At 40.0% G+C, this 72089-nt stretch overlaps 4 protein-coding genes and 1 long non-coding RNA gene across 10 annotated transcripts; 4 read left to right on the top strand and 1 right to left on the bottom strand.

The window, feature by feature from the left end:
• Positions 1–9621: 9621 nt before the first annotated feature.
• Positions 9622–12423, top strand: LOC130070075 (lysozyme C, milk isozyme-like). 2 transcript variants are annotated; one of them, XM_056234356.1, is made up of 5 exons: positions 9622–9769; positions 10397–10586; positions 10689–10880; positions 11032–11092; positions 12013–12423. In XM_056234356.1, the coding sequence occupies exons 2-5, from the start codon at positions 10406–10408 to the stop codon at positions 12134–12136; spliced, it is 558 nt and encodes a 185-aa protein (XP_056090331.1). In that variant the 5' UTR covers positions 9622–9769; positions 10397–10405; the 3' UTR covers positions 12137–12423. The 2 variants fall into 2 exon arrangements, with proteins under 2 accessions (XP_056090331.1, XP_056090330.1); XM_056234355.1 differs by lacking the exon at positions 9622–9769 and having other exon boundaries at positions 10362–10586.
• A 23176-nt stretch (positions 12424–35599) lies between these two features.
• LOC130070051 (lysozyme C, milk isozyme-like) lies at positions 35600–38232 on the top strand. Its single transcript, XM_056234327.1, has 5 exons — positions 35600–35855; positions 36479–36668; positions 36771–36962; positions 37114–37174; positions 38109–38232. Exons 2-5 carry the CDS (start codon positions 36488–36490, stop codon positions 38230–38232), a joined length of 558 nt encoding a protein of 185 aa, XP_056090302.1. The 5' UTR covers positions 35600–35855; positions 36479–36487.
• A 9915-nt stretch (positions 38233–48147) lies between these two features.
• On the top strand, positions 48148–70650 carry LOC130070050 (mucin-2-like; the record flags this gene model as incomplete). The annotated part of the gene is made up of 8 exons (XM_056234326.1): positions 48148–50557; positions 53436–53579; positions 54300–54590; positions 56231–56291; positions 56532–56579; positions 67976–68510; positions 69299–70095; positions 70515–70650. Coding segments are annotated over 8 exons (4290 nt in total), but the record flags the coding sequence as incomplete, so codon positions are not given.
• LOC130070077 (uncharacterized) lies at positions 49985–52331 on the bottom strand. Of its 5 annotated transcripts, XR_008803838.1 has the most exons (5): positions 52205–52331; positions 50553–50570; positions 50403–50432; positions 50289–50330; positions 49985–50024 (listed from the first exon to the last, which is right to left on the bottom strand). It is a non-coding gene; the product is annotated as an uncharacterized LOC130070077 (long non-coding RNA). The 5 variants fall into 5 exon arrangements; XR_008803836.1 differs by lacking the exon at positions 50553–50570 and having other exon boundaries at positions 50403–50456; positions 52211–52331; XR_008803834.1 differs by lacking the exons at positions 49985–50024; positions 50553–50570 and adding an exon at positions 50128–50186 and having other exon boundaries at positions 50259–50330; positions 50403–50498.
• LOC130070076 (lysozyme C, milk isozyme) lies at positions 53322–56996 on the top strand. The gene is made up of 5 exons (XM_056234358.1): positions 53322–53579; positions 54300–54590; positions 56231–56291; positions 56532–56579; positions 56777–56996. Exons 1-5 carry the CDS (start codon positions 53420–53422, stop codon positions 56844–56846), a joined length of 630 nt encoding a protein of 209 aa, XP_056090333.1. The 5' UTR covers positions 53322–53419; the 3' UTR covers positions 56847–56996.
• Positions 70651–72089: the final 1439 nt, after the last annotated feature.

Raw genomic sequence — 72089 nt, 5'->3', positions numbered from 1 at the left:
TTTCATTAAACGTCATTTAAATAAACGAATATTCGAATATTCGATTTTTATGAGCCCGAATATTCGAATGCAATATTTTTGAAAAATGCCCATCCCTACTAACAACTAAAAATCAAGTCAGGAATCTTGGTGTGTCTCTAGAGTCAGACCTTAGTTTCAGTAGTCATGTCAAAGCAATAACTAAATCAGCATACTATCATCTGAAAAATATTGCAAGAATTAGATGCTTTGTTTCCAATCAAGACTTAGAGAAACTTGTTCATGCTTTTATCACCAGCAGGGTGGATTATTGTAATGGACTCCTCACTGGCCTTCCTAAAAAGACCATAAGACAGTTGCAGCTCATACAGAACCCAGCTGCCAGGATTCTGAGCAGAACCAGAAAATATGAACACATCACACCAGTCCTCAGGTCTCTACACTGGCTCCCAGTTACATTTAGGATTGATTTTAAAGTATTATTACTGGTATATAAATCATTCAATGGGTTAGGACCTCAATATATTGCAGATATGCTCACTGAATATAAACCTAACAGATCACTCAGATCATTAGGATCACATCAGCTAGAAATACCAAGGATTCACTCTGAGCACGGAGAGTCTGCTTTTAGCCATTATACCAGCCGCAGCTGGAACCAGCTTCCAGAGGAGATCAGATGTGCTCCTACAGTAGTCACATTCAAATCCAGACTCAAAACACATCTGTTTAGCTATGCATTTACTGAATGAGCACTGTGCCACTGTTCGTCCAACTGTTTTTACTGTACTGGTTTTTGTCTTTGTTTCTTTTTTAATTTTTAATTTAAAAAAAAAAAAAAAAAATTATAATCTCTGGAAGAGATTTTGAAGGAGAGCGGGAGAGTCTTCACTCCGATGAGGCGAGTGAAGGAGTAAGTTAGTTATACTGCTGAGAGTATAAGAAGTTGCTGAGAGCGTAACGGCAGCAGACAGCGTGCTCTGTGGGGGCCCCGCTGGGCATTACTGGTGTAGCACCACCCCAGCAGAGTACGTCCCTGGGCTAGAGGTCCAGTGGCACCGTAAACCGGCTCAATCTCTTCCATCTCAGATGGGGGTGGACCAGTATTACTTTATTTTATTTTTTATTCTAAACTGTTTTAATTATTCTTTTTTGTTTTGATTATTTTAATTTCTTCTATGTAAAGCACTTTGAATTGCCATTGTGTATGAAATGTGCTAAATAACTAAACTTGCCTTGCCTTGCCTTTATTCTATCTGAGACTGCCGCTGTTGGTAAGCCCCGGTTCCTTTGTCAGTGATAATTGGACCTTTTCAATGAGATGTGTGGCTGCATGTTAATGCCTTTTCTTTTCTTTTTATTTAACTGTAAATAAAGTGTTTTGTATGATTACCTTTGTCTCTGGCTCTCATGGTGATTAGAACCTGTGCGTGCCTTTAGAGGGCGTGTTTAATGCTTTGGGTGGAATTCCCAAGGTGGCGTAGTCGGAAACTTCAACTTGGTTATTGTAGCAATCTGTTCGTTGAGCACAGGTATAATTAGTGCTCCGCCCCGCCCTATAACCCTCACTTTAACACACTAAGTTGATTTGTGTTCGGCCCATCTGATCCAGATTACGCAGCAGATTTTTTTTGTCATTTTTGTTATCAATTTGTTTTGTGTAATATAGTGTGTCAAGTTTAAAGATGCAGAAAAGTGCCTAGATATTAAAAGTGTTAAGCCATCACTGCTAATTATAACACTATAATACAAGATTACTTGTCAAATTAAAAAATTAACTTGAAATCATTTTAGTTAATGTGTAGAGAATGCAGAGTGATACTTGATTGTCTAAAGTCTTAGTAAAGGTGGAAAACTGAATACTGAGAAAAAAAAGGGAGGCCCTAAATCCCTTGTCTCCTCCCAACATGAATTCTCCATTAATATGGATGAAGTCAAAGTTTATCCTTCACCTACTATACGCAATCTTGAGGTACTATTTGATTCCAAATGAACCCCACATCAATCAGCTTGTTAAGTCCTGTTTTTTCCATCTTCGTTACATCGCCCGTATACAACCTTCGTTAAATCTCAAAGATGCTGAAACTGTTGTCCATGCTTTTATAACCTCATGTCTGGACTATTGTAACTCTTTGTTCTATGGCCTTCCCACTAAAACCATTAATCGCCTTCAACTAGTTAAAAATGCAGCTGCTCGTGCCCTTACATTGAACAAAAAATCAGCTCACATCACTCCCATCCAACAGCAATTGCATTGGCTCCCTGTTATCTATTGCATTCATGTTGCCAGTTCATGTTGTTATATCCTGATTGTATATTTGTAACTGTCAATACTATGCAAAGTGTTCTTGAAAGGCGCTATGTAAATAAAATGTAGTATTATTATTATAATTCCTTGACCCAGTAAAAAATACTTAAAAAATAATCCTAAAAAAATAGGTTAAAGGAATAGTTCACCCAAAAATGAAAAATTTTGTCATAATTTACTCAGCCTCATGTTGTTCCAAACCTGTATGAGTTTCTTTCTTCTGTTCAACACAAAAGAAGATATTTTAAACAACGTTGGTAACCAGACCGTTTGGGTGCCCATTGACTTCAATTGTATAGATAAAAAATAAAATAAAAAATCTTCTTTTATGTTCAACAAAAGAAAGCCATAAGAGTGAATGGTGGCAGAATAAAAAATTGTAGGTGACCTATAACATTAAGATAAATGTTAAAGTGTGCCCCCTAAAAGTACAAGTGTCCCCTACCTGGCGCCCTGTTATCATGGTCTAGAACTGCCACTGATCTGCATATGTACAATAACGCGATCACCAACATTAAACACAAACAGCATTTAAATCAAAACTGCCTAATGTTACTTAATGAAATGTTGACCCAGGACGAGCTTTAGGACTGTGAAGCTTTGGGGGTGTTGGTGGACTCGATCTACTCCGTCTGTGTTCCACAATGCATTTTGTGAAACATTTTATTCCTCACCAGACGTTCTGTTGTTGGAGATACAGATAAATGAGAGTCTTAAAATGTTCATCAGTCTTCACTGTCTGTGACCCATCAGACTTATATATGTTAGAGTCGCCTCCTGCACATCTACATCTACATCCACTTCAACCAACCAACCAACCAACCAACCAAACAAACAACCAACCAAACAACCCAGCTACCTTTAGGCACTATATCTTGCACATTTGGATCAAAATGTATTGTGAAAAGCATTATGCCAATAAAACTATAATTGTTTTATAGGGTAGGGTGTATTCACACTAGGAAAGTCCGCTAGTTCACTTGCTTTGGTCCGGACCAAATACAGTGTTTGGTGTGGTTCGCTTTCACACTGCCCTTTTTGCACGTGAACCAAAATCTTTAAACAAAAACACATGTGTGCTAAGGTCATCTCTTCATTGGACAGAAATTTTAACCGTACCAGAGTTTGTTTTATAACCGGAGCGAGACCACCTCTTCAGCTGGGTCTTGGTATGGTTTTTTGGTCTACACCCGAGTGAGATTGCTGTATTCACACCTGCCCACAAGATCTGCACCAAGGGGGGAAACGAACTTGAGTTCAATTCAATCGAACCAAACAAGACAGGTATGAATACACCCTTAAAAATTAACTGAATTACTATATACTGGGCATTAGGGGTGTAACGGTACATGTATTCATATTGAACCGTTTCGGTTCGAGGCTTCCGGTTCGGTACGCATTCAAACCGAACGATTCCTTGGACCATTATTCGATATACGATTCCTTGGACCAGCAACATTCACCATGGATTTAATATAGTAACACTAACTGTAACCAGTTTGGCTGGAATTGTCACGGGTCTATGAAGGAGGACTCAAATGCAGAACGAGTGTTAACAGGTTTATTGACAAACAGTAGACAAGATGTGGTGGGAGAGGTGAACAGTCCAGACAAAAGGCAGGGATGAGACACAAAGACAGCCGTTGCAGCAAACTTGCAGAGCAGCAGCTGTAGCTAGCACAAGAAGACTGTAGGCTGGAGAGTAGTGTTTGCAGAGCAGAAAGAGACCTGAGAGTACTAGCAATAGCCAGACAGGAACCTCCAAGGACAACAGCAAGGCACTCAGGGATCTCAGGCTAAGCACCAGGCTTGCACCAAAGCACAGAGTGCAAGCAGCCAGGGACGCTCTGCTAGCAGGACTGGAACTAGAGACTCAGGAGACAAGACAGACAGAACTAAAGCACTAACAAACTTCTACAAATAAAACACAATAGACTTAGGTAACAAGAAACTAGCTAAGTAGCACAGATGTAAACAGTAGCACAACATTCAACGAACTGGCAACACATGAGGGAAAGAGCACACACATAAAGGGAGTTAACAAGAGTAACAGGTGAGAACACTCAGACCAGGAACAGGTGAACACACTCACGTAAACGAGGACTGAACCAAGGGAGCAGAGAACATGAGGAACAGGTGACAACACTCAGACAAACTAGACAAGAGGGCGTGGTACAGGAAAACAAGGAGGCAGAAACAAAGGAGCACATGGCCAACACAAACAAAACCACATGTTCAAGCACAACACAAACATAGAGACATGAAACAAAGACAACACAGACAAAACTGCCAGAGCAAGACCCTGACAGGAATAGTGAAATGCTTTCAAGTACTTCACACATCTTTTTCCAGCACTTCAAAACTCAAATATTATATAAATATAAGAGTTCAGATGCAAACGCCTCTAAGTGCCATTTGAAATTTTCTTCTAGAATGATCATTTTTATGAAGCTTGTATATTTAAGTTCAGTAATTTCACTCAAATTACAATTAATAGGTAATCTTCATTGCCATTTAAGTGAAATTACTGAACTTAAATATACAAGCTTGATAAAAATGATCATTCTAGAAGAAAATTTCAAATGGCTTTTGCATCTGAACTCTTCATATATTTAAATGTTATTTTTAATGTAATGACCAAAACATTATTTGTTCATCCTTCAAAGATGACACCCATTTATAAACCTGAAAGTTTCAAGATGTAGGAAAACTCACACTTATTTAAAAAATATTTTTTCTTTTAACAAATAGGACATTTCTCTGGCATTTCTTACTTTTTGCTGTATCGAAAACGTACCGAACCGTGACTTTAAAACCGAGGTACGTACCGAACCGTGATTTTTGTGTACCGTTACACCCCTACTGGGCATTCTTTCCAAGTAAAGCATCATTGTTCCTACATACCGGTACATTTGCAAGTTGCATGAGCCTTTGACACTCTAACATAAGCTGCAAATCATTTACTGTGATAATGCTGAAGAACAAGTCTGATTTGCATCGGATAATTAAATAAGTCCTAAATTATCCTTAATCTGGGTTGTTTGAAATAATTTCTTGACTAAAGCCATTGTGAGTTTCTAGAAACGGCTATTTTAGATGACAACGCCTTGCCCATAAAGCACTTTTGCACAAAAGCATTAAGTCTTCACAAGGAATCGTCAGGATCACGCCACCAACAGATACACCCAAGAAAAAGACAGTGAGGATTTAAAGCTTTAAAAAGTGACTTCTGTCCTCGATTATATGTCTGTGGCAGTCATGCAACATCAGCTCCAGACACACTCACAGCTGGAAATTAGGGATGGCCGATATGGACTTAAAACTATATCATAATATTTTCTGGTATATATTGCGATAACGATATCAATGACGATATAAAAATATAGCCCCATTCACTACTGGTTTTGGCTACAAGTGATGGCTGCAGAAACACAAACATTGATCTAAAGTAAAACGTACCCATCATCATATAGGCTCCTATAATATACCAATTACATAAAAGAATTTAAAAAAAAAAAAAAATCCAAACACCAGCCCTTGCAGAAATGGAAAATTTATAAAGTTAAAAAGTTAGCTAACAGATATACGTTTCTTCTGTAAAAGTGCAGATAATGTTTAAATAGTGCAATTGTACTGAAAAACATCACACAATAATAATTACACACAATAATAATTCAAATCAATTACAAATTTGAAATGTAAAAAACTAACAATAATACTGATAAGATAATACTACTACTATGAATTCTACTACTAAGAACAATATAAACCGCACTAAGGATGGATGAGCTGCTGGGTTTATGAATATTAATCACGCCTGCGTTTGCACATTAGTTTCTGCTTGCTCATAAAGGCTGAACAATTCCAAATTAACTACCGGTGCCAAATCAATACTTTTAAAAGGTGCCTGAACCGATACCTTTATAAAAAAAAAATTAAAAAAGAGGCACAAAATGATGGTGAATGACATTAAAGAACAGCTTTTTTATTGAAAAAAAATTTAACAATATATTAAAGTTTTAAAGTAATTCTTTTGCAGAAATATGACCACATTTGCCTTCTCAGGCAAAATATTACATCTCTCCTGACTTATTGCATGTCGCTCACAAGGTCTTGTGTCTCTGGCTCAGTGGAAGCCAAAGCGCGAACGCAGGTTTGAATTTAGCAGTTGATGATCACGCGATGCACTGAACGTTCTAATCATACCAGTGAGCGATCGTACGCGTCAAAGGGTTAACTAGCGATTACGTGCGGTGATAGTGCTTCTTAAGTCCTTTTTGGAGAACCAGAGGCCAAATATTTCAATCGACAGCTCAGGCATTTAAGTGGTACCGAAATCTATGTTTTGATTCGGTCCAGTTACATACCGGTTACATAGGTACCGGTTACATATTGGCACCGGTTTCGGTTTCTCAACCCTATTTACATGTAGCACGTCAATTCTGTGTGGTATGTAATGGCTCGTTTCCACCGAGCGCTACGGTACGGTACATTACAGTGCGATTCGGGACGGTAAACCCTAATCCGGCTTGCGTTTCCACCGCAAACAGTACCATACTTGATAGACGTGGTGTAGCCTATGCCGAAAAGAAGCGATCGACGTCATTTTCGCGCGAAGAAGAAAGCGACATAGTAAACAACAATGGATGACATACAGCAGATCTCGTTCTTGCTTCTCGGCATGTGGCTGTTTGTCTCTGTCAACCAATCAATGTTCTGCAGTGTCTAGCTCCACCCTTTAGGTACCGTACCACTGTGCTGATATGGGTCTGTCTACAGACAGCAAGATAGGGGCGTAACAGGAAGTGAGTGTAACTTTAAGGGGGCGTAATTAGAGTATGTCCAAATGGCGGACGTGATGCTGAGGCGAAGTGGGTGTAACTTTAAGTAGGCGTAACTTGAAGTGGGCGAAACTTGAAGGGGCGTAACTTGAAGTGGGTGTAACTTGAAGTGGGCGTAACTTGAAGGGGTGTAACTTGATGTGGGTGTAACTTGAAGTGGGCGTAACTTGAAGTGGGTGTAACTTGAAGGTGCGTAACTTGAAGTGGCGTAACTTGAAGTGGGTGTAACTTGAAGGTGCGTAACTTGAAGGGGCGTAACTTGAAGTGGGTGTAACTTGAAGGTGCGTAACTTGAAGTGGGCGTAACTTGAAGTGGGTGTAACTTGAAGGTGCGTAACTTGAACTGGGCATAACTTGAAGTGGGTGTAACTTGAAGGTGCGTAACTTGAAGTGGCGTAACTTGAAGTGGGTGTAACTTGAAGGTGCATAACTTGAAGTGGGCGTAACTTGAAGTGGGTGTAACTTGAAGGGGCGTAACTTGAAGTGGTGTAACTTGAAGTGGGCGTAACTTGAAGTGGGTGTAACTTGAAAGGGCGTAACTTGAAGGGGCGTAACTTGAAGGGGTGTAACTTAAAGTGGGTGTAAATTGAAGAGGCGTAACTTGAAGGGGCGTAACTTGAAGTGGGTGTAACTTGAAGTGGGCGTAACTTGAAGGGGTGTAACTTGATGTGGGTGTAACTTGAAGTGGGCGTAACTTGAAGTGGGTGTAACTTGAAGGTGCGTAACTTGAAGTGGCGTAACTTGAAGTGGGTGTAACTTGAAGGTGCGTAACTTGAAGTGGGCGTAACTTGAAGTGGGTGTAACTTGAAGGTGCGTAACTTGAAGTGGGCGTAACTTGAAGTGGGTGTAACTTGAAGGTGCGTAACTTGAACTGGGCGTAACTTGAAGTTGGTGTAACTTGAAGGTGCGTAACTTGAAGTGGCGTAACTTGAAGTGGGTGTAACTTGAAGGTGCATAACTTGAAGTGGGCGTAACTTGAAGTGGGTGTAACTTGAAGGGGCGTAACTTGAAGTGGTGTAACTTGAAGTGGGTGTAACTTGAAAGGGCGTAACTTGAAGGGGCGTAACTTGAAGGGGTGTAACTTAAAGTGGGTGTAAATTGAAGAGGCGTAACTTGAAGGGGTGTAACTTGAAGTGGGCGTAATTTGAAGTGGGCGAAACTTTAAGTGGGCGTTACTTGAAGTGGGCGTAACTTGAAGGGGCGTAACTTGAAGTGGGTGTAACTTGAAGGTGTGTAACTTGAAGTGGGCGTAACTTGAAGTGGGTGTAACTTGAAGGGACGTAACTTGAAAGGGTGTAACTTGAAGTGGGCGTAATTTGAAGTGGGCGAAACTTGAAGGGGCGTAACTTTAAGTGGGCGTAACTTGAAGGGGCATAACTTGAAGTGGGTGTAACTTGAAGGGGTGTAACTTGAAGAGGACGTACTTTGAAGGGGCGTAACTTGAAGTGGGCGTAATTTGAAGGGGCATAACTTGAAGGGGCATAACTTGAAGTGAGCGTAACTTGAAGGGGTGTAACTTGAAGTGGGTGTAATTTGAAGGGGCGTAACTTGAAGTGGGAGTAATTTGAAGGGGCATAACTTGAAGAGGCATAACTTGAAGTGGGTAAGGGGCGTAACTTGAAGTGGGTGTAACTTTAAGTGGGCGTAACTTGAAGGGGCGTAACTTAAAGTCTTGCAGGCTGCAGACAGATGCTAGGTACCCCGTCGGAAGGGTACCGAAAAAGTGGTATGGTACAGTTCGGCATTCTGACAGTGGAAACGGAAATAATTGCGTTCCGTACTGTACTGTACTGTCCGCTCGGTGGAAATGAGTCATTAGACTCTCTTGTTGTCTCTTTGAGTGTGTGAGAAACACTGAGCGCTCTCAGCAAAGCGACGGTGAGTCAGGCGCATCACACTAGTGTTTACTGTGCATCAAAAACACTTTGCGTTCATTGGGATGAACTGAAATAGTGCACTTTATGGATCGCTTGACGGAGAGCGAAACTCTCAAGAACTCAGTCAGTGTTCGGCGAGTGAAAATATATCTATGTACCAGTTCCTCATTTAGCGATAAACTCCGCCTCAGCTTCACTTCCGCCTTCCGCCTTCCGCCATAGTTGTTTTCGCTGCACGTGAGCTTCGAATGGGTCCCAAAAAGAAATACGTCATCAACAAGGCTTTATCGTTATTATTGCGGGAAGACTAATTCTTCGGTATTCGGTAAGACTAATTTTTACCGGTATATCGCAAACAATAATATATCGCCCATCGCTACTGGAAATTATATGAAAGATACAAACTCAAATGACCTGCACGTCACATCACAGCAAACACGAGCCAAATGAAAAAAATTTATATAGGAACAAGGATGCACAAAACTGTGCTTCCCCAAGACGGTTGGTTTGGGTGGATGGAGAAACCTTGGGAGGAACCAAAAACTCAACAGGGCGAGACCATCTTCCCCTGACACACATTCAGACCAAAAAAGATTAATTGTTAAATTAATTAAAACTATTAAAGTTGGGATGAACCAAAAGCACAGGTGCAGCTGAGGTGGAGACGACTCTAGCATATATAAGTCTGATGGGTCACAGTACAGAAGGACAGTGAAGACTGAGGAACATCCGAAGACAACAAAACATCCAATAACAAAAAATCTGGTAAGAGTCATTTTAATACGGTTCCTCCAGCAGTTTGATTGCAGGTTCTGTGATTAAACTGGTAGGGAATGCCTTGCTGGTCATTGAACCAGGTCAATGGTCAAATATACAGTATAGTTAATTTGGGGTTGGTAAGATGTTTGAATGTTTTTGAAAGAAGTCTCTTCTGCTCACCGAGGCTGCATTTATTTAATCAAAAATACAGTAAAATCAGTGATTTTGTGAAATATTATTACAATTTGAAATAAGTGTTTTCTATATTAATATATTTTTGAAATGTAATTTATTCCTGTGATCAAAGCTGAATTTTCAGCATCATTACTCCAGTCTTCAGTGTCACATGGTCCTTCAGAAATCGTTCTAATAGGATGATTTGATGCTCAAGAAACATTTCTGATTATTACCAGTGTTGAAAACAGTTGCACTTTTGATCAATCAAAACATCCTTGATGAAGTGTATATAAAATAAAATAAAATTTTTGTTTGTTTGCATGATCAGACTAAAATAATAAGCCATTTAAATGGGCTACTTTGCATTACACCAATGCAACCAAATTAATATAACTATAACTAAAAATAAATTCCCATTTATCTCTGCTTTCACTTGTCTCTGTGTTTAACCTCCAGATATCAGAGATGAAGAGCGTTCTCCCAGTGAAGATGTTGGCGGCGTTGGCTCTGGTTCTGCTGGTGTCCAGTGCGACTGAGGGACGGATTCTCAGGAAATGTGAGCTGAAGGCTCAACTCGAGGCGGCTCAGATTCAGGTGACTGAAGCCATGGGAGACAAAATGACCGTGGATGATCTCATCGCTAGACGTGAGTAACAGAGTCCCTTCTCTATCCATATATTTATGTCACATGATGTGCAGATAAAAGGTTGATCAGCCTCACACCCTTTATTCCTTTGTTCTGTGACAGTTGTCTGCAAGGCCAATGCCTCGGGCTTCAACACCAGCTTTGTCAAAGCCATCGGCCCCAAGCCTAAAGAGAACAAGCCCTTAATTAATATCCGCTCTCGGCAGCTGTACGGCGTGTTTCAGCTCAGTGATCAGCAGGCCTGTGATTCTGGCATGATGCCATCACTCAATGTCTGCGAAATGAGCTGCTCTGGTGAGAAAATACCACACCAATCATAACACTATCCTAAACAATGATTTGTGAATTTCTGGACTCTTAAACTGCCAGATTCCTATGGCTCTCTAAGCATTCACAGTGAGCCAGTTTGAATAAGGTTTTGACTCTTTTCTGTTTCCTCCAATAGCTTTGATTGACGATGACGTCACAGATGACATCGCCTGCCTGAAGACCATGATTGACAGCAAGTAAGTAGCCCACACACTATAGACACTGCATTGAATGATCTAGATGTCAGTTCATACGCTGAAAAACATTTTATGTAGGATTTACTTTGAAACTGATTTCACTCAGAAATTGCTAAATTTCACACATAATTACAGAGAAATGGCAACTAATACATTTTGCAGTAGAAAGACTGAAAACTACTCCAATAATCTTTGTTTTATTTACAACAACAAATAAAATGCATTTTTGACAGTGTAGTTACTGGATGGCATTTGGGCAAAAGCGCATGCGAAGGGAAAGTTAAGTCTAAAAGGCCTCTATGAAAATGTCCACGATATATAAACATTCAATATAAGTATTATTACATTCATAACATTTTTTCAGTAAACCTAAACCCAAAACGCCTCTGATATCACTCTTCCAAGTTGAAAATAATTAAATTTATGATCCTTTAAATATGCAAAAAGAAGTCTGCAGAAGTATCTTATTTCCACAATAGTGTGTGAGAATATTTCTGCATATATATATATATATATATATATATATATCATTTATAATTTTATAAACCCAGTGCTGTTTAAATTTGTCGTAAATTTGTAAATATATATAAATAAGTGTGTGTTTATATATACATATACTGTATAGTATACACACACATTTTGTGCATTTACTGATTTTGTATTTATCTTTCTAATATATATATATTTTTTTAAATTCTTCTCTATTTGCTATATTGTTTTATGTTTTTTCAATGTACAGGATTTTTGAATTACATATGACCTAAGATTTAATTGTTCAAAATGACCGAAGAAAATAACTAACTAACTAACTAACACACACACATATATTTATATATAATTATTTACCTCAAATATAAAGGCTTAAGAAGTCAAATCCGGCCTGAACAATCAAAGTGTGACTGTTTTTTTGTGTGTTACAGGTTGAACACTATTTTGGTGAAGGAGTGTGACTCTGTGGATCCCACTCGTTATTTCGCTGAGTGTCTGAATGAAGAAGCATCATTAAGAGCTTTAAGACGAGTGTGTATTGGTATTAGTTGGTGAAACAACAGTGTGTACTCTTCTGACCTGCTGTAAAACTGTAGATTTGTAACAGTGATTTACAAATCAATATATGAACTGACTACCGTTACCTAACAATATCACTTCTGATCAGCGGCATGATTTCTGTCAATCTAAAAACACAACAGTCTGATGTTCCCATGGGAACTGCTTTGATTGAATGTCACTATGATGGTGGTGGGACCAGTGTGAGTTTAAACATATCAAGGCTCTGAACAGAGAGTGCTTGTGCATGAATAAACTTTATATTATCGCTGTAATGCTGTAAATGTTTGGTGGTGTTTTACATTTCTGTCGACAATTGAAATAAAACTCTCTGTTCCTTGAATCACGCTGTGTTGATGCTGAGTGCGGTTATGGTATATGATAAAGACGACGAAGAGCATGCTTTTAAAAACGATGGGCGCGAACGGTTCAAGTTGTTTATTGCAAACACAGTATGCTGAAGAACAACATGACAACAAGCACTATGATCATCCGTCACTGTCCATCAGTCTCACCCCAGTCAAAAAGCCACTTAATAGAATAGGGGACATTTTTAGTCATATAAAAATTGGAAATATACTTAATGTACTTAAACAACACAGAACATCAGACATCCTCACTGATTAACCTAATAAAGTTAACCTGAGATAGCAGTAAACAACTATTTTCCTCACGAAAACACTCTGGTTGTCTTTGGTCATTATTTGCCCATTTTTTTTTACTTTTTTTAGTGCTTTTTTTTTTTTTTTACTTCATCGGAATGGTACGAAACTTGGAAATGTTTTGGCATTTGCTGTGTGAACAAAAAAAATCTTCCATAAAAAATAGTCACACTTGTACTGTCAATAATGACCGCATAGGAAATGAATGGGAGACGAATTTCATCTAGTGGAAACGTTTGGTACTGCGGCCAAACAAAATCTTACTGAAAGCTCTTACTAAACTTGTTTAGATTAATTGCTTTGATTTTCTTGCAGATTTAAAGTAAAAGGTGTTTTTGAAAATATATATTTCACATAAAAATGTAGAATATTTACATGACAATAAATGTAAAATTCGGTAACTTTTTTAAAGTTCACTTTTTAAACTTTTTTTCACTTCACCAATGATCTGCCAATTGTCGTCTTTGAAAAGATGAATTGTCGTGCTCTAAAGCATTCAAGATTTATGACAGTTTAAGTTGGAAATTTAATTTTCAGGTCTATGCTCAAAAAGTGATTAAATGGATTATAACTACAGCGTAAATATAATTTAGTACCCATAAAATACTAAATATAAAAAAAAAAACATAATCGAACTAAAATATACTGCATACATTTCATTGAGATAATAAAAAAAAACTGTCATTTTGACTGTCATGTGCAGAGCAGCAGATTAATTATTTGTTATCATGTATCATGTATTATTTTTTTGCTATGCGTTGTAGCAAAGTAACCTGGGCTGTCACTAACGATTATTTTGGTAATCGAGCAATTGGTAGATTATTTTGACGATTAAATGCACAATATGTACGGTTTTTGAATTAAATATCCAAAAAAACACTAAAACAATGTTATATATTTTGTTGACTTGTGTGTACTTACATTTTCAAAATGTTTCCAACAATGTTTAAATAAAGAGAAATCAGCTATTTAAACCAGTGATCCGGACCATGTCCTTGAGTCGCCTGTCAGTGACGTCACCAGATGCAACGGTTTGGATGCATTTATCGACAGAAATAAATAATTTTTATAAAGCTCAACACGGTTAGTCCTATTGTTTGAATCTCTCGATTTCTTGATTTACCGCGAGTCATGTTTGTACCTCAGAGACAACACTATCAGAAAGAGCTTTTTTACATATAGTCATTTTCTCCAACATACAACATATTTTAAAATTAATTGCATTCCATAAAGCTTTTATTAACTCTTCCCTCGCCATTGACGGAAATTTCCGGCTTTCTGTGTTTTTGCTGTTATACGGTAGGGGGCGCTATTACACATATTCTGAAAGACTACATAATCTCCTGATCAAAACACAGGCGAAGAAGCAGAAGAAACAAGCGATAGCATAAGCATAAGCATCAGGGGCGGTTCCCCTAAATTTGTAATCGCATCGCACCAAACAATTTTCTGAAACTGGGTGCAATGTGCAGTTTATTCTCTGGTGGAATTGATGAAAAGAGTAATTTACTGTTCCAAAACCTTTTAAACTCTGCGAAGATGAAATTACTTGATGACCAACTCAGAGAAGCAAAACCACATGAAGAGGCTGCGGCGTGTAAGTAATAGTGATGAATGATTCGTCATTCTGTCTGCGTTCGCTCAAAGAGTTGTAAAACGCAGACTATAATGGTTGCTAATGTGATGGAATTTTTAAATTAATCATAACCAACATTTCTTTTTCTTGCAGGATTAACATTTATATGCTTTTAAAAACTAAATGTCAACAACACCTGGGCCAAAGTGTCTGAACATAACAAAAAGGGGAAATGAAACTAGACAGATGTCTAAATATATAAACTCATGACTGAGTAACAAAGTGAAGTAATCAAGAAATCCAGATATGCTTCTAAATAGTAACAGAAGGGTTTGCTGAATTATACATTTAAAGAACCAATCATATTGTAAAAAATTTATGTAATGTATCATGTCACCTTTGCCATGCTCTTATTCAATAAAAACTGTTGTACTCTTTATGTTGGCGGGATTCTCTCTGAAATTGGCCTGAGGTCCTTGAAATATATTTAAAGGTGTTGTCTGGAGTCTGTCTGGTTACTGCTGCAGGGTAAATACAAGAGATCTTAATCCCAAATGCGGTAATACAGGGGACGATACGTCGTCCGACGAAGATGACGTCGATTAGGAGACACGCTAGAGTATACATTTTACAGTTTTTCTCCATTGGTTTGGCTCATTTCTTGAAACAGAAATTACATTCTCAAAACAACATGGACAAACCTCCAAACCACTTGGCAATTGTTCACAACAGTACATGTCTCAATGTCTAAGTACATGTCTCAATGTCTCAGTACATCTTTGCAAATGATTAAGTACAGGTAGCCTACATTTAGCACAATTTCTAAGTGAATAGATCTTGTTGATTTAAACTGATTGTTGATTCTCAGTCTAATGGTTGTTCGCTCCAAAACGTGTCAGCGTCATTTCATTGTATAAGTCATCACATCCACAATAGTCCGTTCAATTGTCAAAATTAGTCAAGAACATAATACCATTAATACCATATATGAATCCCTTGGAACATTTGATAAATTTATTACAGCAATTGACAGTCAGGTGAAACTAACTTGACTAACAAAGGAGTTTCACACATCTCAGATGACCAATCAGACAGTATGTTTAGTTACCTGACAGGTTCTGTCCATGACTGTGAATGCTGCCAAACATGTATGTAAAGAGCTTGACCATGCAGGACCAGTACAGTTTCTGAACATGGAGGCACCTGGCCAATTAAATGAACAAGGGCAACTGCCTGCTCGAGGAAGAGGAGGAGGAAGAAGAAGAGGAGGAGGAGGAGGAGTAAAGGTGCGTGGTGGTGGAATAGGGGGAAGAGGCCGAGGAGCATGAAGACACCATGGACGATAGAGTACGGTGCCCAGGAGAGAGAGGGTGAGGACCGCGACCAGTGAAGAACTGTTAGTTGTGAAACTCCAGCTTTATTTACAGCACTGTAGGCTGCATATAATTTTCATTGTTTTTTTGTTTGTGTGTTTATATTACAGTATATTATGCTGTACACATTTTCTTTTTACTCTGATGTATGGAAGTTACTTTATGTGTGTGAATGATAATGGTTACAATTTCCTTGGCAGTATGAGTGTGTGATGTCAAACCTTGGAGGCTACTCTTACCCTAAAATCCTATTTCTTTTTTTCAGTTTTATAGACAATAAAACCAATGGTGCGCCTTAGTCCAATGGTGCGCATATTTGGTGAAATGATTTATCACATGTTTGTAAAATATTTAGTCGTACAGAATAACATTTCTATTCATTTTCCACTGAATTATGCGATCTGAAGAGCTCAAACAGCGAGCTCTGTCTCTCCTCTTCCTGAGTTGCGTCAGTTTATGATCTCCGCGCTAACTCATTCGCTGTACAGCTGTCAATCATCTCACGTGGTTCAACGTGACCATAATCCTGCCCTTCTGCATGACGCGGTCCTGTGTATACTTCCTCATTCTGACCTCCATGATAACAAAGCTAGACACATCTCTTCACCTGAAACAAGAAGCTAATAAATGCACGATTTCGAGAATATGTGGTTTGTGTGTGATTTGGGGTATTTTCATATGAATAAAGAATGTTTACAGTATACATGCTCGGTAATGCCGAGTTTAGACTGCACGATTTTAGCCCCGATTTTGGCTCGCCGACAGGTTTTGAGAAATCGACGACAAATGCCCGAAATCACAGGCAAATCGGTGCTCGTTCACGCGAGTGACAATCACGCAGTGTGAATGAGCAAAGACGCGATCTGAGAGAATCGCCGACGAGTCGCCGACGCCCGTGAGATATTTGGCATGCTAAATATCTGGACCTGTCGGCGATTCACAATCCTGCTGTGTGAATGTGTTCTGACTGAAAACTACATCGGCGATGACCGACAGCCAATGAGAGAGCAAGATACAGGGAGGAGGAGGAGTTATAGACCAGAATATCAGTATTTTAATAGATAGGCCTATATTTACAATTATATCAAAAAGAAACAAAGCACAAACATTTGCATGACCAGCAGCAACAGCAGGACATTTGCAAAATTATTTATTTACCCCCAACTCTCTTTGCAAAACACAATCCTTGCTCCCCTCTTCTTCCCAACCATTTCCTGCATAAACTGTTTTTTTTTTCTTTTTCATTTTCGCTACAAATCAGTGCACAGACAATTTGTAGGCTATCATTTTTAATAACAAATTCAGTGTCGCGCGAGAACTCCGGTCTCACGCACGTGTGATCTTCCGTTATTTCCTATCACTTCTCGCGTTTGTTTGTTTGTGAAACGTAGTTTGTTGACCAGGCAGAAGTTGTCGGCGATTCTTTCTTTTGTAAAGTCATGCAGTGTGAAACCTCCTGTCGCCGATCCATCGTGCAGTGTGAACACAGCAGCAACTGAATGTTACCCCAGATAGTCATGCAGTGTGAAAACAACAGTGACCCGATTATTTTGAAAATCGTGCAGTCTGAACTCGGCATTAGCTGCATATAAAATGCTAAAAATAACATTTCAACATCTTTTTTTTTTACTTAAAACCATTTTAAACTGTGACCGAAATATGATATAAATACTCAATGGTGTTTTAAAGTGAGCTTTAAGTAAAAGTGTAATATTAATTTAGCATCAGTGGACGTTGGTTTGGAGTTCATCTCCGCTCCATTCTCAGAGCCAGCAGTTGTTCCATTACGATCCACAGACTGGTCCTCCAAACCCTTTTTGTTCTCAATACAAGGTTGTTGTTGTTTTTTTTTAAAATGATTGAGTGCAACTTGTTTAGCCATACTAAAGCAAAATCAAGATACCATGATGATGACCCTTCTAACGAACGTTACCATTGTGCGAGCCAGATTGCAATAGTGCTACGTTGATATTGCATTGACCAATGAAAACACACCAACACATGACGCAACACTTAACTTTTTAAATATTTATCATCAGGCTTACTTATAATTTGACTGTTTTTAACATGTTATAGATAAAATACACCACATACAGTACTAATAGGATGTTTAACTTTACAGAGAAGTATTTTTTTTTGTGTGTGTGAATTTCTGATTGGGCGGGCAAGCTGTCAATGTGGGCGGGCCCAGGTTCACGCTTAGTGAGAAATATCAAATTGTCCAGTGTTGCTTATACAGTATTACGTCAAACTTCGCTCTTGCTGTCCTGCCAACAACACCGTAGAAAGATTCGTGGATGCTCTGACGTAGATCGAATGCTTGGTCTTGCAAACTTTATTTAAAGGGGCCGCAAAGCAAACAAGCATGTTGATCGGTATTTGTGCAGACTGTTATGTATAAAGCGTTTTTACTTAGACATAAGTAGGGTTGGGTATCGTTTGGGTTTTATACGATACCAGTACCTACTCGGTATTTTTTAAACGGTTCCGGTTCTTGAAACGGTACTTAAGAAAATAAAACCGCACACACTTTGTCAAAAAATAATACCTTTTTATTTACAGGGCCAAACTGGACACAATATTAACTTAAAACTTTAAACAATATAAATACAAGTAACATATGGTAATAATAAATAAACCAATATAAAATAAAAAATCACATTTACATAACATCAAATAAAACAATATTGTATCAAACAATGTAATAATACTGGAGATTAATAGAGATTACTACCAGGGTAATCTAATCTCGACATGGCTCCAGGTTCCCATGTTTTGTCTGCTTGAACCAGTCATGTAAGTTATCTGGTCATTGTACTAGTTACGCAGCGCTTAGCTTGGTATTTCGTTCCCACTGCGTCTCAGCTTGGCAGCATTGAGTGAACCTATGAAAGAGAACGTCTCTGGTTACTGGTGTAACCTATGTTCTCTGAATAGGGAACGAGACGCTGCATTCGCTGCCAAGATCCTCGCGCTGCCGACAAGCTTCCTTTTTCGGCAGAGAAATCTGAGGAGCAGATGATGGCGCGCGCGCAAATATAATATGACGACGTAAGGGCGTCGAGGCGGCGCCCGCGCCATCAGCCAATGGTTTGGCGTGATTCTATATGGGCTTCAGGCAATCGGCACACCCAGAGGGCGTTCTGACGCGTAATTTTACACATGAAATGCAGCCAAACCTTGGAGCGTTTTGTCTTCGGCATCTTCATTAATCCCCTCGCTATCAGCAGACGTTCCGGGAGTCTCCCGCATATTGATAATGGCTCCCTGATGCCCGCAAATTAGTTAAAATCTCCCGGAATCTAGAGCGAGCGAGCAAGAGTGCGCATGCGAGACAGAACAGACCGTATAGTGTAGTGCGCGCACGGCGGAGAGGGAGAGAGCGAGAGGCCTTACGCATGTGCGCCTTATGACACAGAGACTCCGGCACTGAAATCAGGCACCGAAATTTTCGTTCTTATTCGGTCTGGTTACTACCGTTTACGTTGGAACCGGTTCCCTATTGGCACCGCGTTTCGGTACCCAACCCTAGACATAAGTAATGGGTGGAGTCATGTGATGATGACGAAGTGATGTGCTGCAGAGAATATACAAGTGAATGTGAGCATTAAAGAGATGCAAGTTCTCTCGTTCCTGAATTGATGTTTCTGGCTCTTTTTTAGTGTCCTCTATCTTTATAAAAAGGGAAAGACACGACAAAGTGGCGACGAGGATGTTTGAAAGAACCCTGCGTGTTTGAATTGCCGGATACAAGTGTAGTGAAGTGCAGAAAACAGCTGAAAGAGACGCGAGCTCGTTATGGCTGGCGTCATAGGAAAAGACGTTATGGCTGGCGTCATAGGAAATATCGGACAATTCGACGAAAATGTTGAACAATGGAGCTCATACACGGATCGATTTGAATATTTCCTGCAGGCAAATGCCATTGAGGGTGAGAAGATTGTGCCTACGTTCCTCAGTGTGATGGGTGCAAAGACTTTCACTTTGCTACGCAGCCTCGTGCAGCCTAGGAAACCAGGTGAGAAAACTTATGCTGAGATTGTGGCAGTGTTGAGCGCACATTTTTCACCTAAATCGCTGGTGATAGGGGAACGATTTCGGTTTCAAAAGAGAAATCAGGAAGAGGGAGATATGGTTACTTACTTTGCTGCTGCACTGAAGAAACTTTCAAACATTGTGAATTCTGCAATGTTTTGAATGATACCATCAGGACCATTCAAAAAAAGTCTGTTAAGTGAAAGTAATCTCACATTGCAAAAAGCCACTGAAATAAGTGAAAGCATGGAACTTGCTGCTAAAGAAGCACAGCATTTCAGTAGCTCAGATAAAGTCCATAAATTGTCTGCTGATATGAGCACATTCCAGAATTCCCCTGGCAAAGCACCTACAAATGCAACATTGTTTTAGATGTGGCAACGTTGGACATCTCGCATCTGAGTGTTGGAGTAAAGAGTTGGTGTGTCGTAGTTGTGGGAAAAAGGCCACATAGAACGTGCTTGCAGAGGAAAACAAAAGGCTGCAAAACAAAAAATTCAGCAAAATGCCTGGCACATCAAAGAACAAGAAGAATTTGTATACAATGCAGTCAAATTGCAAGTACACAGATGACACTGATTCCTCCTCAGAGGAAGTTCCTTTGAATATTTTAGCCATGGAAGGAGACTCCAAAGGCTATTGGGTGACACCTGTCATTGAGGGAGAGCTGGTGTGTATGGAGATAGACACTGGCGCTGCTGTTTCTATCGTGTCAGATGCTGTGTACCACAAAACCCTAAAACATGTCTACTTAAAGCCATCCAAGATAGTGTTGAAAACGTATACAGGGGAGCCTGTGACTATTAGAGGGGTAATGGATGTGGAATTAAATGGTCAATCAGCAACGCTGGCACTGTATGTGATAAAAGGGAAATACCCAGCTTTACTAGGTCGAGAATGGCTAGAAACAATGAAACTGGACTGGCCGACGGTGCGGATGGTGTCAAAGGGAAACACGGAGCTCAGGGATGTTCTAGAAAAACATACTGATGTTTTCAAGGATGAACTGGGCACGATGAAAGACATTACAGCCAATATATTGAATATATTGGTCATGTGATCGGTGCTTATGGACTGCACAAGGCACCTTCAAAAGTAAGAGCCATACTAGAGGCTCCAGCACCACAGAATACCAGCCAGCTCCGCTCGTTCATAGGTCTTCTGAATTACTATGGACGATTCATCAGTGGATTAGCCACACTGTTGAAACCACTACACCAACTTCTGTGTAGTAACCAGTCATAGGAATGGACACAGCAATGTGAGACCACTTTTCAGCATCCGGTTTGCTCAGCTGCCATAATGATTTCCATTACACGAGAGTAGATGTTAAAGTAGATGGTAGATGTCCCAGAGTCACCCCCCTCCGTCCCCCACTCAACTCAGCCCAGCTTACTGACCTCTACATCCCTCCTGCTGCTGAGACCTAACAACAATTTCACAATCTCTCCGCAACCCAACCATACGCGCCAACCCGTTTGACTACGGCTGTCGAGCCCCACTGGTGCGTTAATGCAGTTTCAGTGGCAACGGTTCCGTATGGCATACCACCTACCGCAAAACACAATATCTGCCCAACCACCCGTCATTCACGCAATATACACAGGAACGTAATGACTGTAAATACTATACAACCTATACAAATAAACCAACAGACTCTTCAAGTTTTCAAGAATTCTACGAAACCGTAGCGTGGCGGCCTGTACACAGCCAGCTAGAATCTTTCCGTCTCAACCACAGCCATTTGCTGCTCCTTTCTGCTGCTTCAGATAAGTTCTTTACTGTGCGACGCAACTCTTGGCCACTGAATCCGACGTCTCTGAGGAACCGGGTTGTAGAGTGTGCCACAAAACCTCGACAACCCACTTCCACTGGATAAACCTGGACTCTCCATCCTCGCTGTTCTGCTTCAGTGGCCAGATGAGCATACCGCAGTTTCTTCCTCTCATATGCCTCATCTACCGCATCCTCCCATGGCACTGTTAACTCTATCAGTTGAACAATGCGTGCTGATCCAGACCACAAAACAATATCTGGTCGTAGGTTAGTGGTGGCAATCTCAGGTGGAAAAATAAGCCGTTGATCAAGATCAGCCAGCATCTTCCAGTCCCCAGCAGCTTCCAGTTGCCCTGGGCGAGAATTGGTGGAAACAAATAAAACAAACCAAGTGCGACCTGACTTCCTGGCTCACAGCGATTGATAGATCTGGCATCCCCGGAAAATTCAAAGCCTGGATCTACCAACACGGAGTCTTGCCAAGAATACTCTGGCCCCTGTTAGTCTACGAGGTACCATCATCAACAGTCGAGGTTCTAGAGAAGTCTATCAGCCAGTTCCTCAGAAAATGGCTGGGGCTCCCTCGGTCCTTGAGCAGCATTGCCCTGTACGGCCATTCCACCAAGCTGCATCTTCCTTTGAGTGGACTAACAGAGGAGTTCAAAGTCACCCGCTCCAGAGAGGTATTGATGTACAGGGACTCCAGGGACACAAAAGTCGCAGCAGCAGGAATCCTTGTGAAGACCGGGAGGAAGTGGCAGGCGCAAGAAGCCGTCAATAGAGCCGAGGCGCGACTAAGGCACAAAACGCTGGTGGGCTCCGTGGCAACGGGACGAGCAGGTCTTGGTTGTTTTCCCAAGCCACGTTACGATCTGGCTCGGGGAAAAGAGAGGCGCAGACTGATTCAGGACGAGATACGAGCAGAGGTGGAGGAAGAACGCTGCACCAAAATGGCCGGCATGTCCAAACAAGGAGCGTGGACCAGGTGGGAACATGCAGATCCACGCAGAATAACCTGGGCAGAGCTCTGGAAAGCAGAGCCTTTTCGGATTAAGTTTCTTGTCCAATCGGTCTATGACGTCCTCCCAAGCCCAGCTGACCTGCATACCTGGGGCCTGGCAGACACTCCTGAGTGCAAGCTGTGTCAGAAGAGGGGCACACTGGAGCACATTTTGAGCAGCTGCTCAAAAGCGCTAGGGGAGGGGCGGTACCGCTGGCGCCACGACCAGGTGTTAAAGGCTTTGGCTGACTCTATCCGCACAGCGATCCAGCTCAGCAAAACCCAGGCAGTCCCCAAACAAATAATCACCTTCATCAGAGCTGGGCAGAAGGAACAACACCTTAGCTCCTCGAGGGGGCTCCTCTCCACTGCTCATGATTGGCAGCTTCAAGTCGACCTTGGAAGACAGTTTAAGTTTCCAGGCAACATCACAGCCACTTCTCTCCGCCCGGACATGGTGCTAACATGAGTCTACTAAGCAAGTGGTCATCCTGGAACTAATTGTCCCCTGGGAAGACCGTATTGAAGAGGCCCACGAGCACAAGAGGGCTAAGTATGCAGAGCTCAGCTCGGAGTGCCGTTAGCAACGGCTGGAAAGCTCGCTGCGAGCCAGTCGAGGTCGGGTGCCGAGGTTTCGCTGGCCGCTCACTGCTGCGAGCCCTCAAACTCCTTGGAGTGAAAGGACTCCAGTTGAACAAAGCCACCACAAACATCTTAGAGGCCGCAGAGAGAAGATTAATTATGAAGATTAAAGACCCGAAACACCCTATGACCCAGTTCTTCACTGATGACGTGTCCAAGTAGCACCAAAAGGTGTATTCAAACTCTACACAGTTAAAAGTTGATCTGCATTCTCCACCGACGAGCTTATCGGGGATATCTGGCTCCACGTTTTGCTAGAATTCGGAATATTAACCCCGGTGTATAGCGTTTCCTATCGTGAGTATGTTTGCTTGAGCCTGAAGCCAAGGGAGAATGAATGGCAGCGTAACATTTTAGTTTTGTTTGTAGGCGCGTGATGAGGGCAATGGCTGCGTTCTAATCAAGTGCAGTGCTGTACGCTCCATGCTCTGTGCCTCATCGTAAAGTTGCTGTTCTGTTTCCAGCATGGGATTGTTCTGTTTTTCTTGTATTACAGAGAATAACTGTTCCCAGCACAGGACTGCTATGGTTCCAACAAGCTTTCTGGGTTGCTTTTAAGTGAGATTCTCTGTGCTTTCTAAGCTCTGTTTGCAGAAGTGTGTCTCAGCGTTATGCTTTAAGTTTCTTTGTTTTCCTTTTCTATTTTATTCTTTAATCTGTTTCAATGGCTTTGTATTTCTGAATTTGTATTTTGGTTTCAATTTATTTACTGTGATTATTGAATATTCCTTTATTTCATTTAACCATTATTACGGTTGAGCTTTACGGCTGCAGATATTTGGTCATTTGTTTATAATGTTTCTTTAATTTGAGTTTGCTTATGTTTTTGTTTTTGTTATTTGTGATTTGATTTATGCAGACTCGGGTGGGACACAGTATTTGGTCCCTTCCCTGAACTGCATTTAAGTGATACTTTATATTGTTTAATTATTGTGTTTTGCGAATGCATATCTCTGCTCCATTTTAATACCTCTATCTCTTGTTGTCGGCACGATCTGGGCACCGGGGGCAGACGAGCGACCTTCTTTGGGTGGTGGTGTGTCCTTCACCGTGTGTCATGCTCTTCACTGACATTAGTCGGTGTGTGTGCACTCTGATTGTAGTGATTTCATTATTTAAGGCTGTTTATTCTATCTGAGACTGCCGCTGTTGGTAAGCCCCGGTTCCTTTGTCAGTGATAATTGGACCTTTTAACTGTAAATGAAGTGTTTTGTATGATTACCTTTGTCTCTGGCTTAGAGATTAGACAACTAGATTAGAACCTGTGCGTGCCTTTAGAGGGCGTGTTTAATGCTTTGGGTGGAATTCCCAAGGTGGCGTAGTCGGAAACTTCAACTTGGTTATTGTAGCAATCTGTTCGTTAAGCACAGGTATAATTAGTGCTCCGCCCCGCCCTATAACGCTCAATTTGCCACACTAAATTGATTTGTGTTCGGCCCATCTGATCCAGATTACGCAGCAGATTTTTTTTTGGTCATTTTTGTTATCAATTTGTTTTGTGTAATATAGTGTGTCAAGTTTAAAGATGCAGAAAAGTGCCTAGATATTAAAAGTGTTAAGCCATCACTGCTAATTATCACACTATAATACAAGATTACTTGTCAAATTAAAAAATTAACTTGAAATCATTTTAATTAATGTGTAGAGAATGCAGAGTGATACATAAAAAATTTGAAATCCTGTTAGTTGGCCCTAAATCCCTTGTCTCCTCCCAACATGAATTCTCCATTAATATGGATGAAGTCAAAGTTTATCCTTCACCTACTATACGCAATCTTGAGGTACTATTTGATTCCAAATTAACCCCACATCAATCAGCTTGTTAAGTCCTGTTTTTTCCATCTCCGTTACATCGCCTGTATACAACCTTCGTTAAATCTTAAAGATGCTGAAACTGTTGTCCATGCTTTTATAACCTCATGTCTGGACTATTGTAACTCTTTGTTCTATGGCCTTCCCACTAAAACCATTAATCGCCTTCAACTAGTTAAAAATGCAGCTGCTCGTGCCCTTACATTGAACAAAAAATCAGCTCACATCACTCCCATCCAACAGCAATTGCATTGGCTCCCTGTTATCTATTGCATTCATGTTGCCAGTTCATGTTGTTATATCCTGATTGTATATTTGTAACTGTCAATACTATGCAAAGTGTTCTTGAAAGGCGCTATGTAAATAAAATGTATTATTATTATTATAATTCCTTGACCCAGTAAAAAATACTTAAAAAATAATCCTAAAAAAATAGGTTAAAGGAATAGTTCACCCAAAAATGAAAATTTTTGTCATCATTTACTCAGCCTGATGTTGTTCCAAACCTGTATGAGTTTCTTTCTTCTGTTCAACACAAAAGAAGATATTTTAACCTGACCGTTTGGGTGCCCATTGACTTCAATTGTATAGATACAAAATTAAATAAAAAATCTTCTTTTATGTTCAACAAAAGAAGGCCATAAGAGTGAATGGTGGCAGAATAAAAAATTGTAGGTGACCTATAACATTAAGATAAATGCTAAAGTGTGCCCCCTAAAAGTACAAGTGTCCCCTACCTGGCGCCCTGTTATCATGGTCTAGAACTGCCACTGATCTGCATATGTACAATAACGCGATCACCAACATTAAACACAAACAGCATATAAATCAAAACTGCCTAATGTTACTTAATGAAATGTTGACCCAGGACGAGCTTTAGGACTGTGAAGCTTTGGGGGTGTTGGTGGACTCGATCTACTCCGTCTGTGTTCCACAATGCATTTTGTGAAACATTTTATTCCTCACCAGACGTTCTGTTGTTGGAGATACAGATAAATGAGAGTCTTTAAATGTTCCTCAGTCTTCACTGTCTGTGACCCATCAGACTTATATATGTTAGAGTCGCCTCCTGCACATCTACATCCACTTCAACCAACCAACCAACCAAACAACCCAGCTACCTTTAGGCACTATATCTTGCACATTTGGATCAAAATGTATTGTGAAAAGCATTATGCCAATAAAACTATAATTGTTTTATAGGGTAGGGTGTATTCACACTAGGAAAGTCCGCTAGTTCACTTGCTTTGGTCCGGACCAAATACAGTGTTTGGTGTTGTTCGCTTTCACACTGCCCTTTTTGCACGTGAACCAAAATCTTTAAACAAAAACACATGTGTGCTAAGGTCATCTCTTCATTGGACAGAAATTGTAACCGTACCAGAGTTTGTTTTATAACCGGAGCGAGACCACCTCTTCAGCTGGGTCTTGGTATGGTTTTTTGGTCCACACCCGAGTGAGATTGCTGTATTCACACCTGCCCACAAGATCTGCACCAAGGGGGGAAACGAACTTGAGTTCAATTCAATCGAACCAAACAAGACAGGTATGAATACACCCTTAAAAATAAACTGAATTACTATATACTGGGCATTCTTTCCAAGTAAAGCATCACTGTTCCTACATACCATAATTCCTCAAATAAAAGCCGGGGCATTTATTTACCTAAACTGCAGAAGGTAACCGGCTTTTATTTGAAGCAGGCTTTTATTAGAGGCAGGCCTTTATTAAAAAAAAAAATCAAAATCAAATTTCCGTCTGGGTTCCAAATGCTCCTCAAGACATTTTCGTTTTCAATAAAGTTGTTGAAAAGACCGTTATACTTACTAGCAGCACTAAATGATATCTGTGTTACATCTATTACTACCATCTATTGGCTGTACGTTACGATGAACTTGAATGCACATTAGGGGATGTTTAAACCTGGCCACTTCATGCGTTTTCTCAGATCGGAAAGCTATCTGATTTATCAAAACAATTCTACTTAAATCTGCTCACAAATGCATGTTCGCAAAACGGATATAAATCGCACTATGTGCATATTTAATGGAGTTCACGTCACCGAAAGCAACAGATATGAGCTGCACTGCATTTGATAGATCAGCTAATTTCAAAATCAAAAGGCCGCAATAAGAGTGCGCGGCAAAAACCCTGGTAAGATCATTTCCTTTCTTTACTTTTAATGATGAGGAGTATTGTCTGCGACTTACTTTCACTTTAATTTGCAATAGTTTGCACGTTTGCTTTATGAATAGATGCTCAGCCGTGATGCGTGTTGCAGTAGCGTTGTCACAACTTGCTATTACATTACATAGCCTATAACACGCTCTCACACATTTATTTCTAAGCATGTTTGGGAGGAGTAAAATTTAGATACGTGGTTTCAACAATCAGATGCATTTGATTTACACTTGTGCAGTTTCGTCTGTAATCTTGTCTCAGATCTCCTCCTGAAGAAGTGGTTTGAGTGATCGGCTTTAAATCGTCTCGAATGCGCTTCGGATGGCATTTATATGGTCTTTTCACAATCAGATAGCCATCAGATCACAGAACACGCATGAAGTGGACAGGTGTAACATCTCTTCAATGAAAGGCATTTAGGAGATTATCCACACTAATTTTCCCCCGGCCTTTATTTGAGACCGGTCTTCATTTGTCCGTGTTGATCATGCACCCGGCCACTATCAGAGGCCCGGTGTTTATTTGAATACCGGTTTTTATTTGAGGAATTACGGTACATTTGCAAGTTGCATTAGCCTTTGACACTCTAACATAAGCTGCAAATCATTTACTGTGATAATGCTGAAGAACAAGTCTGATAATTAAATAAGCCCTAAATGATCCTTAAATTGGGTTGTTTGAAATAATTTCTTGACTAAAGCCATTGTGAGTTTCTAGAAACGGCTATTTTAGATGACAACGCCTTGCCCATAAAGCACTTTTGCACAAAAGCAATAAGTCTTCACAGGGAATCGTCAGGTTCACGCCACCAACAGATACACCCAAGAAAAAGACAGTGAGGATTTAAAGCTTTAAAAAGTGACTTCCGTCCTCGATTATATGTCTGTGGCAGTCATGCAACATCAGCTCCAGAAACACTCACAGCTGGAAATTAGGGATAGCCGATATGGACTTAAAACTATATCATAATATTTTCTGGTAAATATTGCGATAACGATATCAATGACGATATAAAAATATAGTACCATTCACTACTGTTTTTGGCTACAAGTGATGGCTGCCGAAACACAAACATTGATCTAAAGTAAAACGTACTCATCATCATATAGGCTCCTATAATATACCAATTACATAAAAGAATAAATAAAAAAAGTACAAATCCAAACACCAGCCCTTGCAGAAATCGAAAATTTATAAAGTTAAAAAGTTAGCTAGCAGATATACGTTTCTTCTGTAAAAGTGCAGATGTTTAAATAGTGCAATTGTACTGAAAAACATCACACAATAATAATTACACACAATAATAATTCAAATCAATTACAAATTTAAAATGTAAAAAACTAACAATAATACTGATAAGATAATAATACTACTATGAATTCTACTACTAATAACAATATAAACCGCACTAAGGATGGATGAGCTGCTGGGTTTGTGAATATTAATCACGCCTGCGTTTGCACATTAGTTCTCTTTCATAGGTTCACTCAACGCTGCGGAAAGCGCAGTGGGATATTCTCTGAATGTGCCGATTGTCTGAAGCCTTATAGAATCACGCCAATTCATTGGCTGATGGCGTCCGCGCAATATGGCTCTGCCCCGACGCTCTTACGTCGCATCATTACATATTCGCGCGCGCGCCATCTGCTCCTCAGATTTCTCTACCTTCAGAACGAAGCGGTCACGTTGCCCTTCGCTCGTGATTTTTCTGAGCTACAAATACATCTAGGATTATTCTCGGCGCTTCTGCGACTGTTCAAGCGGAACTCTGTTTCTCCTTACGGTGAAGTTGCCATGGATTACAGACGCTGTACTCCGCCATGTGCTCGTTACATCGCTAACGACGACCCACACAGTAAGTGCGTTAAGTGTTTGGGTTTTTCACATGCACGTGAGGCAGTTATAGGATCGTCTAAATGCAAATTCTGTGAAAATTTGTTGCTCAAAACCCTCAAATCGCGGCTCGCGGTCTTTGAGAGGGAATCATTCGTCTCCCCCTGTCGCGGTTCGGTTCGAATTCGGTTCGGCTACACTCTTCAGTTTTGCCGCAATCCCCCCCTTGTTTCAACGGGGTGTTTCCTACTGTAGTAGACAGCGCCACTCAGGCTTCTGTACTTCAGCAGGAAATCTCTTCCCTCCTTCTCAAAGGAGCAATAGAGGAGATTACTCCAGGGGAAACCGAGCGGGGCTTTTACAGCCGTTACTTCCTGGTCCCGAAGAAGGGCGGCGGTTTGCGTCCCATACTGGACCTCCACCGACTGAACTTCGCCCTTTACAAAGGGAAATTTAAGATGTTGACGTTGAAAGCTATCATATCTCAGATTCGGCAAGGGGATTGGTTCGTGACGATAGACCTAAAGGATGCTTATTTTCACATCCAGGTTGTACAGCGACACAGGCAGTTCCTCAGGTTCGCCGTTGGAGAAAGGGCGTTCCAGTACAGGGTCCTTCCCTTCGACCTATCTCTGGCCCCGAGGACATTCACGAAGTGCATGGATGCAGCTCTGGCCCCATTGCGGCTCCAGGGCATCCGTGTTCTAAATTACCTGGACGATTGGCTCATTTTAGCCCAGTCCAGGAAGCTAGTGGCCCACCACAGAGACATCGTTCTGAGTCATATCCAGTCTCTCGGTTTGAGGTTGAACTCGGAGAAGAGTGTTCTTGATCCGGCTCAAAGCACCGTGTTCTTGGGGGTGAACATGGATTCCGTTCTCATGCAGGCCCGCTTGGCCCCTGCACGGATTTCCAGCTTGATGACATGCTTGGCTCGTTATATGCTAGGCCATCATGTGTCTGTGGGCACCTGCCGCACGATGCTGGGCCTTATGGCCGCGGCCTCCTCCGTGCTACCGCTGGGCCTACTCCACATGAGACCCTTCATGTGGTGGGTGAAACTCTCAGGGGTTCGACCCTCCGGGTCAACCCTTCGCCTACTGAAGGTATCGCGCGGTTGCTTTCGAGCCCTGTCAGTTTGGCGGGACCCTCTTTTTCTTCGGAAAGGGGTCAGCATGGGTGCGGTATCTCGTCGCCAGATGATTACGACGGATGCCTCTCTCACCGGCTGGAGAGCGGTTTTCAAGGGCAGACCAGCGTGTGGGGTCTGGACCGGAGAGGCTCTCTCTTGGCACATAAACTGCCTGGAGTTAAGAGCCGTTTTTCTGGCTCTGCATCATTTCCTCCCTCTTCTAGAGGGTCACCATGTCATTGTCAGAACAGACAACATGGCAGTGGTGTCTCACGTGAACCGGCAGGGAGGTTCTCGGTCACGCACCCTAGACAGGCATGCGCGTCACCTTCTCCTGTGGTCTCAGAGCAGATTCCTATCTCTAAGAGCGGTTCATGTCCCGGGGGTTCTGAACCTCGCAGCAGATTTTCTGTCGAGACAGAAACTCAGATCGGGGGAATGGATGTTGAACCGCCAGACGATGGCCCTGATCTGGGAGGTTTTTGGAGAGGCGGAGGTGGACCTCTTTGCATCTCAAGAGTCGTCCCAATGCCCGCTTTGGTTCTCCCTGAGTCCCCCGGCCCCATTGGGGATAGATGCGTTCGCTCACCCTTGGCCAACGCAGAAACTCTATGCCTTCCCGCCCATCAAACTGATCCAGGCGGTCTTGGCCAGAGTGAGAGAGAGCGGAGTCCGCCGCCTCCTGGTAGCTCCGTTCTGGCCATCTCAAGCATGGTTTTCGGAGCTAATTCCTCTACTGGAATCTTCCCCCTGGAGGATCCCGGTCAGGGAAGATCTGCTGTCCCAGTTACAGGGCAGGATATGGCATCCTTGCCCAGACATGTGGAAGCTGTATGTTTGGCCGAACAGAGGCCGTTAGCATTAAGCTCTGGTCTCCCAACTGACGTTCAGGAGACCATTGCGAGTGCTAGAGCCCCTTCTACAAGGAGATTATATTCTTCCGAATGGAAGGTTTTTGAGACTTGGTGCTTAGCACATGATAGGAGCCCAGTTAACTGCCCTGCTGGTTCAGTACTGGAATTCCTGCAGGAGAAGTTTGCGGCTGGAGCAGCCGCTACCACTCTCAGAGTTTATGTTGCGGCTATTGCAGCGCATAGGGAATCGGATGAGGTTCCCCTGGGCAAATTAAGGTTAGCTTCTGCCTTTATGCGTGGGGTGAAGCGCCTGAAACCGGCTCGCTCCCCTAGAGTTCCCTCATGGGATCTTTCTGTTGTCCTAGAGGGTTTTACAAAAGCCCCCTTTGAGCCCTTGGAGTCAGCCCCGGAGAGGATTCTGACTCTCAAGGTTTCTTTTTTGTTAGCTTTGTCCTCATTAAAGCGGGTGGGAGACTTACAAGCTCTTTCTGTTAGCGAGTCTTGCTTGGACTTTGCCCCTGGCCTGGTCAAAGTTTCCTTGAGGCCGAGACCAGGGTATGTCCCCAAGGTTCTTTCCTCAACTTTCCGCTCACAGGTAGTTAACCTTAACGCTTTCCACCCTCCTCCATTTTCGTCTGAGGAAGATAGGAAGCTTAACTTGCTCTGCCCAGTTCGTTCTCTTAAGATATATGTAGACCGCTCAGGCGGTTGGAGGAAATCTAACCAGCTTCTGGTTTGCTTCGGTGCTAGCCGCCGTGGGCTTGCTGCATCAAAGCAGAGGATTTCTCACTGGGTCACAGAGGCTATCTCGTTGGCTTACGGGGTGCGTGGTTGCCTTCACCTCTTAGCATTAGAGCACATTCCACCAGAAGTGTAGCATCTTCTCAAGCTCTTTTCAGAGGAGCACTTTTGGAGGATATTTGTGTTGCGGCAGGCTGGTCCTCTCCGCACACTTTTGTAAGGTTCTATAGCTTGGATCTTGACATGACCCCGAGTTCCCAGGTTCTTTCTGTTTGAACTCATTTCGGTCGTTGTCTCTTATCTACCAGTTATAAAAGTGCTATAGCTTGGCGAGTTTGATAGTCCGTTCCCACTGCGCTTTCCGCAGCGTTGAGTGAACCTATGAAAGAGAACGTCTCTGGTTACTTGTGTAACCTATGTTCTCTGAATAGGGAACGAGACGCTGCGTTAGCGGCCAAGCTCCTCGCGCTGCTGACAGTTTCTTTTCGGCAGAGAAATCTGAGGAGCAGATGGCGCACGCGCGAATATGTAATGATGCGACGTAAAAACGTCGGGGCGGAGCCATATCGCGCGGACGCCATCAGCCAATGAATTGGCGTGATTCTATAAGGCTTCAGACAATCGGCACATTCAGAGAATATCCCACTGCGCTTTCCGCAGCGTCTCGTTCCCTATTCAGAGAACATAGGTTACACAAGTAACCAGAGACGTTTCTGCTGGCTCATAAAGGCTGAACAATTCCAAATTAACTACCGGTGCCAAATCAATACTTTTAAAATGGTACCGGTGCCTGAACCGATACCTTTATAAAAATAAAAATAAAAAGAGGCACAAAATGATGGTGAATGACATTAAAGAACAGCTTTTTTATTGAAAAAAAAATTAACAATATATTAAAGTTTTAAAGTAATTCATTTGCAGAAATATGACCACATTTGCCTTCTCAGGCAAAATATTACATCTCTCCTGACTTATTGCATGTCGCTCACAAGGTCTTGTGTCTCTGGCTCAGTGCAAGCCAAAGCGCGAACGCAGGTTTGAATTTAGCAGTTGATGATCACGCGATGCACTGAACGTTCTAATCATAGCGATCGTACGCGTCAAAGCGTTAACTAGCGATAACCAGAGGCCAAATATTTCAATCGACAGCTCAGGCATTTAAGTGGTACCGAAATCTATGTTTTGATTCGGTCCAGTTACATACCAGTTACATAGGTACCGGTTACATATTGGCACCGGTTTCGGTACTCAACCCTATTTACATGTAGCACGTCAATTCTGTAGCACGTCAATTCAATTACGGTATGTAATGGCTCGTTTCCACCGAGCGCTACGGTACGGTACATTACAGTACGATTCGGGACGGTAAACCCTGATCCGGCTTGCGTTTCCACCGCCAACAGTACCATACTTGATAGACGTGGTGTAGCCTATGCCGAAAAGAAGCGATCGACGTCATTTTCGCGCGAAGAAGAAAGCGACATAGTAAACAACAATGGATGACATACAGCAGATCTCGTTCTTGCTTCTCGGCATGTGGCTGTTTGTCTCTGTCAACCAATCAACGTTCTGCAGTGTCTAGCTCCACCCTTTAGGTACCGTACCACTGTGCTGATATGGGTCTGTCTGCAGACAGCAAGATAGGGGCGTAACAGGAAGTGGGTGTAACTTTAAGGGGGCGTAATTTAGAGTATGTCCAAATGGCGGACGTGATGCTGAGGCGAAGTGGGTGTAACTTTAAGTAGGCGTAACTTTAAGTGGGCGAAACTTGAAGGGCGTAACTTGAAGTGGGTGTAACTTGAAGTGGGCGTAACTTGAAGTGGGTGTAACTTGAAGGGGTGTAACTTGATGTGGGTGTAACTTGAAGGTGCATAACTGGAAGTGTGCGTAACTTGAAGTGTGCGTAACTTGAAGTGGGCGTAACTTGAAGTGTGCGTAACTTGAAGTGGGCGTAACTTGAAGGTGCGTAACGAAGTGGGCGTAACTTGAAGTGGGCGTAACTTGAAGGGGCGTAACTTGAAGTGGTTTAACTTGAAGTGGGCGTAACTTGAAGTGGGTGTAACTTGAAAGGGCGTAACTTGAAGGGGCATAACTTGAAGGGGTGTAACTTAAAGTGGGTGTTAATTGAAGGGGCGTAACTTGAAGGGGTGTAACTTGAAGTGGGCGAAACTTTAAGTGGGCGTTACTTGAAGTGGGTGTAACTTGAAGTGGGTGTAACTTGAAGGGACGTAACTTGAAGTGGGCGTTACTTGAAGTGGGCGTAACTTGAAGGGGCGTAATTTGAAGTGGGTGTAACTTGAAGGTGCGTAACTTGAAGTGGGCGTAACTTGAAGTGGGTGTAACTTGAAGGGGCGGAACTTGAAGGGGTGTAACTTGAAGTGGGCGTAATTTGAAGTGAGCGAAACTTTAAGTGAGAGTTACTTGAAGTGGGCGTAACTTGAAGGGGCGTAACTTGAAGGGGTGTAACTTGAAGTGGGTGTAACTTGAAGGGGTGTAACTTGAAGTGGGCATAATTTGAAGTGGGTGAAACTTTAAGTGGGCGTAACTTGAAGTGGCCGTAACTTGAAGGGGCGTAACTTGAAGGGGTGTAACTTGAAGTGGGCGTAATTTGAAGTGGGCGTAACTTGAAGGGGCATAACTTGAAGTGGGTGTAACTTGAAGGGGCGTAACTTGAAGTGGGTCTTACTTGAAGGGGCGTAACTTGAAGGGGTGTAACTTGAAGTGGGTGTAACTTGAAGGGGCGTAACTTGAAGTGGGTGTAACTTGAAGGGGCGTAACTTGAAGTGGGCGTAACTTGAAGGGGCGTAACTTGAAGTCGGTGTAATTTGAGGACGCGTAACTTGAAGTGGGTGTAACTTGAAATGGCATAACTTGAAGTGGGTGTAACTTGAAGGGGCGTAACTTGAAGTGGGTCTAACTTGAAGGCGCGTAACTTGAAGTGGGCGTAACTTGAAGGGGCGTAACTTGAAGTGGGCATAACTTGAAGGGGCGTAACTTGAAGTGGGTGTAACTTGAAGAGGCGTAACTTGAAGTGGGCGTAATTTGAAGGGGCATAACTTGAAGTGGGTGTAACTGGAAGGGGCGTAACTTGAAGTGGGCGTAACTTTAAGTGGGTGTAACTTGAAGGGGCGTAACTTGAAGTCTTGCAAGCTGCAGACAGATGCTAGGTACCCCGTCGGAAGGGTACTGAAAAAGTGGTATGGTACAGTTGGGCATTCTGACAGTGGAAACGAAAATAATTGCGTTCCTTACTGTACTGTACCATACCGCTCGGTGGAAATGAGTCATTAGACTCTCTCGTTGTCTCTTTGAGTGTGTGAGAAACACTGAGCGCTCTCAGCAAAGCGACGGTGAGTCAGGCGCATCACACTAGTGTTTACTGTGCATCAAAAACACTGTGCGTTCATTGGGATGAACTGAAATAGTGCACTTTATGGATCGCTTGACGGAGAGCGAAACTCTCAAGAACTCAGTCAGTGTTCGGCGAGTGAAAATATATCTATGTAGCAGTTCCTCGTTTAGCGATAAACTCCGCCTCAGCTTCATAGCCTTCATAAGCCTTCAACCATAATTGTTTTTTCTGCACGTGAGCTTCGAATGGGTCCCAAAAAGAAATACGTCATCAACAAGGCTTTATCGTTATTATTGCGGGAAGACTAATTCTTCGATTTTTACCGGTATATCGCAAACAATAATATGTCGCCCATCGCTACTGGAAATTATATGAAAGATACAAACTAAAATGACCTGCACGTCACATCACAGCAAACACGAGCCAAATGAAGAAAATTTATATAGGAACAAGGATGCAAAAAAACTGTGCTTCCCCAAGACGGTTGGTTTGGGTGGATGGAGAAACCTTGGGAGGAACCAAAAACTCAACAGGGCGAGACCATCTTCCCCTGACACACATTCAGACCAAAAAAGATTAATTGTTAAATTAATTAAAAGTATTAAAGTTGGGATGAACCAAAAGCACAGGTGCAGCTGAGGTGGAGACGACTCTAGCATATATAAGTCTGATGGGTCACAGTACAGAAGGACAGTGAAGACTGAGGAACATCCGAAGACAACAAAACATCCAATAACAAAACATCTGGTAAGAGTCATTTTAATACGGTTCCTCCAGCAGTTTGATTGCAGGTTCTGTGATTAAACTGGTAGGGAATGCCTTGCTGGTCATTGAACCAGGTCAATGGTCAAATATACAGTATAGTTAATTTGGGGTTGGTAAGATGTTTGAATGTTTTTGAAAGAAGTCTCTTCTGCTCACCGAGGCTGCATTTATTTAATCAAAAATACAGTAAAATCAGTGATTTTGTGAAATATTATTACAATTTGAAATAAGTGTTTTCTATATTAATATATTTTTGAAATGTAATTTATTCCTGTGATCAAAGCGGAATTTTCAGCATCATTACTCCAGTCTTCAGTGTCACATGATCCTTCAGAAATCGTTCTAATAGGATGATTTGATGCTCAAGAAACATTTCTGATTATTACCAGTGTTGAAAACAGTTGCACTTTTGATCAATCAAAACATCCTTGATGAAGTGTATAAAAAAAAAAAAAAATTGTTTGTTTGCATGATCAGACTAAAATAATAAGCCATTTAAAGGGGCTACTTTGCATTACACCTATGCAACCAAATTAATATAACTATAACTAAAAATAAATTCCCATTTATCTCTGCTTTCACTTGTCTCTGTGTTTAACCTCCAGATATCAGAGATGAAGAGCGTTCTCCCAGTGAAGATGTTGGCGGCGTTGGCTCTGGTTCTGCTGGTGTCCAGTGCGACTGAGGGACGGATTCTCAGGAAATGTGAGCTGAAGGCTCAACTCGAGGCGGCTCGGATTCAGGTGACTGAAGCCATGGGAGACAAAATGACCGTGGATGATCTCATCGCTAGACGTGAGTAACAGAGTCCCTTCTCTATCCATATATTTATGTCACATGATGTGCAGATAAAAGGTTGATCAGCCTCACACCCTTTATTCCTTTGTTCTGTGACAGTTGTCTGCAAGGCCAATGCCTCGGGCTTCAACACCAGCTTTGTCAAAGCCATCGGCCCCAAGCCTAAAGAGAACAAGCCCTTAATTAATATCCACTCTCTGCAGCTGTACGGCGTGTTTCAGCTCAGTGATCAGCTGGCCTGTGATTCTGGCATGATGCCATCACTCAATGTCTGCGAAATGAGCTGCTCTGGTGAGAAAATACCACACCAATCATAACACTATCCTAAACAATGATTTGTGAATTTCTGGACTCATAAACTGCCAGATTCCTATGGCTCTCTAAGCATTCACAGTGAGCCAGTTTGAATAAGGTTTTGACTCTTTTCTGTTTCCTCCAATAGCTTTGATTGACGATGACGTCACAGATGACATCGCCTGCCTGAAGACCATGATTGACAGCAAGTAAGTAGCCCACACACTATAGACACTGCATTGAATGATCTAGATGTCAGTTCATACGCTGAAAAACATTTTATGTAGGATTTACTTTGAAACTGATTTCACTCAGAAATTGCTAAATTTCACACATAATTACAGAGAAATGGCAACTAATACATTTTGCAGTAGAAAGACTGAAAACTACTCCAATAATCTTTGTTTTATTTACAACAACAAATAAAATGCATTTTTGACAGTGTAGTTACTGGATGGCATTTGGGCAAAAGCGCATGCGAAGGGAAAGTTAAGTCTAAAAGGCCTCTATGAAAATGTCCACGATATATAAACATTCAATATAAGTATTATTACATTCATAACATTTTTTCAGTAAACCTAAACCCAAAACGCCTCTGATATCACTCTTCCAAGTTGAAAATAATTAAATTTATGATCCTTTAAATATGCAAAAAGAAGTCTGCAGAAGTATCTTATTTCCACAATAGTGTGTGAGAATATTTCTGCATATATATATATATATATATTTATATATATATATATATATATAAATATCATTTATAATTTTATAAACCCAGTGCTGTTTAAATTTGTCGTAAATTTGTAAATATATATAAATAAGTGTGTGTTTATATATACATATACTGTATAGTATACACACACATTTTGTGCATTTACTCATTTTGTATTTATCTTTCTAATATATATATTTTTTTTTAAATTCTTCTCTATTTGCTTTATTGTTTTATGTTTTTTCAATGTACAGGATTTTTGAATTACATATGACCTAAGATTTAATTGTTCAAAATGACCGAAGAAAATAACTAACTAACTAACACACACACATATATTTATATATAATTATTTACCTCAAATATAAAGGCTTAAGAAGTCAAATCCGGCCTGAACAATCAAAGTGTGACTGTTTTTTTGTGTGTTACAGGTTGAACACTATTTTGGTGAAGGAGTGTGACTCTGTGGATCCCACTCGTTATTTCGCTGAGTGTCTGAATGAAGAAGCATCATTAAGAGCTTTAAGACGAGTGTGTATTGGTATTAGTTGGTGAAACAACAGTGTGTACTCTTCTGACCTGCTGTAAAACTGTAGATTTGTAACAGTGATTTACAAATCAATTTATGAACTGACTACCATTACCTAACAATATCACTTCTGATCAGCGGCATGATTTCTGTCAATCTAAAAACACAACAGTCTGATGTTCCCATGGGAACTGCTTTGATTGAATGTCACTATGATGGTGGTGGGACCAGTGTGAGTTTAAACATATCAAGGCTCTGAACAGAGAGTGCTTGTGCATGAATAAACTTTATATTATCGCTGTAAATGTTTGGTGGTGTTTTACATTTCTGTCGACAATTGTAATAAAACTGTCTTCATTCCTTGAATCACGCTGTGTTGATGCTGAGTGTGGTTATGGTATATGATAAAGACGATGAAGAGCATGCTTTTAAAAATGATGGGCGCGAACGGTTCAAGTTGTTTATTGCAAACACAGTATGCTGAAGAACAACATGACAACAAGCACTATGATCATCCGTCACTGTCCATCAGTCTCACCCCAGTCAAAAAGCCACTTAATAGAATAGGGGACATTTTTAGTCATAAAATTGGAAATATACTTAATGTACTTAAACAACACAGAACATCAGACCTCTTCACTGATTAACCTAATAAAGTTAACCTGAGATAGCAGTAAACAACTATTTTCCCCACGAAAACACTCTGGTTGTCTTTGGTCATTATTTGCCCATTTTTTTTAACTTTTTTTAGTGCTTTTTTTTTTTTTTTTTTTTTACTTCATCAGAATGGTACGAAACTTGGAAATGTTTTGGCACTTGCTGTGTGAACAAAAAAAATCTTCCATAAAAAATAGTCACACCGCATAGGAAATGAATGGGAGACGAATTTCATCTAGTGGAAACGTTTGGTACTGCGGCCAAACAAAATCTTACTGAAAGCTCTTACTAAACTTGTTTAGATTAATTGCTTTTATTTTCTTGCAGATTTAAAGTAAAAGGTGTTTTTGAAAATATATATTTCACATAAAAATGTAGAATATTTCGTCAGTAGACTATGGAGTGCCACAAGGATCGGTGTTAGGCCCTCTGCTATTCTCAATATATATGCTGCCACTTGGTAATATTATAAGAAAACATGGAATTAATTTCCACTGCTATGCTGATGACACTCAATTATATATTTCATCACGACCAGATGAATACACTAACTTATCTAAATTGACAGAATGTCTTAAAGATATAAAATGCTGGATGACGTGTAATTTCCTGCTACTAAATCCAGATAAAACTGAGGTATTACTTATTGGTCCAAAAAACTACCCACAAAATCTCTTACAATACAACTTTAATATAGAAGGATGTCCTGTTACCTTATCGACTACAGTAAAAGACCTGGGTGTTATACTAGACCGCAACTTGTCTTTCGAAAATCATATTTCGTATGTTACAAGAACAGCCTTTTTCCACCTTAGAAACATTGCTAAATTACGTAACATGCTATCTGTTTCTGATGCAGAAAAGTTAGTTCATGCATTCATGACCTCGAGACTAGATTATTGTAATGCTTTATTAGCTGGTTGTCCTGCATCTTCAATAAACAAGCTACAGTTAGTCCAAAATGCAGCCGCTAGAGTTCTTACTAGGTCAAGAAACATGATCATATAACACCGATTCTATCATCTCTGCACTGGTTACCTATCAAGTTCCGTATCAATTACAAAGTACTATTACTGACCTATAAAGCCCTAAATGGTTTAGCTCCTGTGTATTTAATGGACCTTCTATCGCCCTACAATCCATCGCGTTCTTTAAGATCCCGAAATTCGAGGCTTCTGGTCATTCCTAGGATATCTAAGTCCACTAAAGGAGGGAGGGCGTTCTCACATTTAGCTCCTAAACTCTGGAATAGCCTTCCTGATACTGTTCGTGGCTCAGACTCGCTCTCCCAGTTCAAAACTAGATTAAAGACGCATCTCTTCAGCCAAGCATTCACATAATGCTTACCTTTTATACCACTGTTGAATCAGATCGACTGCATTAATATTATGAACAGCAGCTACGCTAATTATTTCCCATCTGCTTTTCTGCTGTTATCTCGGGACGCTAGTCCCGAGGTAAATAGCGTTCGTCAGCTCCAGTTTGTATCCAGCCTCTCACGGAGACTTCAGACGCTCCAACACCTGCGATGAGACGACTCGACGCCTGTGAAGAGACGACTCGACGCCTGTGAAGAGACGACTCAACGCCGGCGATATGTTATGCCCTAAATTAATACATGATGATTAACTAACTTATTCTATGTACATTTCTGAAATGCACTTTCTGTAAAGCTGCTTTGAAACAATATGTATTGTGAAAAGCGCTATACAAATAAATTTGAATTGAATATTTACATAACAATAAACGTAAAATTCGGTAACTTTTTGAAGTTCACTTTTTAAACTTTATTCACTTCACCAATGATCTGCCAATTGTCGTCTTTGAAAAGAGACCAAACTTTAGTCTGTGCTCTAAAGCATTCAAGATTTATGACAGTTTAAGTTGGAAATTTAATTTTCAGGTCTATGCTCAAAAAGTGAATGAATGGATTATAACTACAGCATAAATATAATTTAGTACCATAAATAACCCATAAAATACAAAATATTAAATAAAAACATTATCGAACTAAATATAGTGCATACATTTCATTGAGATAATAAAAAAAAAAGTCATTTTGACTGTCATTTGCAGAGCAGCAGATTAATTATTTGTTATCATGTATCATGTATTATTTTGCTTTTTTTTTTTGCTATGCGTTGTAGCAAAGTAACCTGGGCTGTCACTAACCGTTATTTTGGTAATCGAGCAATTGGTAGATTATTTTGACGATTAAATGCACAATATGTACGGTTTTTGAATTAAATATCCCAAAAAACACTAAAACAATGTTATATATTTTGTTGACTTGTGTGTACTTACATTTTCCAAAATGTTTCCAACAATGTTTAAATAAAGAGAAATCAGCTATTTAAACCAGTGATCCGGACCATGTCCTTGAGTCGCCTGTCAGTGACGTCACCAGATGCAACGGTTTGGATGCATTTATCGACAGAAATAAATAATTTTTATAAAGCTCAACACGGTTAGTCCTATTGTTTGAATCTCTTGATTTCTTGCTTTACCGCGAGTCATGTTTGTACCTCAGAGACAACACTATTCTGTCAAGTGGCTGACATAGCATAATCAGAAAGAGCTTTATTTATTTATAGTCATTTTCTCCACCAAACAATATATTTTAAAATTAATTGCATTCCATAAAGCAGCTCAAGGCATCCAGCTTTTATTAACTCTTCCCTCGCCAATGATGGAAATTTCCGGCTTTCTGTGTTTTCGCTGTTATACAGTAGGGGGCGCTATTACACATCTTCTGAAAGAGTACAGAATCTCCAGATCAAAACACAGGTGAAGAAGCAGCAGAAACAAGCGATAGCATAAGCATAAGCATCAGGGGCGGTTCCCCTAAATTTGGAATCGTATCGCACCAAACAATTTTCTGAAACTGGGTGCAATGTGCAGTTTATTCTCTGCCAGTATTGATGAAAAAATAAGTTACTGTACCAAAACCTTTTACCAAAACTCTAGAGTAAGTTACTGTACCAAAACTCTGCAAGAATAAATTACTTGTTGACCAAGGCAGAGAAGCAAAACCACATAAAGAGGCTGCGGCGTGCGAGTGATGGCCGTTCAGGAATGATTCGTCACTCTGTCTGCGTTCGCTCAAAGAGTTGTAAAACGCAGACTATAATGATTGCTACTGTGATGGAATTTTTTTATTAATCAGAGCCCAACTAAAACACACACTTATCTCCATAATGGTGACTTAAACATTCCGGTTTTCTCCTTCAGAGATTCTGCTTGTTAACATCAGGTGTCTTCAATAATGCTCAATCATCACTCAGTTATTCACTTAATTAACTCTTTAGCTCAGAGTTTAATTGGGTCGCTTAAAATGACCAAATTCCATGATGTTGAAGTTACATGAACATATTATGTTTGTTTAACGAAACATAGTTATGTGGAACCGGTGGAACCTGTTTACATAAAAAAGTTAAGTAAAGCCAACATATCATTTTTTTGAGTGTAATTGTCCTGTGTTGCTTATACAGTAGGCTAATAAATGTTTGTTTTAAAACAATATATGAAACAATCATGACCATGCAAACTTTGCAAAGAGTCCACAATATGAGAACAAACATGTAAAATAAATGGTTTAATTTTGATAATGTTACAGATAAATTATTAAAACAGATTTAAATTGTAACGTCTCGGAGGCAGTAGAAGGCACAAGACGAAGATGACGGTAAATACAGTCTTCACTGAAACAAACTCAGGCAGGACAGACACAACCACAATTAGCATTAAAGAGAACCGACAAGGGACTGATGCCCCGTTTACACGAAGGGAAGACGCAGATATTTCCCTGCGCTTTGGCCTCTCATTTACACGAAAACTCAGTTTTCATCACAGAAAGCGATTATTTCTAAAAACTCTGGCCAAAGTGGAGATTTCTGATAACGCCGGTCATGTGTTGCCGTGTCAACTGGGAGAAACAGGGTTTTAGGTTCTCAAACGTCACATTATGCGCCAGAAAATGCTTAACGTCATGTGAGCGCCCAGTTTGGCATAGTTATGATGGCGCTCGACGGCGTATTTATGCGGATTGATATAAAAGACAACTTTTTTTGAAAACGATGTCGTTTCTCTAAATACCCGGCTATGTGTAAATGTCGCCTGAACAGGGAGTATAAATACACAGGATGAAATGAGGAAACTAACTAGACACAGGTGGAGGAAGACAAACTAATCAGGGACTAACGAGAACAAGTGGAGACTCTCTAGTGACTAGAGAGAACATAATTGTGACAGAAATGTGTTCGGCCCATCTGTAAGATTATAAAGCAGATGTTTTTTGTCATTTTTGTTTTCAATTTGTTTTGTGTACTAAAGTGTCAAGTTTAAAGATGCAGAAAAGTGCCTCGATATTAAAAGTCAAGTCACCTTCATTTATACAGCGCTTTCAACAATATAGATTGTTTCAACGCAGCTTTACAGTGATAATAGGAAATTAAAGTAACAGAGATTGTTTTGGCTTTACAGCAGCACTAGAATTAAGTTATTATCCAGGTTAAGTTAGTTTTGATTCACTTGCAGAGATGATTAGTTATTAACTTCGGGGCCGCTAACACGACACCATTCTAACAGAAAACCCTTAACGCGCTCCGGCCCGCTCATTCGCACGACAACTGTGCCTGGTGGCTCGAGAACGCAAACCTTGAAATAGGTTCCAAGAAGCAAGTCCTGAAAATAAAGTAAAAAACGTTTTCTCTGCACAAACTTCAAAAACCCAAGCCTGTGAAAACGCTGTTGGCGTGCACATGCGTATTACTGTTTAGTCTATAGGTAAGCGCGATGCGCGTTTAAATATACATGTGCGCAGGTGTGTAGTCTTTCTTTACAAATTGACCTCAACAAATTACTTGTCTTGCCTTAAAAATGTATAATACAGAATTATTCATCGCTTCCGCTCAGCCAATTACTTTGACAACGTTTTATCTTGTACAGAGGTAGTGTTATGGTAGAAGTGGTATGTCATCACTGCTAATTATCACACTACAATACAAGATTACTTGTCAAATAAAAAAAGATGAACTTGAAATCATTTTAATTAATGTGTAGAGATTGCAGAGTGATACTTGACCCAGTAAAAATGACTTCCAATAGTCCTGAAAATAGGTTAAAGGGATAGTTCAACCAAAAATGAACATTTTGTCATCATTTACTCACCCTTAAGTTGTTCCAAACCTGTATGAGTTTCTTTCTTCAGTTGAACACAAAAGAAGATGTTTTAAACAATGTTGGTAACCAGACCGTTTCGGTCCCCATTGACTTCAATTGTATGGATGACAAAAACATTTCTCAGAATATCTTCTTTGATGTTCAACAAAAGAAAGTCATATTTGTAATGGCATGAGAGTAAGTGAATGATGTTTTCATTTTTAAGTTAAATGTTAAAGTGTGCCACTAAAAGCACAAGTGTCCCCTACCTGGACCCCCGTTATCATGGTCTAGAACTGCCACTGATCTGCATATGTACAATAGCACAATCACCAACATTAAACAGCATATAAATAAAAACTGCCTAATGTTACTGAATGAAATAGGACAGTGAATCTTTGGGGGTGTTGAAGGACTCGATCTACTCTAACTGTGTTTTGATCATCGTTCTGAATCTGATCTGGATGTAGTCTGGATGTAAAAACGCGTTTTTCTCAGCATTTTTCTCAAAATGTTACTTTTTTTAATGAAACGCATTCAAGAGTTGATAAAACAATGCATTAAGCTTTAATAAGATGTTTTTTTTTGTTGTTGTTGTTTAAAAGCATATATTTCTTATACTTAGTTCTTTCTTTTGATATACTGCATGTGTAGGTACATATTCATACAACAATACATTCTGAGGGCCATGAAACTTTTGTAAAACTGATCAAAAATGCTGGTGGTGGCTGGCAACTTTTCTTAAAAACGCTGGCGGGGAAAGAGTTAATATGATATTGTATTTTCGATCTAGCATACTGCAGTGTGCAACAAGTGTCTCATACCAGCCACTGAGCGAACACACAGAGTAACGTTATAACAACTTTCAACACACTCAAACATATTTTAGTATGATTGTTGAGACCAAGTAAAACAGGGCTGTGTAACCCCACAATTTTATTTCGCAGCGCCCTCTGTTGGTGGAGTGAACCTGTGCTCTATGGCTTCTTATCAAATTAGTATTATTTTACTTTTGAACGTATAATTAAAAAACACTGGGACATTTTAGGTGACATTTCCAGACAGGTACAAGCCACCAAAAACAGGACCTGTCCCTGGAAATCGGGACGTTTGGTCACTCTAATATAGACTGACCTGTGTTCCCCTGAGAGCCGCATCTTTGTGTGAAATAAAAGAGATAGAGGTTGTTGTATGTGAGTTTGAAGGCGATTTTATGACACTGTGTGTTGAGTACGAAACATTGCGGTTTGGTTTTCGTGGAACTGGGTGACAGCAAGTTTTGAGTATATAACAATAATGACTTTGTGCATCTTTTAGACAGTCGAGAACACATTTAAAGAGTCCTTTCCTTTTTGTCTCAGCTGGGATCAAATGTCATGTACAGGTTATGTGACACCTCAGAGAACACGATTAGACGTGTAATTACTAATTCAATACATTTTATATATAGTATTAATAATAATAAAATCAAATAAGGGTTTTCCAGTTTCTTGTAATGAGTTGAAATGCAGTGGTTTTGAGTATCTAACACAAATAGTTAATTTTAAAATTGCAGTACATGCTTCCAATACTATATTTTAGTATATATAAATAAATATATATATATTTTTTTTTTTAAGAAATAAAAACAAATGTATTCATTTAAAAATGCTATTATTTCTATAACTATTGTTCGTCCAGAATATTCTGACTGTTTACATGCATAAAAGTCTACCTAGTTCATATTTATTTATTTAATAAAGATAATATTTAATATTTAAAAATAAATTAGAATAACTTAAAGGTGCTATATGGAACTTTTCTTCTAAAATTAATCCTTTTTTTATTGCCTGTGTGTGAAGGGGTTGTAATCACACATTACAATAATCCACTTGTCGGGTTTTGCTATTACCTCTGAAGGCCAATATTCATATTTCTATGTGAAGTCTCCGGGTCGGATTTTCTGCGAAATCCATCGGATGTGACGTGCATGCGCGCTCCTAAACCTCTCTCCTTTTTATATACAGTCTATGCGACGGCACTGCAGCTGACGACATGAGTCTGATAACACCCAAAACTCCTGCCTCCAGCACAACACACACTCCAACACAAACTCCACATAAATATAAAAAACAAAACAAAAATGTATCTGCTGAAGCTCGTCAGGCCAAACGTGAATCGGATCGACTTGGGACGAAAACACGGATCAACATCGGCAGAGCATTTGAATTATGGAGAGACCTCCGCTATTTTTATTGTGATAAATTACAAGTTTTCAGATATGCTGATATAATGGTAAACTGTAATGAAATAGCAAGGTAAACTACAACATACATGAGATATGAAATTATACAAAAGACTGTTCCAGGATAACAAAAAGTAGGTGCTTTAGGATGTAACTTTTATTTTATGTACTAGATCTACTGTCTAACGTCACTCATCCCACTACTATCATATTGTTTATAATACACATTTCCAGACACGTTCAGTACAGTAATGTTACTTCCTACGATCTTACTGTTACACTAAAATTGTTCAGTCTAGTCACTAACCGTTTTCGTTATCATATTATACATTCACCTATGTTGACATTGCTGATTGTGAAAGATACACGAATAGTTAGTGAAATGCCTTATGCTAGATAACACCACATGTCGGCTAAATGCAGTCAATGTAACGTTATCATGGTACGAGCATGGAACATTAGTTCAACGTCAAGCTGATAAAAGTAGCCTATTATTGTAACGTTGCAGTGGGAGTTTACATGAGTTTCCAGCATGTTGTGTGATGCTTTCTCCGATGTGTTGAAAGTCTCAGTGTGGCCGTGTACCATGAGTGCTCGCTCTTGTGTTCGAGCACGAGCATGAGCGCTCTTGTAAAAATTGGTTGCAATCTGAAACATCACGGATAGAGGTCGCTAAAAAATACATATAGCACCTTTAATATTTAATCATATATAATATTTTCAAATTTTAAAGTCGCCATACTAAATTACAAATGCAAATAATCCAAATAGTTTGGTATTATCAATTACATTTGACTTTGATTGCACTCAAAAATCATACGTTTAAAGTATTTTTGCTTTGTTAAATTATGTCACCACCACGTTTTCATTGCTTTGTCCTATTAAAATTTTCTTTTTAAATCTGGATTAGTTGAATACTTGCTTCCAGCCAACATGACATCTAAGATTGCAAAACTTGTTCTAGCCCTAAATATAAAACAATGATCTAGGGCTGGTTCTGATTATGATTGTGAATTATGTAAAATTTTATAATCAGGTTATTAAAAAAAGGACTGCATTGTTTTAAACTGGCTTGACAGAGAAGTCGGTCCATTCTGAATACTGATCCTCCCAAAGAAAAAACAATCAAAACTTGGACAATTATTTTAATTATATAGGAACAATGATGTCAAGATAGCCCAGAACTAAATTCAATTAAACTCAATAATAATACAATTTGCTATAAGGCAACTGAAAATAGAAAATAGTGTTTTAAAATGTTTGGTTAGGGAAGATGAGGATGAATCCTAGGGAGGAACCAAAACTCACCAGGGAGAGAACATCATTTTCTGGTTGATTCATGAAAAAAAAATGAAGAAAAAAAAATGAAAAACATTGATAAAATATCAATAATGGTGGGTTGAATCAACAGCAAAGGTGCAGCTGCAGGTGGAGGCGACTCTAACATATATAAGTCTGATGGGTCATAGACAGCGAAGACAGAGGAACATTTAAAGACTCTCATTCATCTGTATCTCCAACAACAGAACGTCTGGTAAGAGATTTAAATATAATTATACTATAGATTGAAAAAAATATTTGTATTCAGCTCAATGGAGTTTTGGTGGTTATTTGTAAAATGATTTATCGAATTCTTTCTAATGGACATTTTTATAATAAATAAAGCAAAAAAATGTCATAGAATTAAAAGTGCATAAATATTATTTGCTTGTTTGCATGATTATGCAAACAAGACTTAAAATGGTGATTTGTTCTTGATTTTATTTCAAGAGATATACACAGTAATTTGAAAAAAGTGTGTTTAATCTCCAGATCATCAGAGATGAAGAGTGTTCTTCCAGTGAAAATATTGGTGGTTTTGCCTCTGGTTCTGTTGGTGTTCAGTATGTGTGAGCCCCACCAGCCCTCTGGTCCACCCATAAAGCCACCATTCAAACCACCTAATTTCTTCACCACGACAAAGTCAACTTCAAAATCCACCACAATATCCACCTCAAAGCCAACCTGGACCACAACCTCCACTGAAACCTCCAACGAAACCCCCACTGCAACCTCCACCTCAAGTCCCACTGCAACCTCCACCTCAAGCCCCACTGCAACCTCCACCTCAAGCCCCACTGCAACCTCCACCTCAAGCACCACTGAAACCTCCACCGAAACCCCCACTGCAACCTTTATCTCAAGCCCCACTGCAACCTCCACCTCAAGCCCCACTGCAACCTCCACCGAAACCCCCACTGCAACCTCCACCTCAAGCCCCACTGCAACCTTTATCTCAAGCCCCACTGCAACCTCCACCTCAAGCCCCACTGCAACCTCCACCTCAAGCCCCACTGCAACCTCCACCTCAAGCCCCACTGCAACCTCCACCTCAAGCCCCACTGCAACCTCTACCGAAACCCCCACTGCAACCTTCACCTCAAGCCCCACTGCAACCTCCACCTCAAGCCCCACTGCAATCTCCACCTCAAGCCAACCTGTAACCTCCACCGAAACCCCCACTGCAACCTCCACCTCAAGCCCCACTGAAATCTCCACCGAAACCCCCACTGCAACCTCCACCTCAAGCCCCACTGCAACCTTTACTTCAAGCCCCACTGCAACCTCCACCTCAAGCCCCACTGCAACCTCCACCGAAACCCCCACTGCAACCTCCACCTCAAGCCCCACTGCAACCTCCACTTCAAGCCCCACTGCAACCTTTACCTCAAGCCCCACTGCAACCTCCACCTCAACCTCCACCTCAAGCCAACCTGCAACCTCCACCGAAACCCGCACTGCAACCTCCACCTCAAGCCCCACTGAAATCTCCACCGAAACCCCCACTGCAACCTCCACCTCAAGCCCCACTGCAACCTTTACTTCAAGCCCCACTGCAACCTCCACCTCAAGCCCCACTGCAACCTCCACCGAAACCCCCACTGCAACCTCCACCTCAAGCCCCAATGCAACCTCCACTTCAAGCCCCACTGCAACCTTTACCTCAAGCCCCACTGCAACCTCCACCTCAAGCCCCACTGCAACCTTCACCTCAAGCCAACCTGCAACCTCCACCAAAACCCGCACTGCAACCTCCACCTCAAGCCCCACTGCAACCTCCACCTCAAGCCCCACTGCAACCTTTACTTCAAGCCCCACTGCAACCTCCACCTCAAGCCCCACTGCAACCTCCACCTCAAGCCCCACTGCAACCTCCACTTTAAGCCCCACTGCAACCTTTACCTCAAGCTCCACTGCAAGCTCCATTGCAACCTCCACCTCAAGCTCGACTGCAACCTTTACCTCAAGCCCCACTGCAACCTCCACCTCAAGCCCCACTGCAACCTCCACTTTAAGCCCCACTGCAACCTTTACCTCAAGCTCCACTGCAAGCTCCATTGCAACCTCCACCTCAAGCTCGACTGCAACCTTTACCTCAAGCCCCACTGCAACCTCCACCTCAAGCCCCACTGCAACCTCCACCTCAAGCCCCACTAAAACCTCCAACTCAAGACCCACTGAAACCTCCAACTCAAGACCCACTGAAACCTCCAACTCAAGCCTCATTCCAACCTCCACCGAAAGCCCCACCTCAAGCCCCACTGCAACCTTCACCTCAAGCCCCACTGAAAACTTCACTTCAAGCCCCACTGAAACCTCCAACTCAAGCCTCACTGAAACCTCCAACTCAAGCCTCACTGCAACCTCCACCGAAACCTCCACCTTAAGCCCCACAGCAACCCCCACCACCTTAAGCCCCACAGCAATCTCCACCTCAAACCCCACTGCAACGTCCACCTCAAGCCCCACTGCAACCTCCACCTTGAAACCTACTGCAACCTCCACATCAAACCCCACTGAAACGTCCACCTCAAGCCCCATTGCAACCTCCACCTCAAGCCCCACAGCAACCTCCACGTCAAACCCCACTGCAACCTCCAACTCAAGCCCCACAGCAACCTCCAACAAAACCCCCACTGCAACCTCCACCTCAAGCTCCAATGCAACCTCCACCTCAAGCCCTACTGCAACCTCCACCTCAAGCCCCACTGCAACCTCCACCTCAAACCCCACTGCAACCTCCACCTCAAGCCCCACTGCAACCTCCACCTTGAACCCTACTGCAACCTCCACATCAAACCCCACTGCAACCTCCACCTCAAGCCCCATTGCAACGTCCACCTCAAGCTCCACAGCAACCTCCACCTTAAGCCCCACTGCAACCACCACCTCAAACCCCACAGCAACCTCCACCTCAAACCCCACTGCAACCTCCAACTCAAGCCCCACAGCAACCTCCAACAAAACCCCCACTGCAACCTCCACCTCAAGCTCCACTGCAACCTCCATCACAACATCCACTCACCAGCAGGAAAATAAAATGAACTAATAGTAATTTATGAATGGTTAAAGGGCTCATGTCATACTTTGTATTTGTCACAGTTGTCTGCTGTCTTCATGTCACGTGTCTTTATTAGTTCATCTGTAGCACCTGTCTTGTTTATCATCAACTGTTTCACCTGTCTTCACTAATCAATCAGTCTCTGTATTTGGCCCTGTCCCAATATCCGCACTTCAGAATCCTTGTAGTATTGTGACGTTTCGAACAGCTAACCAATGGGGTATAACGGTTGCTATGGTGCTGTTCGGGAGCGGAAACTCCGAAGATAAAGGAAGCCGGACGGTGTGGTAAAGTGTTTTTCAAGGACGCGAATTTAAAAATATTAGTGTTATTGTGTCACGAAATGTAGTTTTAGGAGTTTTTCAGTCGAGAATATAGTTGTTTAAAGCTCAAATCTGTGGTTTATTTATAAAGATAGCGCCTATTTAAAAATTTGATCTGAAGTTTTCAGAGTTCCAGGGATCACCGGGCGCTCAGCGCTCATGTACCCCGCCTGGAACAGCCTTACCTCGGCTAGTCATTCTGACGTTTCCTGCGGGCTCTGTGTCTAGTAGTTAAACATGAGCTATAAATTGGCTTGTTTATATCTAACTGGCGATCTTTGGTCTCATTAATCTATGATTTGTTCCCTGGCAAATCGTTTTGGCTGAGGGCAAAGTGAAGTTTCATAACTTTATATATTTAGGCTATTTAACTGTAACGTTGTAACGTTAGCCTGTTGACTTATGTTTGACTGAATCTTTTAACTTGCTTTATTTCTTGACTTATATAGCTTATACTTTTTAGGCTGCTTATACTTTAATAATGGCTATTATTGATCAATAAAACTGAAATTTAACAAAAAGAGACAGGGTTGTGTCATTTTATTTCATATAGCCTATGTAAGACTATTTTAATATACCGGTATAGCCTAATATATCACCAACACGTCATGTATTTTTTCATGTATGGGATGGGAAGAATTTCATATATCAATTTCCATAATAACATAATTAAAATTGCATTTCGAATCGCTGTGAATACGGTAAGGCAGTATAAGCTCAGGTAAAACTCAATCACAATTTATCTTAGCCAAAAACTGTTTTAATATTAATAACATTAACAGAAAGGTTGGTAGCTAAGAGTAAAAAAAGATATACATTTTTTCATTCAAAGGATTGTGTCATGTTTACAGCTATTATAAGCAGCACACACATTAGCCAAATGAACGGTGTTTGCTCCCCTGATCACAACAGAAGTGACGTAGATTGTGACGTGTGCAAAACTGTCCCAATTCTGCTCTTCACAGCTTCGGGCCATTGCGCACTTACTCCGCTAAGTGCTCTTTCAACAAGTGTCCACTTCGAGGAAGACCTTAGGGCGTAGTATGGGTATTGGGACAGGGCCTGTATTTAGTTCCCTTCAGTTCAGTCAGTCTTTGTCAGTTGTTATTTGTGTTTAGAGTGTGTTTGTGTATTATCCTGCCTGCCTGCTCCTGTGAGTAAACTTTAAGTAAAGCGTTTGTATTGGAGCCTTTGGACTTTGAGTCTTCTTCAACCCACACCACACCGTGACAGTATTGTATTGTTTCCCTGACATCAACTTAATGTTAGTAAACTGTTCTTGTTTGTTTTGGGTTCTTTTCTGACATAATTATACAGTTTGTTCAAATCTTCTGAATGTATAATGAGTTGTTTCATGTTTCATTCCATTTCAATAAATGCAAAGCAACATCAAAACATTTGCCTTTTTTTATAAAAGAATAAAACTTTCACAATTGATATTATCAATAAAATTAAACAATAAAATTAAACAAAAACCCATATCTGCACAACATGAAGAGGGTGGGTCTAATAGTGCATTGATTCACACGTAGCTAATTTGTCAGTAAAATCTGTGTTCATCCAGAATTCTTGATTCATAAATAATTGTGCACTAAAACTTCTAAATGTAGGTTACAATAAAATAGAATCATCTGTATGCAAAAAAAAACCCATTGATGAGCTACTTTTTAAACACAAATTTGGAGAAAGTGACTCGACTAAACTATTAAGGCTATGAGAAACAATTCATCACATAACAAAATGCAGCCTGTATATATGCAAATACCGGACAAACGAGAGGTCCAATACAGGATTGCATATAGTCTAGGGCTATATAAAACTGTTTCTTGAGTTTTAACCATTTGTGAGAATAACACACTTTACGTGACAGGAAGATCTTAATGTGCATGCTCGGATGGAAAGCCTGCACGTGTGTACTATGTACTATAACGTGTACTAATTTTAATCCCAACGTATTTGACCTGAAATGCATTGCCACAATTTCCACCCTGCATGGTACTAACAGAACAAAGCAAAATCTTGCTTGCATCATTCTGTTCGGGTTTTTGTATCAAAGTGGACCCATGAAGACCTCTAATATAGGCCTATGTTTCCTACGTGATAAACTCAGTTCTCCTCCCAGCATTGTCCCGTGTACCAGTCAGTCTGTCCAGATCTTTTTATGCTGTAGTCTAGAGGCATCACATAACCTGTACATGACATTTGATCCATTCTGAGACAAAAAAACATTTCTGATGTTACCGTCTTCACAAAAAACTTCATTGTCTTGTTTCATTTCTAGAGTCTGTGCACTGAAACCAAACCGTAACACTACATACAGAACATAAAGTGCCATAAAACGCCTACACACTGACACACAACCCAGTGTAATAGACGGACCATCTCAGGGGAACATGTGGGGCTATATCTACACATTCGGCTCATCCTCTACTTGCAAATACTCCCAGTAAGAAAAACACAGAGAGATCATGAGTATCCATCCAGGCATGAAGATGTTGGCAGCTGTGGTTGTTTTATTCCTGGCGGTCGGCATGAGTGACAGCGTGATTCTGAATAAATGTGAGCTGAAGCAGCAGCTTCAGACCGGCCTTACACTGCCTCCGAATATGACCGACGTGCTGGCACAGAGTAAGTCTCCATCTCTAAATCCAGAGCTTAATATCTGACTTGAGATACCGAACACAGATGCTTCTGTGTGTATTAATATAGTTACTGTTTCACGGTTTGCAGGTGAGCTGAGCATATAGATTTTTTGGTCACTTATATGGAAAAGAGTGGTGGTGATATTCTTTAAAAATGACCTTTCAGCTTTCACCAAATAAAGGCTTATGCACACCAAGGACGATAACAATAATGATTAAGATATAGTTTTAAAAAATTAAGTTTCTAAAAGGGGTGATGCCAGGAAATATTTTGGTTCCCCAAAGAACCTTTCTGTGAGCCATTCTTAAAGAACCATTTTTTTAGGACAATTTACAAATCTAAAGAACCTTTTTCCATAATAAAGAACTTTTTGTGGAATGGAAAGATTCCATGGAGGTTTAAGGTTCTTTATGGAACCATAGATTCCAATTAATAACCTTTAAAGTCCACACCACAGCTATAACAATACACGGCACCAAGGAACGATATCGTTGGAATCACTTTCAAGCACAAATTTTTTTCAGCTTAAGAACGATTAAAGCACTAACAGCCAAACAGAAATGGTTGAGCATTTGAAGCGGCAGGAGACAAAACTGCAGCGTGCGCTTAGAATAAACAGAACAACATTATGCGTTGGTGAGGATGCTAGTCATCATTGTTGTTTATTGTTCTTGTTGTGAACCTTATCTGAAACTCTCTTTACAGTCGTGTGCCATGTCCAGCTGACCTCTAACTTCAACACCAGCGCCATTAAGACGATCACTGAGCCACAAAATTCAGGTGAACTTCACGGTCCTCGTAAGGGCAGGTCTGCCAAGAGCCAAGGAAAAAATAAAGGCCGCCCCTCCAGTAAAGTCCCCTCTCCACCCCACTTGGAAAGTGCAGAGGACAAAAATGAGGTCTGGACCTTGTACGGCTTGTTCCAACTTAGTGACCATGTGGTGTGCAACTCCACCCAAAGTCATTCCCTGAACCTCTGCGGACTGACCTGCAACAGTGAGTATATATTCACTTTTACTCAAAACAGATGCTTTAAATTAATCAAAAGTGACAGTAAAGACATTTCTAATGTTACAAAAGGTTTATATTTCAAATACATGCTGGGTAACACTTTACTTGAAGGGGTGTGCATAAGACTGACATAACACCTTCATAATCGTGACATGACACATGTTATGAATATGAAGGAAGTTTTATGCATGTTTGTGACAACTGTCATTAAGTGTCATTTGCTCAATTATGACATTTTTAATGCAAATATGACATTGTTTGAGATGTCTTTGTTATGACACCTTGACATAAACCAATACATCATAACCTGTCAGTGTCTTTGTCATGACAACTTGACATTATTAAGACAACACAACCTGTCATAAACATGACATAGCAGATTAATTATCAAACTTAAGAAACCACTTAGCTTTATTGGTTAACATTACATTAAACTGTCAGGTGGTTGGTTTTGACATTGACTGTCATGAAGCCATTATAACTGTTTAATGACAAATTCAATTTGTACCACTGTAGTTGAGGTCACGAAAAATATTCATGACACAGTTATAATGGACTGATGACAGCCAATGTCAAAACCAACCACATGACAGTTTAACTAAATTTAATGTCAAGTTGTCATGACAAAGACACTGACAGGTTATGGCGTTATGGTTTATGTCAAGATGTCATAACAAAGACATCTTAAACAATGTCATATTTGCATTCAAAATGTCATTATTGAGCGAAAGACACTTAATGACAGTTGTCACAAACATGCATAAACCCTACTTCATATTCATGACATATGTCATGTCATGGTTATGAAGGTGTCATGTCAGTCTTATGTACACCCCTTCAAGTAAAGTGTTACCTTCAAATTATCACAGAAGTACTGGGATAAAAAAAAAGTTCACATTTAAACACTAAATAAATTTTTGAAAGTAACTTGGCACTTCAAATAACGATTGCATCGAATACATCATTAAGCCAGTGGGTGGCGACAAGTAACTGTAAAAAAGTATATTTGTCAATGAATCATTCAAAGACGCTGATTCATCTAGTAATGAATACAGTGAAGTATTTGAGCGAGTCATTGAATTATTCATTTAACACAATTTTTAAAAAATTCATTCAGATTAATTTAACATTTAAACATAGACTTCAGCAATTAACATTTTGTCAGAACCTCTAGTAAATTACATGTTCTTTAGTTTAGTTTGTCTGTTCAGAATTCTGATCTCTGTTTGAAACAATTAAATAAAAATGTAATTCTCAATTTATCTAGAACCGTGCAGCTCTACGAAGAATCCTGAAAAAAATATCACGGTTTCCACAAAAATATGAAGCAGCACAACTGTTTACAGCATTGATAAAAATCAGCAATGTTTCTTGAGCAGCAAATAAGCATATTAAAAAGATCATGTGACACTGAAGACTGGAGAAAATGTGAAGCTGAAAATGTTAAAATATATTACAATAGAAATAAGTATTTCAATAGGTATTTTAAATTGTAATATTTCACAATATCACTGTTTTTACTGTATTTTTGATTAACTAACTGCCGCCTTGATGAGCAGATTAGACTTCAATATATATGTGTGTGTGTGTGCTCTTAAATTAATGTGATTATTTTTCTTTTTCAGAGCTGCTTGACGATAACATCAGTGATGATTTGGCCTGTGTCCAAGTCCTTATAAATAAAATGTGAGTTTAATTTATTTTAATAGTACACATAAATATGAGAACATGCTATTATCGTATAAAGCTATTTTCACACTAGGCCTACATCTTAATTTCTAGTGTAATAGTTAGTGTAAAAGTTAATTTAGCAGACTGTAGGCCTAGTGTCGACATTTATTCCACATAGAAATGCTATTAGTAGTGAATCCTTATAAGGCAGGCGAGTGCAAGTGTCCTGAAACTGTGTTTATCTGACTATCACAGGACTGCAGTGATTCCTGACCCCAAAACTGCTAAACACATCCGTAAAATGTAAGTGAATGAAATCTAAAACACGTTTAATATACAACAACCAATTCAATACAGCAATTAATGGAAAACATGAATGCATTTGTTGTGTTTGCATGTAAGAATATTATAAACGGATATAGAGGTCTCTACAATAGCTGTGGATCATTTCTTTTCTAAAAAGCATACAGTCTTTAATCTTTAATACTTTCCTTTGACAGGATCTCTTTGATCTACCAGCCAGAGTGTGTCAATGCAAAGGCCTCTATATACTTCGCTGACTGTCCATAATCCTGAGTTTTAGACCTGAATCCTGAACCTTGATGTCCCCTGCTTTACTTTTACATTTATGCGCATTTATTAACTTTTAGCTTTAGACATCAAATCCTAGCACAGTTTGTGTCTTATTCTGAATGAGTCATTAAATCCTTTTGAAACACAGTGTTGTGCTCATGAATTTAATTCATTCCTTCAGTCATGAACATTGTGGACAATTCAAATCAGATGTAAAACACATGGCTTTTGAGAAGGTGTGTAGGTTGTTGGTTGGTTTAGTGAAATGACAGATTGGTGGTTCTCTAATTTTCTAATCAGTGGTTAAGATGAGTAGACCAAGTTACGATATTTGTACACGCTATTTTTTCCCTTCCTGTTAGTTAGTGGGCAATTTATTAAGTACCGGTACATAGAACATCCACTAGATGGCGTGCTTGTTTTTATTAAATGAATGGCACCCTTGATTTTTGAGTAATACTGGGATAATAAAACACAAAAATATACAAATATTTTATAATAATCTGTTCCACATTCATCACAGAATGCATGTCAGCATATATCAACACTGTTAGTTGTGTCAGATATTTATTATTAAAACTGACAAATCCAGCCTTTACTTCAAAGAATAAACAGGATGGTTTCAAACTTTTTTTCAGCTCAAGTAAGAATATCATACAACCATAATTATAAGTAAATGCAGCAGCCATTTTGTTTTTCTGGTGTTGCTAGCTACTAAAAATGAAGGGAAAAGAAATGTATGCAACATGTATAACACACACATATACTAATATTTAAAACTTTTTCAACAACTGTTGTTGAGTGAAATATTAAAAGAGGATCTTTAGTAATTTTTCCTGTGTACTGTAGGCAATGAGAATATGTAAAAAAAAAAAAGTTCAGTGACACTTAGTGGTCTTTAATGTGGTCTTTATTAGAAATACTTTAGAAGACTACATGACTGATGATGATAATGCAAAACCTGTCAGGACTGTGATTTATGTCTGAATACAAACAAGGACTGATGCAGTCAGGCAGATATAAAAAAGTAACATGTTCACTGACTGATTTCAACTAATTGTGCGACAACATAAAGTGTGTCTAACTAGGCAGTATTTCAAAGTAAAACACATGGTGATTACTTCCTGATAACACATAGCCTACTGCTGTAAATACTGTACAAGCACAAAGATTTACTCTCATGACAATGTATAATACATTGTTTAAATTCAAAACTATTATGAATATCGAGATATCTTTTTATTCTATGTATGGTTTTAGTACATTTTCGTGTAAAAGACCCTGCCAAATTCAGGTTTCAAATTCAGAGGGCGGGGCTAATTGTCACACTTTGTACTCAAGTGAATATTTCTCACTTGAGGTATATTTTTTAGAAAATAGTATATTTCCGGGTTCCTCAGAAGCGGAAGTCATCATGGTTGGGTAAACTTCTATTGTGGTGAAAAAGAGACTACATTAAATATATTTTTGCTCAAATAGCACAAGAAAAACTCCGCAATAGTTTTCACAACTTTAAAAAAATAAATAAAAAAATAAAAAAAGAGATTGATAACAGCAGTCAGAAAGAGAAAGATTTCACTGTTTTACTTTACTGTCCCGCTTTTTTTGTGATTTGATGCAAAGGTAATATAATACAAAGTATAGTGTAATAAATATACATGCATTAAAAATGAAAATATTAAAAAAAACTGCAGGATTTAAGATGCGTGAAAAACGTTTAACTCAGGCTTAGAGGGGTGGTATAATGCCCTTTCCACAAGATGTAAAATAAGTATTTGATGTCCCCATGTGTGTGTATGTGAAGTTTTAGCTCAAAATACCCAACTGATATTTATATATAGCATGTTAAAATTGTCACTTTTTGAAGGGGAGCAAAAACGCACCGTTTCTTGTTGTCCTTAAAAAGCAATTTATTTAAAAGCAAATATCTCCCTTTGCTTTGAACTTTGAGCATTGTAACTTTGCAGATGTTGTTTATGCTCAAACAGCAACATTACACACCAGCTAGAGTTAGAAAAGTGAAATCAAAATCAACCACCCCTTTAACGTTTTTCACCGTTGTTCAACAGACAACCAGTTTTGGAGAAGATAAGCATGTGTGTAACTGAGATGAATAGCCCTTGTGTGTGACAACTAGCCCCGGTGTCTCTACAATAGACTTCTCTCAGACAAACTCCGCTCTCGCCTTGAGCTCCGGACACAGTTTGGCCTCGAGGTCTTCGATCTTGATGGACTCGACGTCTTTGCCGCTGCTGACGCTGGCGGCGCGCGTGATCTTCGTCAGCGTGTCCTCGTAGGGCGGCGGGAGGTAGACCATGAGGAAGACCCCGTCAGACATGTCCGAGCTCGTGCTGTTTAGCCGCTCCGCGTTCCCGGTGAGTGACGACAGAATCTCGGCGTTGCACTCCGGGTCCTGCAGGTCGAGTGCGATGATGTTGCTCAGTCCGAGCTTGTTCTGTCTGAATCTTCGGTAAAGAAGGACAAACGCGATGCCGAACACGATGAGAGTGACGAGCGGGAGAACGACGTACAGGATAAGCTCCGATTTCCCGGTGTTTTCCGTCGAAAGCTCGTTCCAGTGGTAACCCTAAAGGGGCATAAAGGACATGATTTTGAACATTTGCATTTAAAGGCCTTGTTTTGATGATTGGAAAGGACTGTATAATTTGACTGGTCTTTAAAGGGTTGTGGCCACCAGGGGGCATCGATTAGAATGCAGACAAGATGTTCCGTTTAGGTGTTTTATTAAAATAAAAGTTTAATGTGTGTGGTTCTGAAAAACAGAGATACAGGCATAAATCAGTAAATGTAGACTCTCTATATAAATGTCAAAAAGTTATTACATGCATAGCAGGTATATAATAAACAAAAACGATCAAGATATTAAATTATAGTTTTGTTATGTATGACTTAAATGCAGTGTTATAATAAATGCTTATCACTAAGCAAATACAAACTTAGAAATGCAATAATACACTATATCCCTGGTCAAAGATTAATTTGCTGCACATTAACTGCAACAATATACAACAGGCTAAATTCAGCTGAATATAATAATTATGAACTGCTGAGTTATTCCTTCAAATAAACAATGTTACACTTTGTGCAAGAACAACAGACGTTTTTTCAATAGAGACACGTAAGGCTTGTAGAGCAACAGCGTTCTCAACAATAAAACACACAGACGGTGAGAAGCCCCGCCATTATACGAAAACAAGCACTAACGTAACTACTAGAAGTGGGCGGAGCATCGTCTTTGCATTCAGAGCAGGCACGTGCGATGAAGTGTGTGTGTGTGTGTGAGGTAAAACTAACAACAAACATCAGTATACTTACTGGTAGTTGCACGCACACAATTCTAGGAACTTATAATAAGTACAGCAACACTATTATATTCTCTATATCAATCAATATAGACTACAGTCTTTCAACAACAGCGCTCTTTCAAACTTTCCCGAAACTGAATGAAAGCTGTCTTCTTCCGCGGACCGCAGAGCGCAGTACCGCTTCTGATTGGCTGATTCCCAAGCAGCCAGTTTTATCTGCCTGAAGAAGTCATTCTTCGTCACAGGCCTGGATGATCCTAAAAAAAACCTTAAAGTTATAGTTCACCCAAAAATTAAAATTCAGACATTTACTCACCCTCATGTTGTTGCAAACCTGTAAGTCTTCGTTCATCTTCCGAACACAAATGAAGATCTTTTTGATGAAATCTGAGATTTTTGTCTCTCCATTCAGTCTACGCAACTGCCACTTTGACGCTCCAAAAAGTTCATAAAGAGAGCATAAAACTAATTCATATGAATTGAAGGGTTTAGTCCATATTTTCTGTAGAGACACGATCGCTTTATATGATGAACAGATTTAATTTAGGCTTTTTATTCACATATAAACATTGATCATTGGACATAAACAGAAGCTCAAACGTGCTGCGTAACACGAGAATGAACCTCATTGGTTCTCGCACGTCAAGAGAACATGCTTGAGCTTCAGTTTACCACAACTGATGTGTGAGTTGATGGATGTTTATATGTGTATAAAATCCTAAATAAATCTGTTCATCATATAAAGCGATCAAGTCTCTTCAGAAAATTTGGACTAAACCACTCAATTCATATGGATTAGTTTTAAGATCTCTTTATGAACTTTCTGAAGCGTTAAAGTGGTAGTTGCGTAGACTGTCAATGGAGGGACAGAAATCTCAGATTTCATCAAACATATCTTTATTTGTGTTCGGAAGATGAACGAAAGTCTTGCGGGTTTGGAACGACGTGAGGGCGAGTAAATGATGACTGAATTTTCATTTTTGGGTGAACTAGACCTTTATAATCCTACGTTTTCATATAAATTACATTATATGAAATCGCCACCTCGTATAAAGTCACATTTTCTCATTAGATTGGGTTTGTATTTGCTTTGCTGGACGGACGGCTGGTTTCAAAGCCTGGCCAGCTGAAAAGTGTCCAAAACCCTCTTAAACCAAATAAGACCAGGCTGGGAGGAAGGCTATAACCAGCAGTTTTCAGTAATAGTAACCAGATAGACATTAAATAAGATGAAAGTGAAGAAAATTCACAAATTTCATATAAGAAACTTGTAGAATTCCAAACAAAACATTGTATCATCCAGAAGCAGTGTGTCCACTGTCCACCATAACTGGACTGCATCCCAAAATCTGTTGCTTCTTCCACCGTTTTACCAACACTAATCACGTAATGGTGCTTTTCAGCCAGATTAGATATTTTGGCGCTTCGAACCCCTTCGTGTCACTGTCTCACCTCAAATAAACCCCTATGGAGATCACAACCGAAACTTCAAAACATCCTCACCAGAAATTCAACACAAAACAAAGAGTCTCGAGTTGAATCTCACATGAACTGAATGACTAAAGCCAGAAGTACTGCAGGTCAGAGTTATTATAATTTTGAAAATTATTATTTTTTAGATATGTCCTTTCAATTTAGCTTTCAATCTTTTTTACTCTTATTTTCTTAAAAATAAAGGATCCAAATTGGGGGTTTTGCAGCGATACCACAGAAGAACCATTTTTTTGGTTCGCATGCAAAGAATCTTTCAGTGAACAGTTCTTAAAGGGATAGTTCACCCAAAAATAAAAATTATGTCATCAAACAGTTGTGCGTGCGTACATATATATATTTTCCATACTATGTAAGTCAATGGTTGCCCCACAACTCTTTGGCAACAAACATTCTTCAAAATATCTTCCTTTGTGTTCAGCAGAACTAAGAAATGTATACAGGTTTGGAACAACTTTCAGGTGAGTAAATCATTTTTGTTTGAACTATCCCTTTAAAAGAACCGTTTTTCTTAGTGTGGAGAAAATTAATAATCTAAATAACCTTTTTTCACTATCTAGAACCTTTTGTCCAATGGAATGGTTCTTCATGGAACCGTTGAGTGTCTAATCTGTCATTTTCTGTGCTACTTCTCTAATGGGATTGCTCACGTACCTGTAGCCGCTGTTCCACAGTAGGCGGTGAAGGAGACCCCGAAACCCAGTCATCTCTTCCAGCTGGTCCAAACTTTATCCAGCTGCTGTCCAACAATCGTCGCATTCTGCCGTTGACAGAAGAGCTTCGGCGGATGATGGAGATGAGCGCGAGCTCAGCGGATGAGAGAGACAGACCAGCAGCTGTCTAAAGAGCGCAGCGGGATCACAGCTGCATCTTGTGTCTGTCTGAACTCAGAGTGTGTGTGTGTGTGTGTGTGTGAGCGTGAGAGAGAGAGAGAGATGGAGTTTGTGTGTGTTAAGTACTGTCTCACATGCTCGCACATGCAGATCAGTGGAAATCAGGCCAGCGGTCAGCCAATGGTGCGGGGCGAAAGAACACCCGAAAGGCAATCATTCAGAGATTTGTGCTGTGCGCAGCTGGCCTATATTTAATAAACAGCAGAGAGCTGTCAATCAAACAAGATTCAGAGCTGCTGGGGCAGCAGAAATGGGCGGAGCATCGTCTTTGCATTCAGAGCAGGCACGTGCGATGAAGTGTGTGTGTGTGTGTGTGTGTGTGTGTGTGTGTGTGTGTGTGTGTGTGTGTGTGTGTGTGTGTGTGTGTGTGTGTGAGTGTGTGTGAGATGCACGTTAACATGAACATCTAGGAATGGTTCAGAAGAGGCAGCTGTTGCTTTAAGATAAACGTTTTGCTTTTGGAGGAACTTAACCCTGCAAGGCCTGATATAGCAAATAATTAAAAAATATTTTTTTGAGCCTAAGGCAAAACATACCGGAAAAAAGTTTGCATATCTGTTATGTTTTGTATCATTCATATATGATTCACCAGGCTTTAATGTCCTATAGCGAATATAGAGCTCACAATCAAGGACTAAAATTATGCAATTTGGTGCATTTGCTGATTTTTATATGTCCAAGATGAAATTCTGAGAGTTTATAATGTAAATCAATGAGATCTTTATTCAATTCAATTTAATTCACATTTATTTGTATAGCGCTTTTCACAATACACATCATTTCAAAGCAGCTTTAAAGAAAATGTAAAGAAAATTATAACAGTATAGTTATTATATATATATATATATATATATATATATATATATTACTTGAATAAAGTGCATATAAATATAATTTGTCACTGCATATCTCCCAATAATATGTCTTAGTAAGATGATATTTGAATGCTTAGTTTTATGATTAAAGCTCTATAGTCTTAATTGTGAGGGTAAAATATATAATGTAATTGCAATAAAAATGATGATTGAATGATGAACAAATAAATGTTACTCAAAAGCCTGTTGGATCATATTTGATAATAAAAGATAAATTATGGATAATCAAGTTGCTTCAGTCCGGGAAGTGTTCATATTGAAATGCTACTAACAAAATAAAAGTTATTTTTGTGTTTATAGAAATCATTAAAGATTTCACAGCAAAAAGACACAACTTAAAGATGGACATTTTACAATGATACTAAAAGGTCTTAAAAAATAAAACGTATAAACTATTAATAAGATGACAGAGTGTATGTTCAGATGACAGAAGGCTTTTCAGCAAAGTTTTGATCATTTGAATGTAATATTTATGTATCAAATATGCAAATTAATTTGCATATCAAATTTGATACAGTATAGGGTTCAGACAAAAGCAGGAGAAACGCAACAGAAACATGCAGATGTGAAGTCTGGTTGGTTGGCGATGTGAAATGAGCTGAGCCATATGCCAGTAAGAGATAAAACTCTGTCCAAGCCGAAGCGGCATCACTGCGATAGTTTTATTAGGACTAAAGCTCATTACTTATATGGCGTGGATCACTGTCAGTACATTTGCTTTATTAATGTCTGTGATCCTGCCCCAAAACAACAAAATAAACACGGATTCTGATTTCTCAACATTGTCACGTTTACACCAGTTTGGTTTTTACTATATTGGCATTAAAATGATTTGAAATTTAATCTCTACTCTTTGACTTATTATGTCCCTGATATTATAATGTTAGAAAGTTCAAAACGAGAAACTGTGCAATTGTGATCTTAAGGAGGCACTAGCTTATCTGACCTCCTTTTGTTGGTGTAACCTGAAGCACATTTGGCTGCATGATTTTTTCCTTTAAAACGCCAAATTGTGTGCGCTGATGCTTTATATAAATGCAAACTGTTTTTACAGATGAATTTCAGACACAGAACAATCCTAATATCTGGGTTTGTAGGGGACGGCTGGGATTGAGCTTTTCAGGTTAAGCAGAGGCCATGTTTTTAATTAGAGATATGGACATTTCTGTGTAATTCAGTCGAAATTTGTGACGCACACGTGAAGGTTTTCCAAAGAAAATTCACTGACCATTAATGAGAGTTTGCCGGACGTCCCGTGAAGCCGTGGATAAAGCAATCATGCAAAAAGAGGACACTTTAATCACATGACCAGACAAAACAAACCAGAGGGATGATGACAGCAGACCGTGAACCACACATTCATTTAAATGAACACACACTATTGCTAAAAAAAAAAAAAGAACTGCAAAAAAACCTAAGCCTGAACTAAAATATATTTTAATGTTGCTGAAATGAGCACAGAAATAAAATAAAAATGACCACAAATTAATTTGACTACAAATCAAAAATACAAAAAAATCATACAAAAATCTAAATATATAAATAATATATAAAATGTCTAGTAAATAATTGTATTTTATTTATAAAACATGTAAAAATATACTGAAAATATAAAACTAAACGGAAAGTAGAAAGACATCTTACTTCAAATTATAATACTAAAAATAAGAATATTAATAAGAAAAAATATATATATATATTATATAAATGATCTAATATATAAAAAAATACATAAAAGTATACAAAAAATCTAAAGCTAAAAATACAAAAACACTTGACTGCAAATGAATAATACTAAAAATAAGAATATTAGTAAAAAATAAAATATCTAATTTATAAAAAAGTAAAAAATATACTCAAACTAGAAAAACATTTGACTACTAAATAAGAATATTATTAATAATAAAATCATATAAAAATATAAAATAATAAATAAAAATATACTGAAAATATAAAGCTAAACTGAAAGTACAAAAACATATATATAATATTTAAATTAATATATAAAAATATGCTGAAAATCTAAAACTCAAAATAGAAAAACACTTGACAACAAATTAATAATACTAAAAATATAAATATTGGCAAAAAATATAATATAAATAATCAGAATATCTAATATATAAAGAAGTAAAAATATGCTGAAAATCTAAAACTAACTCAAACTAGAAAAAATATATATATATAAAAAATAAATAAGAATATACAGAAAATATAAAACTACAATCAATCTAAAAAACCTATTCAAACAATATGAAAACTAATTGAAATGCGAAATTAAAACACTACAATAAATGTAAAAACTATAATAACCTAAAAATGCCATGTGACAGCCAGCTTCATATTAACGCTAATGCCAACCCGTCACGTTAGCCCTTCACACAAACTTAATCACACACACATGGCATGAGGCTTTACCATGTCAGACACAAAATGGGGTCAGCGGACGCTCTCCTCCTCACTTTAGCAGAGACCAGGTCTAGACCAGAGTCTGAATCAGAGGACACTGATCATCTCCTAAACTACATTCAGATGGGAAGTGACCCAATCTAGTAATACAAGGATTCAGAGAATCCCCTAAACTGACACACTTTCATTTTCTGCTGTCAGTGAAAAGTTAATAGCCTGGATGCCAGCCCGAACCCCGCCCACATCATTTTTTGGTCGGGAAGTTCGGTCTGGACTCGATCCATTGAGGAGTAATTATGATCGGTTCAGAATTAGTCGGGCCAATCAAATTGCCAGGGCGGGCTTTATACGATGATGGACAGATGATCTGCAGGGACGTAATCATCACGTTATCAAAGAGCGCTTGGGTTGAACTGGTTTCCCTCAGAGATCACTGCAGCTGGAGAACTGAGATGTAGAGATCCCACTATCGCGTCTGTTGTAAAAGAAATCGACAGCGCATTAATCTTAAAAGACGAACAGAGAACTGCAATTAAGGCATTTGTCGATCGGAACGATGTGTTTGCCGTCCTTCCTACGGGATTCGGCAAAAGTTGATTTTATCAGCTGGCTCCGATGGTCGCTAAGAAGATGGGACGCAATGAAAACCCTGTGGTCGTTGTGGTTTCTCCTTTGGTCGCACTCATGGAGGACCAAGTAAAAGAAGCAACACTCATTATTTTACTACTTCTTCCAGCGTGCGTGCAGTTGAGTTCTGTTGACAACTTTGCGTAGCTCATAAAAAAAAACATTTACTGCGTAGGGGTGGGAATCTTTGGTCACCTCACGATCCGATCCGATTCCGATTCTGGGGGTCACGATCCGATTCCAGAACGATTCTTTATGTACCCCCCCCCCCCCCCCCCCCCTTATTAATTCATTAGTTTACATAAGTAATTAAGTACTTTTTAAAAAATAATTACAAATTAATTTGTTTTTGTTAAAACAGTTGTATGTTAAGAATTTTAAACTAATATGACAAATAATAAAGAGGAGCATAGAAAAATATAACAAACAACAAACAAAAAGTGCTTTCAGTAGCCTATAGATTATCTGAACGTTTTCCATTCAAGAACTGTGAGTGATTTTTCTTCATCTTTACTATTGTTTTTTACTATGACATCATAGACTGCGGGAGATCTATTAAGCTGCATTCACGCTCGCATCTCTTTTGAAATAAAAGAAGTAATGCGGTGTGTCCTGTCCGTTTAATCCCTTAAGACATAACTGGCTGTGTTTACATTAATTTTGCACAAGTAGCCTACATTAAACCACTACACGTAGTCGCACAGCCGCATGCGCGAGCAGTCTCACAAACAAAGCGCGCGTCAGCATTTGAAATTGAAAGCAGCCTTCTGTTAGTGAGGTTCATATTTTAAATAAATAAGTCCACTGCATTCCAAACCACATAAATGATGACTTCGTAGAGCATTTGTAAGGAAAATACCGACGGGCGAGACAGCACACTTCAAGTGTAACATCAAAGAAAGCGCGCGTCTCTCACAGCGTATCCTGTGCAATGAAGCCTGTGAATGTCCTTGTAATTCGCTTCAACCTTTCCGAACTTTATGAAAGATTATTTTACGGAAGGTTCGAGTGGTGTATGTGTGTGAGGAATTGGAAGCAAGCAGAATACGGGTGTTTCTAAACCAAACTCAACGTCATCGCACATCTGGTTAAAAACTAAGCTCAGAATCGATTCTGGAATTCTCAGAATCGATCCAGAATCGTTGGAGAGAGAATCGCGATGCATCGATGGATCGATTTTTTCTCCCACCCCTATTACTGCGTTGCTCTGGTTGGTTGTAGGTCTATCCATTTGACTGCAGAGTTGTTGTTTTTTTCCTGGTTCGGTTAAGACACGCCTCATAATCAAAGCCCTATGGAGCAATATTAGACTCATATTCTGACTAGAATGTGAGTATGACGAAGTCAGGCTAAAATGTTAATATGATATTCCACAATTAGTTTATTCTTCAAATATCAACATCGAATCCGTCGGGGTCAGTTCAAGGATGCCTTTGTTTCAGTTTTTAAGCCATAATATAAAGTCTTCAATTGTGTTTTCACTCTCGCTGCCTTATTTCTATAAGTTCCATCTCAACCCCCACCTTAAGCCCCACTGCAACCTCCACCTCAAGTCCCATTGAAACCTCCACCTCAAGCCCCACTGCAACCCCCACCTTAAGCGCCATTGCAACCTTCACCTCAACCCCCACTGAAACCTCCACCTCAAGCCCCACTGCAACCTCCACCTCAAGCCCCACTGCAACCTCCACCTTAAGCCCCACTGCAACCTCCACCTTAAGCCCCACTGCAACCTCAACCTCAAGCCCCACTGCAACCTCCACCTTAAGCTCCACTGCAACCTCCACCTTAAGCTCCACTGCAACCTCCACCTCAAGCCAACCTGCAACCTCCACCTCAAGCTCCACTGCAACCTCCACCTCAAGCCCCACTGCAACCTCCACCTTAAGCTCCACTGCAACCTCCACCTCAAGCCCCACTGCAACCTCCACCTCAAGCCCCACTGCAACCTCCACCTCAAGCTCCACTGCAACCTCCACCTTAAGCCCCACTGCAACCTCCACCTCAAGCCCCACTGCAACCTCCACCTCAAGCCCCACTGCAACCTCCACACTGTAAACCCTAACGCTCAAAATACTTAATTGGTTTGAGTAGGAAAAACTTAAATTAAACTAATTAGTTCAGTCAAATTAACTTTTATGAGTATTTAGCACTTTCTTTTTCTTTCAAGTTCACAGAATGGATATATTTTAAGTAAACTGAACTGTTTCATTGTTTTGAGTTTTATGAAATTATTTCTTTTAATTTAGACGAACTTAAGTTTAACTGAAACGGCTGGGATGTATATTTCCCAGCATGCTTTGCCGATGGCACTCGAAAGGGAGAGTAAATGCTAAAATTAAGTGTAATACAATGTTTTTTTTGTGCAAGATTAATGTTAAGCGGGTGATTTAGTAATGATTAATGTTTCGTTATGCTAATTTAGAAGAATTTCTGTTAATGTTGGTTTTAGGATAGTTACCATCATGGTGACAAGTGGTGCATGAGCTTGATTTGAGAGCAAATAAAACCTTTATATTGCTGCAAGTGTTAATGTGCCTACTATTGTTAAGAAGTTAACAAAATAGTATGTTAGCAAACTAGCTTGTTAAAGCTAGCTAAGTTTATACTAATAAAAGTGTTCACATTGAGATTACATGAAATTTTAAGTTAAATGTATGAATTAGTGTACTCAAACATTTCAAGTTAAGAACAATTCAAATGTACAAATACAAAATAAAAATATGTCAGTTCTGCTTACTTAAACTTTGAATTTCTTAACTTAAAAAATTTGAGGCAATTTATTGCCTTAAATTTTTTGAGTTGTGCCAACTTATTCGGGTTTACAGTGCACCTCAAGCCCCACTGCAACCTCCACCTTAAGCCCCACTGCAACCTCCACCTCAAGCCCCACTGAAACCTCCACCTCAAGCCCCACTGCAACCTCCACCTCAAGCCCCACTGCAACCTCCACCTTAAGCTCCACTGCAACCTCCACCTCAAGCCCCACTGCAACCTCCACCTCAAACCCCACTGCAACCTCCACCTCAAGCCCCACTGCAACCTCCACCTCAAGCCCCACTGCAACCTCCACCTCAAGCCCCACTGCAACCTCCACCTTAAGCTCCACTGCAACCTCCACCTCAAGCCCCACTGCAACCTCCACCTCAAGCCCCACTGCAACCTCCACCTCAAGCTCCACTGCAACCTCCACCTTAAGCCCCACTGCAACCTCCACCTCAAGCCCCACTGCAACCTCCACCTCAAGCCCCACTGCAACCTCCACCTCAAGCCCCACTGCAACCTCCACCTCAAACCCCACTGCAACCTCCATCTCAAGCCCCACTGCAACCTCCACCTCAAGCCCCACTGCAACCTCCACCTCAAGCCCCACTGCAACCTCCACCTCAAGCCCCACTGCAACCTCCACCTCAACCCCCACTGCAACCTCCACCTCAAGCCCCACTGCAACCTCCACCTCAAGCCCCACTGCAACCTCCACCTCAAGCCCCACTGCAACCTCCACCTCAAGCCCCACTGCAACCTCCACCTCAACCCCCACTGCAACCTCCACCTCAAGCCCCACTGCAACCTCCACCTCAAGCCCCACTGCAACCTCCACCTTAAGCTCCACTGCAACCTCCACCTCAAGCCCCACTGCAACCTCCATCTCAAGCCCCACTGCAACCTCCACCTCAAGCCCCACTGCAACCTCCACCTCAAGCCCCACTGCAACCTCCACCTCAAGCCCCACTGCAACCTCCACCTCAAGCCCCACTGCAACCTCCACCTCAAGCCCCACTGCAACCTCCACCTCAAGCCCCACTGCAACCTCCACCTCAAGCCCCACTGCAACCTCCACCTCAAGCCCCACTGCAACCTCCACCTCAAGCCCCACTGCAACCTTTACCTCAACCCCCACTGCAACCTCCACTTCAAACCCCACAGTAACCTCCATCACAACATCCACTCACCACCAGGAAAATAAAATGAACAAATAGTAATTTATGAATGGTTAAAGGGCTCATGTCATACATTGTATTGTATTTTTTCCCTGACATCAACTTAATGTTAGTAAACTGTTCTTGTTTGTTTTGGGTTTTTCTCTCACATAATTATACAGTTTGTTCAAATCTTCTGAATGTATAATGGGTTGCTTCATGTTTCATTCCATTTCAATAAATGCAAAGCAACATCAAAACATTTGCCTTTTTCTATAAAAGAATAAAACTTTCACAATTGATAACAATAAAATGAAACAAAATCCCATATCTGCACAACATGAGGAGGGTGGGTCTAATAGTGCATAGATTCACATCACCTCAAGTCACCTCACATCATGTAGTCAGTAAAATCTGTGTTCATGCAGAATTCTTGATTTATAAATAAATGTCTTCTAAATCTTCTAAATGTAGGTTACAATAAAATAGAATCATCTGTACGCAAAAGAAAAACATTGATGAGCTACTTTTCAACATAAAATTGGAGAAAGTGACTCGACTAAACTATTAAGGCTATAAGAAACAATTAATTACATAACAAAATGCAGCCTGTATATCTGTATGCAAATACCAGACAAACGAGAGGTCCAATACAGGATTGCATATAGTCTAGGGCTATATAAAACTGTTTCTTGAGTTTTACACTTTACGTGACAGGAAGATCTTAATGTGCATGCTCGGATGGAAAGCCTGCACGTGTGTACTATGTACTATAACGTGTACTAATTTTAATCCCAACGTATTTGACCTGAAATGCATTGCCACAATTTCCACCCTGCATGGTATTAACTAGCCTAGCCTTTTTGATCCAGAACAAAGCAAAATCGTGCTTGCATCATTCTGTTCGGGTTTTTGTATCAAAGTGGACCCATGAAGACCTCTAATATAGGCCTATGTTTCCTACGTGATAAACTCAGTTCTCCTCCCAGCATTGTCCCGTGTACCAGTCAGTCTGTCCAGATCTTTTTATGCTGTAGTCTAGAGGCATCACATAACCTGTACATGACATTAGATCCATTCTGAGACAAAAAAAACTTTTTCTGATGTTACCATCTGCACAAAAAACTTCATTGTCTTGTTTCATTTCTTGAATCTGTGTACTGAAACCAAACCGTAACACTACATACAGAACATAAAGTGCCATAAAACGCCTACACACTGACACACAACCCTTCAAAATCTTACTTCACAAGCCACTGACGCATTTGAGGTGTAATAGACGGACCATCTCAGGGGAACATGTGGGGCTATATCTACACATTTGGCTCATCCTCTACTTGCAAATACTCCCAGTAAGAAAAACACAGAGAGATCATGAGTATCCATCCAGGCATGAAGATGTTGGCAGCTGTGGTTGTTTTATTCCTGGCGGTCGGCATGAGTGACAGCGTGATTCTGAATAAATGTGAGCTGAAGCAGCAGCTTCAGACCGGGCTTACACTGCCTCCGAATATGACCGACGTGCTGGCACAGAGTAAGTCTCCATCTCTAAATCCAGAGCTTAATATCTGACTTGAGATACCGAACACAGATGCTTCTGTGTGTATTAATATAGTTACTGTTTCACGGTTTGCAGGTGAGCTGAGCATATAGATTTTTTGGTCACTTATATGGAAGTGGTGGTGATATTCTTCAAAAA

This window comes from Rhinichthys klamathensis, unplaced genomic scaffold (genome assembly GCF_029890125.1).
Source record: "Rhinichthys klamathensis goyatoka isolate OS25496 unplaced genomic scaffold, OSU_Roscu_1.1 h1tg000393l_1, whole genome shotgun sequence".
Taxonomy (NCBI): domain Eukaryota; kingdom Metazoa; phylum Chordata; class Actinopteri; order Cypriniformes; family Leuciscidae; genus Rhinichthys; species Rhinichthys klamathensis.
Note: the sequence above shows the minus strand (reverse complement) of the source record. Positions and strands in the feature narration are given on the sequence as shown.

Bases quoted from the DNA above. Each gene is read 5' to 3' on its own strand.
- LOC130070075 (XM_056234356.1), top strand. From the start codon at position 10,406: ATGAAGAGCGTTCTCCCAGTGAAGATGTTGGCGGCGTTGGCTCTGGTT. The intron at 10,587-10,688 runs GTGAGTAACAGA...GTTCTGTGACAG, and splicing joins GGATGATCTCATCGCTAGAC to TTGTCTGCAAGGCCAATGCC. The intron at 10,881-11,031 runs GTGAGAAAATAC...TTCCTCCAATAG, and splicing joins CTGCGAAATGAGCTGCTCTG to CTTTGATTGACGATGACGTC.
- LOC130070051 (XM_056234327.1), top strand. From the start codon at position 36,488: ATGAAGAGCGTTCTCCCAGTGAAGATGTTGGCGGCGTTGGCTCTGGTT. The intron at 36,669-36,770 runs GTGAGTAACAGA...GTTCTGTGACAG, and splicing joins GGATGATCTCATCGCTAGAC to TTGTCTGCAAGGCCAATGCC. The intron at 36,963-37,113 runs GTGAGAAAATAC...TTCCTCCAATAG, and splicing joins CTGCGAAATGAGCTGCTCTG to CTTTGATTGACGATGACGTC.
- LOC130070076 (XM_056234358.1), top strand. From the start codon at position 53,420: ATGAGTATCCATCCAGGCATGAAGATGTTGGCAGCTGTGGTTGTTTTA. The intron at 56,292-56,531 runs GTGAGTTTAATT...TGACTATCACAG, and splicing joins CAAGTCCTTATAAATAAAAT to GACTGCAGTGATTCCTGACC. The intron at 56,580-56,776 runs GTAAGTGAATGA...TTCCTTTGACAG, and splicing joins GCTAAACACATCCGTAAAAT to GATCTCTTTGATCTACCAGC.